The sequence below is a fragment of the Triticum urartu genome, chromosome 1 (genome assembly GCF_003073215.2).
Source record: "Triticum urartu cultivar G1812 chromosome 1, Tu2.1, whole genome shotgun sequence".
Taxonomy (NCBI): domain Eukaryota; kingdom Viridiplantae; phylum Streptophyta; class Magnoliopsida; order Poales; family Poaceae; genus Triticum; species Triticum urartu.
Genome location: NC_053022.1, coordinates 574,880,982 through 574,953,070, shown reverse-complemented (window position 1 = coordinate 574,953,070; position 72,089 = coordinate 574,880,982). Strand labels below are relative to the sequence as shown.

Here is a 72,089-nt window from a genome sequence, read left to right as displayed (position 1 = left end):
ACACTTGATGTTCCTTTTTGATCTCCACCTCCGCTGATTTCAACATTGAATATACCTCAGGAATGGTCTTTTCCATCCACTGCATATTGAAGTTCATCACAAAGCTCTTGTAGCTCGGTGGAAGCGACTGAAGGATTCTGTCAATGACCGCGTCATCCGGGAGATTAACTCCCAGCTGAGTCAAGCGGTTGTGCAACCCAGACATTTTGAGTATGTGCTCACTGACAGAACTATTTTCCTCCATCTTACAACTGAAGAACTTGTAGGAGACTTCATATCTCTCGACCCGGGCATGAGCTTGGAAAACCATTTTCAGCTCTTCGAACATCTCATATGCTCCGTGCTGCTCAAAACGCTTTTGGAGCCCCGGTTCTAAGCTGTAAAGCATGCCGCACTGAATGAGGGAGTAATCATCCGCACGCTGCTGCCAAGCGTTCATAACGTCTTGGTTCTCTGGGATGGGTGCGTCACCTAGCAGTGCTTCTAGGACATAATCTTTCTTGGCAACTATGAGGATGATCCTCAGGTTCCGGACCCAGTCCGTATAGTTGCTGCGATCACCTTTTAGCTTGGTTTTCTCTAGGAACGTGTTGAAGTTGAGGGCAACATTATCGTGGGCCATTTGATCTACAAGACATATTGTAAAGATTTTAGACTAAGTTCATGATAATTAAGTTCATCTAATCAAATTATTCAATGAACTCCCACTAAGATAGACATCCCTCTAGTCATCTAATTGAAACATGATCCGAGTCAACTAGGCCGTGTCCGATCATCATGTGAGACGGACTAGTCAACATCGGTGAACATCTTCATGTTGATCGTATTTTCTATACGACTCATGCTCGACCTTTCGGTCTTCTGTGTTCCGAGGCCATGTCTGTACATGCTAGGCTCGTCAAGTCAACCTAAGTGTATTGCGTGTGTAAATCTGGCTTACACCCGTTGTATTCGAATGTTAGAATCTATCACACCCGATCATCACGTGGTGCTTCGAAACAACGAACCTTCGCAACGGTGCACAGTTAGGGGGGAACACTTTCTTGAAATTATTGCAAGGGATCATCTTATTTAAGCTACCGTCGTTCTAAGCAAATAAGATGTAAAACATGATAAACATCACATGCAATCAAATAGTGACATGATATGGCCAATATAACTTTGCTCCTTATGATCTCCATCTTTGGGGCGCCATGATCATCGTCGTCACCGGCATGACACCATGATCTCCATCATCATGATCTCCATCATCGTGTCTGCATGAAGTTGTCTCGTCATCTATTACTTCTACTACTATGGCTAACGGTTTAGCAATAAAGTAAAGTAATTACATGACGTTATATGTTGACACGCAGGTCATAAATAAATTAAGACAACTCCTATGGCTCCTGCCTGTTGTCATACTCATCGACATGCAAGTCGTGATTCCTATTACAAGAACATGATCAATCTCATACATCACATATATCATTCATCACATCCTTTTGGCCATATCACATCACACGACACATGCTGCAAAAACAAGTTAGACGTCCTCTAATTGTTGTTGCAAATTTTTACATGGCTTCTATAGGTTTCTTAGCAAGAACGTTTCTTACCTACGCCAAAACCACAACGTGATATTCCAATTTCTATTTACCCTTCATAAGGACCCTTTTCATGGAATCTGATCCGATTAAAGTGGGAGAGACAGACACCCGCTAGCCACCTTATGCAACTAGTGCATGTCAGTCGGTGGAACCTGTCTCACGTAAGCGTACGTGCAAGGTCGGTCCGGGCCGCTTCATCCCACGATGCCGCCGAATCAAGATATAGACTAGTAACGGCAAGTAAATTGACAATATCGACGCCCACAACTGCTTTATGCTCTACTCGTGCATAGAAACTACGCATAGACCTAGCTCTGATACCACTGTTGGGGAACGGAGCAGAATTTAAAATTTTCTACGCATCACTAAGATCAATATATGGAGTCTTCTAGCAACGAGAGGAAAGGAGTGCATCTACATACCCTTGTAGATCGCGAGTGGAAGCGTTCAAGAGAACGGGGTTGATGGAGTCGTACTCGTCGTGATCCAAATCACCGATGACCGAGCGCCGAACGGATGGCACCTCCGTGTTCAACACACGTACGGTTGGGGAAGACATCTCCTCCTTCTTGATCCAGCAAGGGGGAAGGAGAGGTTGATGGAGATCCAGCAGCACGATGGCATGGTGGTGGAAGCAGCGGGATCTCGGCAGGGCTTCGCCAAGCTCTAACGAGAGGGAGAGGTGTCACTACAAGAAATATGTCAACTTGTGACCACCACTATTGGTCACTGAATGGTCACAAATTTCCATTTGTGACCTTTTTGTGACCAAAAACATAAGGTCAAAAGCTGGCCGTCGTAAACTAACTATAGCGACCTTTCTTCTGGAATGGTCGTAGACGTTTATGACCAAAATACGTCTACTGTGGCGTTTTGGTCACTAGCAACCTCCCCAGGCCACGTAGGCATCCAGCGTGGCAATCTGATGTGGCACAAGATTCAGCCCGGTCCAATTCGATTTTCTACATGGGCCTAGCCCAACAATTCAGCCTATTTGTGTTTTTTTTCATCAATTTTTTGTTGGGTTCATGGGCCAAGCCCAACATTGTAGCCTTTTTATTTTCTAGCCTTCGGCCTTTTTGCTTCCATTTCTTATTTGGGCCTTTTTACAATCCATTTTGGACCAGGTGTGTTTTCTTTTGTTTTCTTCTGCTCATCCAATTAGGTTCCACTTGTCAGTTTTCTTTTGTTTCTTTCCACTAGTGAAATGGGACCAGGTATGTTGTTTAGGTGCCACATGTCAGAAATTTCAAAATTGCTCAGATTATATTCATAACTGGGTCCCACTGGTCAAGTTTCCATTTCACATCTTTTCAACATACATAATCATTATTTCAAATAGTACAGAACAGATATAATTCATTAACACTACATTAGACTTCTACAATATTACAATTTACACTTGGCTTCACACTTCAGAACCAAAAACTCTTTGCTAAGTACTGCTTCACACTTGGCTTCACAGCTTCACACTTGGCTTCACGGCTTCACACTCCAAAAAATAGGCCTGGAGCTCCTGTAAAAGAATGAACATAAAGGCCACCAAAATTAGAGTGTACTGCTGCTGAGGCCAGAACCAAACAACTTCAATATTACAATAAAAAGAAGTCTCAGGTTTATCAAGCACAACAAAACAGCACCGTGGCCATCAGTCAGATCTGAATATAGAACAAAAGAGGTCTCAGGTTTAGACTGAGAAGGAAGAGCTAGTTATGCATGATGTCTCAGGTTTAAGAGGTAAAAGCACGGTAGGCCCAGGAACTTGTCAGGCGCGTGATGTTTTAGCCCACAAACTTGCAAAACCCCACTCCGCTACCCACAAACTTGTAGCTGATGTGCAAAATAACCCAAAGCCAATCCTGACACGACATCTGACAGAGGCGGAGCCGAGGCGGTCATTGCCTGCTTTTGCAGAACCCCCCTTGGGCTTAACAGTAATAAACCCGCACCCCACATCTCTCTCGTTCCCCATTCCAACGGCAGCCAAATCCCTAGTGTCTCTCCCTCTGTATCCCCCAACAGCAGAAGCACAACAGGCCTAGGAACTTGTCGCTGCCCTTGCTCGCTCTCTGGCTGCGCACTCTGCTTCTGCAGCCCGACGGAGGGGAGCAGCCACCTGTGGGAAGCTGCCATTGGCCTCGAGGATGTCGCTGCGTGGCTCTTCTTGCTGACAGTAGTACGGGCGGCACGATAGAGACGACGCCCAAAGTTCATTCAGTACAAGAGACTAGCTGTATTGAGATAAAATGTTACTCCTATTCTACTGGCAAAGCACTATAGAGCGGAATGGCATGTCCTAGGTTCAATACCCAAGCCAATTTCTTTATTTTTCTTTTGCTAGTTTGAACATACAAAGTTTCAGACTGCATATGTTGCTGTACAATATATGTACAGAATTTCGTAGCTTTAGTACAAAATTGGCTTGGGTACAAAATTGCTGTACATAATTTCATAGTTTCAGACTGCATATGTTTCTTTTGCTACTGGCATGCATTTTAGCTTATTTATTTGCATATATAGAAACATTCAGGAATACATAGGTAAATGACTGGAAAAATTCAGAATCTGAGCACATAATTTAACCAGCAGAGAGGAGTTCAAACATCATTTAAACAAGTACATCATAAAGGAGTTTGCTGTCACAAAATACAGTTCATCTTGGCAGTAGCACCATGCAGTTTGTTGTAGTCCTAACATCACTAAAGAAAGCTCATTCATGAACTCTTACATTTTCTGTCACAAATGAAGTTCATTCATGAACTTGTAGTTGTACTAATGTAATGGCACTACCAGCTCATCTCATCATTTCTGTAACCCTGTCATCTCCAAACAACATGTAATATGCACCAACTCCAAGTTCTATAGATGTGTCAACGCCTAAGTTCTTCCAGCACCTCTTTCAGTACTAGCTGTTGTAGTGCTTCCAGAATTCCTTCCCCTTTCAGCACCTCTTCCAGTTCTACCTCATGCAGTTCTTTCAGAGTTCCTTCCCCTTGCAGCCCCTCTTTCCCTAGCAGCAGCTGCAGATGTGCCTGCAATATCAGGGGCATTCAGATGAATGCAGAGATCCCCCTTCTCAATGCCACAATAGTCTGGATTGTGCTCATATTTAGGTAGCCCAAAATTGAATTCAGGAAGCACGTCATCCTACCAAAACTCAAACCCTAAATCGTCAATCACTTGTACATCCCACCGAACAAATGTAATTCGTGAGTGCCAAGAACTAAACCTGAGATGCAGATAGAGCCCCAAAGTTGATGACGAACGACTCCTTGGCCCAAGGTTATCCGGGTCCGCTGCCGCCAATGAACCAGCCGCCTCTAATGGATCCGCCGAGCAGACCAACGGATCCGCCCCCACCCATGGCTCCGCCGACTCCAATGGTGCCGCCCTTCCTGCTACCACTCGCTCCAAAGCGTAGACTCGCCATCGCCGACCTAGCTCTCATGCTTCTGTCGTCGGGCGATACAGAGGAGAACGAGAGGGAGAGACACTAGGGATTTGGCTGCAGCTGGGATGGGGAACGAGAGATGTGGGGTGCGGGTTTATTACTGTTAAGCCTAGGGGGGTTTCTGCAAACATGGGCGACGACCGCCTCAGCCCCGCCTCCGCTAGATGTCGCGTCAGGACTGGCTTTGGGTTTTTTTCACGTCGGCTGCAAGTTTGTGGGTGGCGGAGTGAGGTTTTGCAAGTTTGTGGGCCAAAACATCACACGCCCGACAAGTTCCTGGGTCTGCCGTGCTTTTACCTCCAGGTTTAAACAAAATATCAAAAGACCACAATTTTAACAAGAGATATATAGTCAGTCCAATTGAATAAAACCTAGACAGTGGCATTATGAGTATTTAAGTGGAGATGTAGCAGGCATTCAAATGAATTTATTATGGAGACGATGAATAAAATTAGGCAATAAAAAACTTAAGCATCACAAGAATGAGCAGTACAAGAATGTGTTAGCAGCACAAGAATTACTAGCACATACATGTCTGCATGATCCAACAAGAATGATTATATTCAATTTTCTTAGCAGCACAAGAATGAGCAGTAGAAGCACAAGAAGCACCACCACCAGCACAAGTGCACACCTATTCAAGAAAGCATCTAGCAGTAGAAACATTCAAACAGCAGCAGCACTGTCACATGTCATATCTTATAAACTTAGGCATGTGTTCTCAGGTTATCCTTAACATCACGCACTATATTGGGTAATTAGCAGCAAACAATACATATCAGTACAAGGCTAGGCAAGATAATGAAGACTTGGGAAAATATAGCAGAGTTTAAAAAATGATACATACCCTTGAGGAGAGGGCAATGGCAAGCGCGACCACGAACATATCCATTCATGTAACGAATATAGCAATTATTTTAAAAAAGTGTTCATGTAAACAGGTGAACACTACAGTAATCTTATGAATGCAACGAATATATCAATGCCATCATGGGGCATAGGTGATTCCATGCAACTAGTTTCATAGAACAATAGAGAATATTTTCATCATATAACAAAAAATATTTCATCCTCCAATTGCTCCCCAGATAATGAAACAAGGAGAAGTGTTAAAAGGTAGGCTGAAATGATTCTAGGGCACTGCATTCATCTCCATGGCAGCAAAAGATGCCAAGGAGCCAAATTTCAGTCCCATTCTATAGTCAAATATTCTAACACAACAAAAGTAAAAATCATTACAAAAGCACAAACCACTGTAATAAATTTGTAGAAATGAAAATTGGAGACAAACTATCTATAGATGCCCTAAATGGCAAGCAAAATCCATCTTACTACAATAGTTTTGAACTCCAGACTACCCAACAAAGATGCAATTGCCTCAGACAATGCATTCGCCTCTAAGGCACGGCAAAAGCAAGGCAATGAGTTAAACTTCAGTCCCAATTCTATGAACTAAAAGTTTCAGTGCTACAAACTTCAGCGGGTATCACTACACACGTGAAGCAAATATGTACACAGTTCAGCTTATCTCACAAATAAGTACAACAAGCAATTAACAGCCACAAAACAGATATTAACCACCTCATTGTACAAAAGCTAATCATGAATCTCAGGAATTAACACGGTCCCGAGCGTATGTTATAGTACTACCCTTCGGATCCAGCAGACAAAAGAACTAGCAGATCAGCCACAACGATAAATCAATCAAAGTGACAAAAGATCCATACCCTTGGAGCTGCGCAGCGTCTTGAGGACGGTCTTGTAGCCGAGCGTGTACTTGCCGCTCTTCATCACCAGCTGCATCTTGTTCTTTATGTTCTCCCCGCTCTTCTTCTGCAGAGGCTTCCAATATATGTTAGGTACATAACAGAATGTATAAGCATGAAGTAAGATAGGCCATGCATCAAACACAGAAATACTTTTCAGCCGTTCACTGTCATGTACTACTACCTAACTGGCTAACTCGGTAGCTGTGACTGATGGTACACTGCACCAAATTCCATAATGAATTCCATAACAAGTAGCATCAGCAGCAACAGTGCAAGAGTAGCAGCAGCAGTGAGTAGCTACGGCATCTGGCAAGCAGCAGCAGTATGCGGCAGCAGGCAGTAGAAAATAGCAGAAGCAGCGGCAATAGTACGCGAGCGAGGGGGCACGCCAGCACGAGCGGGGCGCGGTCGGCGAGCAGGCGGCACTAGGCGGCACGGCATACACAGGCTCAAGGTCACGGCTGCAGGCGGCAGGGGCATGCGGGCGCGCGTGGACGCGAAGCTTCGGCCATGGCGGCCTCGGCGGGCGCAGGAAACATACGACGACGGATCGAGGGGGCCAAACAGGGGGATCGGCTGAGGGGCTCACCGCGGTGCGAATGACGAGCTCGGGGAGGCTGGAGACGTCGGAGCAGCAAGGGCGACGTGGATCGACAGGGGGAGGCGCGCGGCGGCCGACGGGGAAGAAGCTCGGATCCGGCGCAGTGTGGGCTTCTCGCCCAGCTGGTGTGTGAGCTTGGCGCAGATGAGCTTGGCGATCTCCAGCGCCTCGTCCTCGGATCCGACCTTGGTGACGAGGATGCAGATGACGGTGAGGACGCACTCGAGATCTGCGGCTACACACAGCAACATGGGATAAGCAAGGAGCGATTCAGCAAGGAGTGGACGGAGAAGAGAGAGGGGAGGGGAGGCCTGACCTTTGTCAGGGGCGCTACGGGAGAGGAGGAGGAGGTCGGCGGAGGCGAGCATGAGGGAGGCCATGTCGAGCCAGCGGCCGGCGAGGACGTGCTGCTGCGCCTCGGCGCAGAGGCGGGCCACCTCCGGGTCGGCGACCTCGGCGCCCGCGTCGGCCCAGGCGAGTTGCGCGGTGGAGCGCACCACCGCCAGCATTGGCTCCACCTCCATGGTGTTGACGATCGTCGCCATGGGCGGCTTGTGTTCGTTATGCGGCGGAAGAATGGGGTGGGTGGGCGGGCGGAGGAAGAGCGGCGTGGGGTCTGCGTCCTACGGGAGGCGAGGACGAGCGGGTGGTGGCGCGTGGGCGCGGGCGGCGGGATCTGGATCGGGGGCGGGAGGTGTTGGGGAACGTTGCAGAAAACAAAAATTTTCCTACGGTTTCACCAAGATCCATCTAGGAGTTCATCTAGCAAAGAGTGATCGGATTGCATCTACATACCTTTGTAGATCACGCGCGGAAGCGTTCAAAGAACGGGGATGAGGAAGGCGTACTCGACGTGATCCAAATCACCGGAGATCCTAGCGCCGAACGGACGGCACCTCCGTGTTTAACACACGTACGGTCAGCATGACGTCTCCTTCTTCTTGATCCAGCAAGGGGGAAGGAGAGGTTGAGGAAGATTGCTCCAGCAGCAGCACGACGGCGTGGTGGTGGTGGAGCTGCAGTACTCCGGCAGGGCTTCGCCAAGCACTATGGAGGAGGAGGATGTGTTGGAGAGGGAGAGGGAGGCACCAAAGGCGTGGATTGAGAGGCCCTCCTTCCCCCACTATATATAGGGAGCCTAGGGGGGTGCCGGCCCTAGGAGATCCTATCTCCTAGGGGGGCGGCGGCCAAGGGAGGAATCCCTCCCCCCCCCCCCAAGGCACCTAGGGGGTGCCTTCCCCTTTTGGGACTCTTCCCTTCTTGAACCCTAGGCGCATGGGCTTCTTGGGGCTGGTGCCCTTGGCCCATGTAGGCCAAGGCGCACCCCCTACATCCCATGTGGCCCCCCGGGGCAGGTGGCCCCACCCGGTGGACCCCCGGGACCCTTCCGGTGGTCCCGGTACAATACCGGTGACCCCGAAACTTGTCCCGATAGCCGAAATAGCACTTCCTATATATAATTCTTTACCTCCGGACCATTCCGGAACTCCTCGTGACGTCCGGGATCTCATCCGGGACTCCGAACAACATTCAGGTTACTGCATATACATATCCCTACAACCCTAGCGTCATCGAACCTTAAGTGTGTAGACCCTACGGGTTCGGGAGACATGTAGACATGACCGAGATCGCTCTCCGGTCAATAACCAACAGCGGGATCTGGATACCCATGTTGGCTCCCACATGCTCCTCGATGATCTCATCGGATGAACCACAATGTCGAGGATTCAAGCAACCCCGTATACAATTCCCTTTGTCAATCGGTATGCTACTTGCCCGAGATTCGATCGTCGGTATCCCAATACCTCGTTCAATCTTGTTACCGACAAGTCACTTTACTCATGCCGTAATGCATGATCCTGTGACCAGACACTTGGTCACTTTGAGCTCATTATGATGATGCATTACCGAGTGGGCCCAGTGATACCTCTCCGTCATACGGAGTGACAAATCCCAGTCTTGATCCGTGTCAACCCAACAGACACTTTCGGAGATACCCGTAGTATACCTTTATAGTCACCCAGTTAAGTTGTGACGTTTGGGACACCCAAAGCACTCCTACGGTATCCGGGAGTTACACGATCTCATGGTCTAAGGAAAGGATACTTGACATTGGAAAACTCTAGCAAACGAACTATACGATCTTGTGCTATGTTTAGGATTGGGTCTTGTCCATCACATCATTCTCCTAATGATGTGATCTCGTTATCAATGACATCCAATGTCCATAGTCAGGAAACCATGACTATCTATTGATCAACGAGCTAGTCAACTAGAGGCTTACTAGGGACATGTTGGTGTCTATTATTCACACATGTATTACGATTTCCGGATAACAGAATTATAGCATGAATAAAGACAATTATCATGAACAAGGAAATATAATAATAATGCTTTTATTATTGCCTCTAGGGCATATTTCCAACAATCTCCCACTTGCACTAGAGTCAATAATCTAGTTACATTGTGATGAATCGAACACCCGTGGAATTCTGGTGTTGATCATGTTTTGCTCTAGGGAGAGGTTTAGTCAACGGATCTGCTACATTCAGGTCCGTATGTACTTTACAAATATCTATGTCTCCATCTTGAACATTTTCACGAATGGAGTTGAAGCGACGCTTGATGTGCCTGGTCTTCTTGTGAAACATGGGCTCCTTGGCAAGTGCAATAGCTCCAGTGTTGTCACATAAGAGCTTGATCGGCCCCGACGCATTGGGTATGACTCCTAGGTCGGTGATGAACTCCTTCACCCAAATTGCTTCATGCGCTGCCTCTGAGGCTGCCATGTACTCCGCTTCACATGTAGATCCCGCCACGACGCTCTGCTTGCAACTGCACCAGCTTACTGCCCCACCATTCAAAATATACACGTATCTGGTTTGTGACTTAGAGTCATCCAGATCTGTGTTGAAGCTAGCGTCGACGTAACCCTTTACGACGAGCTCTTCGTCACCTCCATAAACGAGAAACATTTCCTTAGTCCTTTTCAGGTACTTCAGGATATTCTTGACCGCTGTCCAGTGTTCCTTGCCGGGATTACTTTGGTACCTTCCTACCAAACTCACGGCAAGGTTTACATCAGGTCTGGTACACAGCATGGCATACATAATAGAACCTATGGCTGAGGCATAGGGGATGACACTCATCTCTTCTATATCTTCTGCGTGGTCGGACATTGAGCTGAGCTCAATTTCACACCTTGCAACACAGGCAAGAACCCCTTCTTAGACTGATCCATATTGAACTTCTTCAATATCTTATCAAGGTATGTGCTTTGTGAAAGACCTATGAGGCGTCTTGATCTATCTCTGTAGATCTTGATGCCTAATATATAAGCAGCTTCTCCAAGGCCCTTCATTGAAAAACTCTTATTCAAGTAGGCCTTTATGCTGTCCAAGAGTTCTATATCATTTCCCATCAAAAGTATGTCTTCTACATATAATATGAGAAACGCTACAGAGCTCCCACTCACTTTCTTGTAAACACAGGCTTCTCCATAAGTCTGCATAAACCCAAACGCTTTGATCATCTCATCAAAGCGAATGTTCCAACTCCGAGATGCTTGCACCAGCCCATAAATCGAGCGTTGGAGCTTGCACACCTTGTCAGCATTCTTAGGATCGACAAAACCTTCCGGCTGCATCATATACAATTCTTCCTTAAGGAAACCATTAAGGAATGCCGTTTTGACGTCCATTTGCCATATATCATAATCATAGAATGCGGCAATCGCTAACATGATTCGGACGGACTTCAGCTTCGCTACCGGTGAGAAAGTCTCATCGTAGTCAACCCCTTGAACTTGTCGATAACCCTTAGCGACAAGCCGAGCTTTATAGATGGTCACATTACCATACGTGTTTGTCTTCTTCTTAAAGATCCATTTATTTTCTATGGCTTGCCGCTCAACGGGCAAGTCAGTCAAAGTCCATACTTCGTTTTCATACATGGATCCTATCTCGGATTTCATGGCTTCTAGACATTTGTCGGAATCCGGGCCCGCCATCGCTTCTTCATAGTTCGAAGGTTCACCGTTGTCTAACAACATGATTTCCAAGACAGGGTTGCCGTACCATTCTGGTGCGGAACGTGTCCTTGTGGACCTACGAATTTCAGTAGGAGCTTGATCAGAAGTATCTTGATCAGCATCATTAACTTCCTTTCTAGTCGGTGCAGGCACCTCAGGAACATTTTCTTGAGTTGCGCCATTTTCCGGTTTAAGAGGTAATACTTCATCAAGTTCTACTTTCCTCCCACTTACTTCTTTCGAGAGAAACTCTTTCTCTAGAAAGGACCCATTCTTGGCAACAAAGATTTTTCCTTCGGATCTGAGGTAGAAGGTATACCCAATAGTTTCTTTAGGGTATCCTATGAAGACGCATTTTTCCGACTTGGGTTTGAGCTTTTCAGGTTGAAGTTTCCTAACATAAGCATCGCATCCCCAAACTTTTAGAAACGACAGCTTAGGTTTCTTCCCAAACCATAATTCAAACGGTGTCGTCTCAACGGATTTCGACGGAGCCCTATTTAAAGTGAATGCGGCAGTCTCTAAAGCATACCCCCAAAAAGATAGCGGTAAATCGGCAAGAGACATCATAGATCGCACCATATCTAATAGAGTGCGATTATGACGTTCGGACACACCATTACGCTGAGGTGTTCCAGGCGGCGTGAGCTGTGAAACTATTCCACATTTTCTTAAGTGTGTGCCAAACTCATGACTCAAGTATTCTCCTCCATGATCTGATCGCAGGAACTGGATTTTCCTATCACGTTGATTCTCAACCTCACTCTGAAATTCCTTGAACTTTTCAAAGGTCTCAGACTTGTGTTTCATTAAGTAGACATACCCATATCTACTCAAGTCATCAGTGAGGGTGAGAACATAACGATAGCCACCCCGAGCCTCAACACTCATTGGACCGCACACATAAGTATGTATGGTTTCCAATAAGTTGGTTGCTCGCTCCATTGTTCCTGAGAACGGAGTCTTGGTCATTTTACCCATGAGGCATGGTTCGCATGTGTCAAATGATTCGTAATCAAGAGACTCTAAAAGTCCATCAGCGTGGAGCTTCTTCATGCGTTTGACACCTATGTGACCAAGGCGGCAGTGCCACAAGTATGTGGGACTATCATTATCAACCTTACATCTTTTGGTACTCACACTATGAATATGTGTAGCATTATGCTCGAGATTCATTAAGGATAAACCATTTACCATCGGAGCATGACCATAAAACATATCTCTCATATAAATAGAACAACCATTATTCTCGGATTTAAATTAGTAGCCATCTCGAATTAAACGAGATCCTGATACAATTTTCATGCTCAAACTTGGCACTAAATAACAATTATTGAGGTTTAAAACTAATCCCGTAGGTAAATGAAGAGGCAGCGTGCCGACGTCGATCACATCGACCTTGGAACCATTCCCGACGCGCATCGTCACCTCGTCCTTCGCCAGTCTCCGCTTATTCCGCAGCTCCTGTTTTGAGTTACAAATGTGAGCAACCGCACCGGTATCAAATACCCAGGAGCTACTACGAGTACTGGTAAGGTACACATCAATTACATGTATATCACATATACCTTTCGTTTTGCCGGCCTTCTTGTCCGCTAAGTATTTGGGGCAGTTCCGCTTCCAGTGACCACTTTCCTTGCAATAAAAGCACTCAGTCTCGGGCTTGGGTCCATTCTTTGGCTTCTTCCTGTCAGCTTGCTTGCCGGGCACGGGAACTCCCTTGCCGTATTTTCTTGAAGGTTTTCTTACCCTTGCCTATCTTGAACTTAGTGGTTTTATTCACCATCAACACTTGAAGTTCCTTTTTGACTTCTACCTCTGCTGATTTCAGCATTGCAAATACTTCAGGAATGGTCTTTTCCATCCCCTGCATATTGAAGTTCATCACAAAGCTCTTGTAGCTCGGTGGAAGCGACTGAAGGATTTTGTCAATGACCGCGTCATCCGGGAGATTAACTCCCAGCTGAGTCAAGCGGTTATGTAACCCAGACATTGTGAGTATGTGCTCACTGACAGAACTATTTTCCTCCATCTTACAGCTAAAGAATTTGTCGGAGACTTCATATCTCTCGACCCGGGCATGAGCTTGGAAAACAATTTTCAGCTCTTCGAACATCTCATATGCTCCGTGTCTCTCAAAACGCTTTTGGAGCCCCGGCTCTAAGCTATAAAGCATGCCGCACTGAACGAGGGAGTAGTCATCGGTACGTGCCTGCCAAGCGTTCATAACGTCTTGTTCTGCAGGGAGAACAGGTGCGTCACCCAGCGGTGCTTGTAGGACATAATCTTTCTTGGCAGCTATGAGGATGATCCTCAGGTTCCGGACCCATTCCGTGTAGTTGCTGCCATCGTCTTTCAGCTTGGTTTTCTCTAGGAACGCGTTGAAGTTGAGGACTACGTTGGCCATTTGATCTACAAGACATATTGTAAAATTTTAGACTAAGTTCATGATAATTAAGTTCATCTAATCAAATTATTCAATGAACTCCCACTTAGATAGACATCCCTCCTGTAATCTAAGTATAACATGATCCGAGTTAACTAGGCCGTGTCCGATCATCACGTGAGATGGACTAGTCAACGTCGGTGAACATCTTCATGTTGATCGTATCTTCTATACGACTCATGCTCGACCTTTTGGTCTTCTGTGTTCTGAGGCCATGTCTGTACATGCTAGGCTCGTCAAGTCAACCTAAGTGTTTTGCATGTGTAAATTTGTCTTACACCCGTTGTATGTGAACGTTAGAATCTATCACACCCGATCATCACGTGGTGCTTCGAAACAACGAACTGTCGCAACGGTGCACAGTTAGGGGGAACAATTTCTTGAAATTATTATGAGGGATCATCTTATTTACTACCGTCGTTCTAAGCAAACAAGATGCAAAAACATGATAAACATCACATGCAATCAAATAATAAAAGTGACATGATATGGCCAATATCACATAGTTCCTTTGATCTCCATCTTGGGCTCCATGATCATCTTGTCACCGGCATGACACCATGATCTCCATCATCATGATCTCCATCATTGTGTCTCCATGAAGTTGCTCGCCAACTATTACTTCTACTACTATGGCTAACGCGTTTAGCAATAAAGTAAAGTAATTTACATGGCGTTTCTCAATGACACGCAGGTCATACAAAAAATAAAGAAAACTCCTATGGCTCCTGCCGGTTGTCATACTCATCGACATGCAAGTCGTGATTCCTATTACAATAGCATGAACATCTCATACATCACATATATATCATTCATCATTCATCACAACTTTGGCCATATCATATCACAAAGCACTTGCTGCAAAAACAAGTTAGACGTCCTCTAACTGTTGTTTCAAGTTTTACGTGGCTGAAGTAGGGTTCTAGCAAGAACGTTTTCTTACCTACGTGAAAGCCACAACATGATTTGTCAACTTCTATTTACCCTTCATAAGGACCCTTTTCATCGAATCCGCTCCAACTAAAGTGGGAGAGACAGACACCCGCCAGCCACCTTTATGAAACTTGTGCATGTTAGTCGGTGGAACCGGTCTCACGTAAGCGTACGTGTAAGGTTGGTCCGGGCCGCTTCATCCCACAATACCGTTGAAGAAAGACAAGACTAGTAGCGGCAAGAAAGTTGACAACATCAACGCCCACAACAAATTGTGTTCTACTCATGCAAAACGAACTACACATAGACCTAGCTCATGATGCCACTGTTGGGGAATGTTGCAGAAAACAAAAATTTTCCTACGGTTTCACCAAGATCCATCTAGGAGTTCATCTAGCAACGAGTGATCGGATTGAATCTACATAACTTTGTAGATCACGCGCGGAAGTGTTCGAAGAACGGGGATGAGGAAGGCGTACTCGACGTGATCCAAATCACCGGAGATCCTAGCGCCGAACGGATGGCACCTCCGCGTTCAACACACGTACGGTCAGCGTGACGTCTCCTTCTTCTTGATCCAGCAAGGGGGAAGCAGAGGTTGAGGAAGATGGCTCCAGCAGCAACACGACGGCGTGGTGGTGGTGGAGCTGCAGTACTCCGGCAGGGCTTCGCCAAGCACTATGGAGGAGGAGGATGTGTTGGAGAGGGAGAGGGAGGCACCAAAGGCGTGGATTGAGAGGCCCTCCTTCCCCCACTATATATAGGGAGCCTAGGGGGGCGCCGGCCCTAGGAGATCCTATCTCCTAGGGGGGGCGGCGGCCAAGGGAGGAATCCCTCCCCCCCAAGGCACCTAGGGGGTGCCTTCCCCTTTTGGGACTCTTCCCTTCTTGAACCCTAGGCGCATGGGCTTCTTGGGGCTGGTGCCCTTGGCCCATGTAGGCCAAGGCGCACCCCCTACAGCCCATGTGGCCCGCCGGGGCAGGTGGCCCCACCCGGTGGACCCCCGGGACCCTTCCGGTGGTCCCGGTACAATACCGATGACCCCGAAACTTGTCCCGATAGCCGAAATAGCACTTCCTATATATAATTCTTTACCTCCGGACCATTTCGGAACTCCTCGTGACGTCCGAGATCTCATCCGGGACTCCGAACAACATTCAGGTTACTGCATATACATATCCCTACAACCCTAGCATCACCGAACCTTAAGTGTGTAGACCCTACGGGTTCGGGAGACATGTAGACATGACCGAGATTGCTCTCCGGTCAATAACCAACAGAGGGATCTGGATACCCATGTTGGCTCCCACATGCTCCTCGATGATCTCATCGGATGAACCACGATGTCGAGGATTCAAGCAACCCCGTATACAATTCCATTTGTCAATCGGTATGCTACTTGCCCGAGATTCGATCGTCGGTATCCCAATACCTCGTTCAATCTTGTTACCGGCAAGTCACTTTACTCGTACCGTAATGCATGATCCTGTGACCAGACACTTGGTCACTTTGAGCTCATTATGATGATGCATTACCGAGTGGGCCCAGTGATACCTCTCCGTCATACGGAGTGACAAATCCCAGTCTTGATCCGTGTCAACCCAACAGACACTTTCGGAGATACCCGTAGTATACCTTTATAGTCACCCAGTTACGTTGTGACGTTTGGTACACCCAAAGCACTCCTACGGTATCCGGGAGTTACACGATCTCATGGTCTAAGGAAAGGATACTTGACATTGGAAAACTCTAGCAAACGAACTATACGATCTTGTTCTATGTTTAGGATTGGGTCTTGTCCATCACATCATTCTCCTAATGATGTGATCTCGTTATCAATGACATCTAATGTCCATAGTCAGGAAACCATGACTATCTGTTGATCAACGAGCTAGTCAACGAGAGGCTTACTAGGGACATGTTGGTGTCTATTATTCACACATGTATTACGATTTCCGGATAACACAATTATAGCATGAATAAAGACAATTATCATGAACAGGGAAATATAAAAATAATGCTTTTATTATTGCCTCTAGGGCATATTTCCAACAGGAGGTAGGTGGCGGCTGCGAGGAGTGGATCAGGATCGGGGGAGAGATAGGAGAGGAGTGGAGTTAGGGTTTGGCTTGGCCTGCTGAGAGCGAGTGGGAGACGTTGGATCCGCCTCGTTTGGATGGTTCAGATCAGATAGAGTGGGGTGATCCGTGAGAAGTGTTCTGATTGGTCTGAGAATCTGTGATCTAAAATAATTTGTGAAGCAGCTATCAAAAATATTTTGCAAAAGGGCATCGCACAAATTTTCACTCAAGTTAGACCACATTTTATGGATGAGCACCAATTTGTATGCATTTCTGATCTTTCTAACTATTTTAAATCATTTTTCTAGTGTCAAAAATGAGTTTTTTGTGAAGGACCAATAACATATTTGTTGCAAAATTGGACCAAATCAATTTTATAAAATACTAGGCCATGTTTAATGCACAATTGGCCAAATGGTTGGGTGTCAAAAGTTTTTGATCCACCTCTGGTGAAAAAGAAAATTTCCCGTCGATTCAGTAGGAAGCAGGTCAAATTTGAACTGCAACTGCCTCATAGTTTGCTCTTTATTTTTTCCAAAAATCATTTCTAGGTACATAAGTATATATATTTAATCAGAGAAACACCAAAAAAATCCAAGATTCAACCACTAGCTAGGAACGGTCATGCCCGCCGTTTTGACCGCAATTTGAAAGGGGCATAAAAAATTCAAAAAAATCAAAAAATTGGGAAACCTTCGCATTGTGTCATTATATGTGGCCAAGTTCCTAGGAAAAATAACAAACTTGTAATACGGCAATTATTTTAAAAAAGTGTTCTCAGAAACGAGCTATCACGTGTGGAGATCCATGGCTTTCAAGCTAAATGATCAATCTTATGGCCACATCCATGGCATAGTTTGTTCAAATGATCTCATATTGTGCACAAGTGTGCATATTGGAATGGCAAACAATGTTGCCTAAGGAAGTTGTCACTTTCTTTGGACGAAAAAACCATTTTCCATTTTTTGAGTGCCCAAAAGGAGGTTTTTTTGTGAAGGACCTACCATATATTTGTTGCAAAATTGGACCAAATCATTTTTATAAAATACTAGGACATATTTAATGCATAATTGACCAAATGGTTGGGTGTCAAAAAGTTTTGATCCACCTCTCATGAAAAAGACAAATTTCTGCCGATTCAGCTGGAAGCGGGTCAAATTTGAACTGTAGCTACCTTTTAGTTTGCTCTTTATTTTTTTCAAAAATCATTTCTAGGTACATAAGTATCTATTTAATCATAGAAACACCAAAAAAGTTCCAAGATTCAACCACTAGCTAGGAACGGTCATTCCCGCTGTTTTGACCGCATTTTGAAACGGGCATAAAAAATTCAAAAAAAATCAAAAAATTGGGAAACCTTCGCATTGTGTCATTGTATGTGGCCAAGTTCCTAGGAAAAATAACAAACTTGTAATACGGCAATTATTTTAAAAAAGTGTTCTCAGAAACGAGCTATCACGTGTGGAGATCCATGGCTTTCAAGCTAAATGATCAATCTTATGGCCACATCCATGGCATAGTTTGTTCAAATGATCTCATATTGTGCACAAGTGTGCATATTGGAATGGCAAACAATGTTTCCTAAGGAAGTTGTCACTTTCTTTGGACGAAAAAACCATTTTCCATTTTTTGAGTGCCCAAAAGGAGGTTTTTTGTGAAGGACCTACCATATATTTGTTGCAAAATTGGACCAAATCATTTTTCTAAAATACTAGGACATATTTAATGCACAATTGACCAAATGGTTGGGTGTCAAAAGTTTTGATCCACCTCTCATGAAAAATACAAATTTCCGCCGATTCAGTTGGAAGCGGGTCAAATTTGAACTGTAGCTACCTTGTAGTTTGCTCTTTATTTTTTTCAAAAATCATTTCTAGATACATAAGTATCTATTTAATCATAGAAACACCAAAAAAGTTCCAATATTCAACCACTAGCTAGGAACGGTCATTCCCACCGTTTTGACCGCATTTTCAAACGGGCATAAAAAATTCAAAAAAAATCAAAAAATTGGGAAACCTTCGCATTGTGTCATTGTATGTGGCCAAGTTCCTAGGAAAAATAACAAACTTGTAATACGGCAATTATTTTAAAAAAGTGTTCTCAGAAACGAGCTATCACGTGTGGAGATCAATGGCTTTCAAGCCAAATGATCAATCTTATGGCCACATCCATGGCATAGTTTGTTCAAATGATCTCATATTGTGCACAAGGGTGCATATTGGAATGGAAAACAATTTTTCCTCAGGAAGTTTTCATTTTCTTTGGACAAAAAAACCATTTTCCATTTTTGAGTGCCCAAAAGGAGGTTTTTTTTGTGAAGGACCTACCAAATAATTGTGGCAAAATTTGACCAAATCAATTTTCTAAAATACTAGGACATATTTATTGTACAATTAACAAGATGATTGGGTGTAAAATGTTTTTATCCACCTCTCGTGAAAAATACAAATTTCCGCCGATTCAGCTGGAAGCGGGTCAAATTTGAACTGCAACTGCCTCATAGTTTGCTATTTATTTTTTCCAAAAATCATTTATAGTTACATAAGGACCTATTTAATCATAAATACATGGTTTGGTGGCGATACGTCGAGGTTTGGGTGGTGGCCGACGGCCCCAACTCTAGAGCGCGTAAACTCGCATGCCCGCCGCGTGGTCACCGCGTGACCGTGGTGTTGCCATGTGTTCTGGGCGGCCTAGGCATGTCTAGTGGGTTGGGCACTCCCCAGGTTGGTGCTAGGAAGAAAATTACAACATAAGATTCTCACGAGGAGACCGATCGATGCTCAAACATGAATTAGCAGCCAAGTGTTTGATTAGCGGTACGGGAAATGCACATGGCCAATGGGCATGAGTTTTGGCTGAGGGTGATCATCTACTAAGGAGAATGTCTTCACAAATTTTTAGCTCAAAAGGAGGATCCTAGGTGGTACTTGCTTTGCAAAGTACCACGCTGGACAAAAATATGAATGTTGAAGCTGGGCTCAAAATAATGAATGGCGTGAGCTGAAATTTTGTGGAGGATGGTTATTTGGGCATAGGAAAGCATTGTAGAAAATTGATACCATTTGGACATGCCAAAGTAGTACTTCCTTCACAATGCTCTTCTATGGACAAAAACTTGGGAAAACTAGTGAGAGAGATTGGATGAATGAAATGAGCTCAAAATTGGTGTAGGTAAGTTACTTAGGTATGGTCATGTGCTGGTAAATTTTTAGATCATTTGGGTAAGCCTAGCTAGTACTTACTTCACAAAGCTTCTCTCGAGGTAGAAACTTTGGAAATTTCCCGAGAAAGATTTACTAGGAAAAATGAGTTGAATATTATCATGTGGCAATGATTTGGGTATGGAACAGTGCCTGAAAAATTTGAGGGTAATAGGAGGGGACTATATAACACTTGCTTTGCAACGTGGCAATTTGGCCATAAAATATAAATTGAACCTGAGATCACATAGATGATTTGACTGAGCTGCAATTTGGAGGAGGGTGATAATTTGGGCATATGAAGGAACTGTATAAATTTCATGTCATTTAGAGATATAAAAAAGGTACTTCCTTCACAATGCTTCTAGGTGGACAAAATTTTTGGAAATTTGCCGAGGAAGATTTGCTAGGCAAATGGAGCTGAATTTTGTCATGCGGTAATGATTTGGATAGGAAAGAGTGCCCAAAATTCCGAGGGCAATCAAGAATATATAAATAGAACTTCCTTCATAAAGTGTTGTTGTGAACAGAATAGGAAAATGAATATTGTTGAATTAGTTTTGAACTAGGCAAGGAAGGATTTTTACATATTTGATGAAGATATGCCCCAAAGAATTTATGAGATTTTTTTGGGAATTTTGGGAATGATAGAAATATAGGTTGCTTCACAACCTAGGGCAAAAACTGCCACATGGACATGACACATAGGTAAAACTGATGAGATGGCGCATAGTCATCACAACCCACCACAATCTACAAGGCTATGACCATCTATATTGGTCATTAACAACTAGAAATAAGGCAGCGGACTAGCACGGTTTGCTTTGTGACCATTTCGTGTAAGGAAATTACGACCTTTCTGACCAAAATGGTCGCAATGGTTTAGGGTTTGGAGCCCCCTGAACAGCTTTTGACCAATTAGTCTAAAATGGTCATAAATTTATGACCAATTCTTCGAGGGTCACTGACAGAAGGTCATAAGTTGGCATATTTCTTGTAGTGTGTTACAGGGGGAAGAGGGAGGCGCCAGGGGCTTGGGTGCGCAGCCCTCCCTCCCCCCTCTTTATATAGGGGTCCAGGGGGGCGTCGGCCAAGGGGGTGGCTTGCCCCCCAAGCCAAGTGGGGCGCCCCCCACCCCTAGGGTTTCCAACCCTAGGCGCAGGGGGAGGCCCAAGGGGGCGCACCAGCCCATCAGGGGCTGGTTCCCCTCCTACTTCAGCCCATAGGGCCCTCCGGGATAGGTGGCCCCACACGGTGGACCCTCGGGACCCTTCCGGTGGTCCCGGTATAATACCGGTGACCCCTGAAACTTTCCCGGTGGCCGAAACTGGACTTCCTATATACAATTCTTCACTTCCGGACCATTCCGGAACTCCTCGTGACGTCCGGGATCTCATCCGGGACTCCGAACAACTTTCGGGTTACCGCATACTAATATCTCAACAACCCTAGCGTCACTGAACCTTAAGTGTGTAGACCCTACGGGTTTGGGAGACACGCAGACATGACCGAGACGACTCTCCGGTCAATAACCAACACCGGGATCTGGATACCCATGTTGGCTCCCACATGCTCCTCGATGATCTCATCGGATGAACCACGATGTCGAGGATTCAATCAATCCCGTATACAATTCCCTTTGTCAATCGGTACGTTACTCGCCCGAGACTCGATCGTCAGTATCCCAATACCTCGTTCAATCTCGTTACCGGCAAGTCACTTTACTCGTACCGTAATGCATGATCCCGTGATCAACCACTTGGTCACATTGACCTCATTATGATGATGCATTACCGAGTGGGCCCAGAGATACCTCTCCGTCATACGGAGTGACAAATCCCAGTCTCGATTCGTGCCAACCCAATGGACACGTTCGGAGATACCCGTAGTGCACCTTTATAGTCACCTAGTTACGTTGTGACGTTTGGCACACCCAAAGAACTCCTACGGTATCCGAGAGTTGCACAATCTCATGGTCTAAGGAAATGATACTTGACATTTGGAAAAGCTGTAGCAAACGAACTACACGATCTTGTGCTATGCTTAGGATTGGGTCTTGTCCATCACATCATTCTCCTAATGATGTGATCCCATTATCAATGACATCTAATGTCCATAGTCAGGAAACCATGACTATCTTTTGATCAACGAGCTAGTCAACTAGAGGCTCCTTGGGACGTGTTCTGGTCTATGTATTCACACATGTATTACGATTTCCAGATAACACAATTATAGCATGAACAATAGACAATTATCATGAACAAGGAAATATAATAATAACCATTTTATTATTGCCTTTAGGGCATATTTCCAACACTTTCGTCGTCCGATGACGACATTTCCTACGTTCATAATTCAAAGATTAAACTTGTACAATTAAATATATGTACTACAAAAACTAAATTAGATCATTATTATTCATCACGGGTTGACTATCGGTCTGTTGAGTCTTTTCTTGAAAACTCTCAGCTCATGTGGTGTATACATTTGACCGTTCGTGATGGTCGCTCCTCCATTCGTCCCCGAGTGCATTACACCAAAATGTCTAGAACACGGGAACGAAGGAGAAGCGACCCCCACGACAACAGTCGGGATTCTTTGTCCTCTCATATATATATGGTGGAACTCTCCCTCACTGATTCCTCTGTGACTTTTGTGACCGTCGGTGATGGTAACTCCTCCTTTCGTTCCCGAGTGCATTACACCAAATTGTCTAGCACACAGGAACGAAGGAGAAGCTACCCCACGACAACAGTCGGGATTCTTCGTCCTCTCATATATGGTGGAGACTCGACAGACTTAAAGTCAACCCAAAATATTGTTTAATTATCTTTCTAAAAAAGGATTTGGCTGCTCTCACCTCGAGGTTGGAGGGGGTCGGTGACGGGGACGACGGCGGGGATGGAGGGGGGCTGCTAGATTGCTGCGACAACAAAAACCCTATAAGCTATCAACTAATCATATGCATACGCCTTGCATAGTGCTCTCCAATTTTAGCATTCAAAGTAGGAGTAGTTTTCCAATTTGAGCATTCGATAAGCAAAACCAAATCGTAAAATAAAGTAGTATTCAAATTAGCATGCATTCAATTATAAGCAAAACTACATCATCTCTTCCGTCCGTACATCGTCGAATATTATCACTAATACACCTCGAATACTATTATACATATATATATATAGCATCGCTAGTACAGCTAGAACCGTCGCGCCCGACGGGTATCGGCGTGGGCGGTGGACACCCAAAGGGAAGGAACCATCACAGGATCATAGCTCCAGTGAGATCCCTGAAGAACCTGCCAGGTATTGTCGAACCTACCCTCCAACGCAACCATGTAGCGACGGACGTGCTCGTCCTCTTCGCCGACACGATGATATACCACCTCCGCGGTGTCCGGAAGCCTAGGCACCATCACTGGCCCACGCGACCGCCACCAAACAAGGATCAGGTCAATGACGGGCTGGCTCCTCACCAACCTACGCCCCCCGGAAGGTAGCACCTCACAATACCAACCCGGCGGAGCCCAGTCCTGGACATGGCCCCTCTGATCAAGCCGGCCTCCTCCGCCGAGTCGACGACGAGGATGCGGGATAGACATCGTCGACGTCGATGCGGGAATAATTGCTTGAACTAAAAAAATAAACTAGTTCTATTAATTTTCTTGCTAAAAATAAACTACTTCTATAGTAAATAAAGTAGTTTTATTAAATCAACTAGTTCAACTACTACGCACTTACTATAAATAAAATAAAGTACTACTTACTAAAAATAAACTACTTTTATAGTAAAATAAAGTAGTTTTATTAAATCAACTAGTTCAACTACTAATTAAGCACTTACTATAAATAAAATAAAGTAGTACTTAATAAAAATAAACTACTTCTATATATAGTAAAATAAAATAGTTTTATTAAATCAACTAGTTCAACTACTAAGCACTTACTATAAATAAAATAAAGTAGTACTTACTAAAAATAAACTACTTCTATAGTAAAATAAAGTAGTTTTATTAAATCAACTAGTTCAACTATTAAGCACTTACTATAAATAAAATAAAGTAGTACTTACTAAAAATAAACTAGTTTAACTAGTTCTATTATTTATCGACCCCCGCTCATGTCGAAGTTATCGGGGAGGGGGTATATCGACAACGACATACCCGATAAAAACTAAGAAGAGAAAGAAGAAGAAAAAAAGAGGAGAAGAAGAAAGGAATAGAGGAGAAGATCGAAGAAAAAAAGAAGAAAAAAATGAGGAGAAGAAGACAGGAATCTATAGTAAGTGCTTAATTATTCTCCTCATTTTTTTCTATTCCTTTCTTCTTCTTCTCCTCATTTTTTTCTTCTTTTTTCCTCTACTTATTTATTTGCCCACTTCTTCCTCTCCTCTTCTTCTCCTCCTTCTTCTCCTTCTTCCTCTTCTTATTTTCCTTTTTCCTGTCCTTCTTTTTCTTCTTCTTCCTTCTTCCTCTTCTCTTCATTTTCATTATTTTACTTTTTCCTCTCCGATCTACTAACCTAGAATCTACTATCCTAAAATGCACTAACAGTAGAACTAATAACCAAAAATGCACTAAATCAACTAACCTTAAATGTAACTTTTGCAACACAATTTTTTTCTAAATATGCACATACATATATGAACATATATATATAAATTGACAAAAAAAATCTATGAACAAAAAAAAATCATACATCAATGCATACACATCCATGGATCATACATACATCTGCATATATATACATGTACATACAACATCCATATATATATATACATACATACATCAATGAACAAAAAAGTGTATGAAAAAAAACTAGAGAGCAGGCCGGGGCGGCGGCGGCGCGCGGCGAGCAGAGCAGGCAGGGGCGGCGACGCGGTGGAAGGGAGGGGGCTCACTGGGTGGGGCTGATGAGGCGCGGCAGAGGGTGGCGACGGCGAGGTCGGGGCAGAGGGCAGCCACGTTGGGGCAAGGGTGGCGCGGGGCGGCGACGGCGTCGGGGCGGCGCGGGACGGCGTCGGAGGGGCACGGGATGGCGCGCGGCGACGATGGCGACAACGAGGCAGAGGGGCGGGATCAAAGAACTGAACGGAAATTTCACAAGTGTTGATTATATAGACAGAGCATTGTTCGCGGTTCGTGCCACAAACTAGGACCAATGCCCACCTTTAGTGCCGGTTGGTGCCACCAACCGGGACCAAATGTCTCTTTGCATTGGTTCCGGTTGGTACCATGAACCGGTACCAATGCATACCTTTAGTTCCGGTTGGTGGCACCAACCGAGACTAAAGGCCTTGTGCTGCCCGCGTCGCGACACGAAATTTTAGTCCCACCTCGCTAGTTGAGGGAGCTCGAGAGTGGTTTATAAGCCCCACTCCTGCTGCCCTCTCGAGCTCCTCTCAAATGCAGGCTTTCGGGCCTAAACACACTGTATCTGCCTGTGGCCCTATTGGGCCTTCTACGGGCTTGAATCCTGGCCCATGGGTGGGTTTCTAGTTGTATTCAGGTCGTGGTGGTCCAGTAGGTGACTTTTTTTTAATTTTTTCCCAGTTTATTTCTTTTCTTTTTTGCTTTATTTATTTTATTTTGTTTCTATTACAACAAAATACTTATTTATTTTATTTTATTTTGTTTCTAATTACCTATTTATTTTATTTTATGATAATTCTTTTTGCTATTAAAGTTTCTAACAAACAAAGTTTTTTATGAAAATTCTTTTTGCTTTAAATGATTTTGAACAGAAAAAACTTTGATAATTTTAGTTTCTATAATACTAGAGGTTGCTTAGAATGTTTTGAACAGAAAATACGTTGATAATTTTAGTTTCATAAATTTTATTTATGTTATTAAAGTTTATTTTATTTTGTTTCTACTTATATATTTTATTAAAATTTATTTTATTATCTTTCTAATTACTTATTTATTTTATTTTATGATATTTGTTATTTTCCATGCATTTACTGATTATTTTGAGCTATAAGACCCTGAAATTGAAAAGCACTACAAATGAACTCTGAAAAGGTTGAAAGTTGGCATGGTATCAGCATTTCAATCACATAGCATGTGCAAGAAAGTAGAGAGGTTACGGCAAAAACTGGATGCACTTCGTGTACAAACGGACAATCTCTTTCGAAGTATCAGGGTTTCATACGGAAACTCGTCTGTTATAAAGGGATTTCGTTTTTAGAACTTATTTGAACTCCATAGTTTTTCTGTGTTCAAAATGCACAATTCAAAGCCACATCATCAATTTTCAACCCTTCTGACTTCATTTGTTATTTTCCATGCATTCACTGATTAATTTGAGCTATAAGGCCATGAAATTGAAAAGCACTACAAATGAACTTTGAAAATGTTGAAAGTTGGCATTATATCATCATTTCACCCACATAGAATGTGCAAGAAAGTAGAGAGGGTTACGACAAAAACTGGATGCACTTCGTGTACAAAACGGACAATCTGTTTCGAAGTATCAGGATTTCATACGGAAACTCGTCTGTTTACAACAAGCATTTCAAATGAACTACGAAAAAAGGTTGAAAGTTCGCATGGTATCATCATAATAGTTGTGGAGAGAAAGTCTTCACTTTTCTTTCGCTTGTGTGCTTTGCTTATTGCGCCGTAACCATGGATAATCTTCATCGTTTATCAGGATGCTTGGGCCAGCCTTGACTTTGAACGGAGCAATTTCATGAAACTTTTCATAATCTTCAAACATGTCTGTCTTGCCCTCCACTCCCACGATGTCCCTTTTTCCTGAAAGAACTATGTGGCGTTTTGGCTCATCGTATGATGTATTCGCTTTCTTATCTTTTCTTTTTCTTGGTTTGGTAGACATGTCTTTCACATAGATAACCTGTGCCACATCATTGGCTAGGACGAACGGTTCGTCAGTGTACCCAAGATTGTTCAGATCCACTGTTGTCATTCCGTACTGTGGGTCTACCTGTACTCCGCTTCCAGACAGATTGACCCATTTGCACTTAAACAAAGGGACCTTAAAATCATGTCTGTAATCAAGTTCCCATATGACCACTATGTAACCATAATATGTGTCCTTTCCCCTCTCGGTTGCTGCATCAAAGCGGACACCGCTGTTTTGGTTGGTGCTCTTTTGATCTTGGGTGATCGTGTAAAATGTATTCCCATTTATCTCGTATCCTTTGTAAGTCAATACAGTCGAAGATGGTCCCCTGGACAACGAGTACAGCTCATCACAAACAGTGTTGTCACCTCTGAGACGTGTTTCCAACCAACTGCTGAAAGTCCTGATGTGTTCACATGTAATCCAGTTGTCACACTGCTCCGGGTGTTTGGAGCGCAGACTGTTCTTGTGTTCATCGACATACGGGGTCACCAAGGTAGAGTTCTGTAGAACTGTGTAGTGTGCTTGAGACCAAGAATGCCCGTCCCTGCATATTATTGAGTCCGCTCCTAGCGTGCATTTTCCAGTCAGTGTCCCATCATACCACAATTTAGGGAGACCTATCTTCTTAAGGCCAGGATTGAAGTCAACACAAAACCCAATGTGATGCTCCGTTTGATGGCCCATGGAGATGCTTCCTTCTGGCCTAGCACGGTTACGGACATATTTCTTTAGGACTCCCATGAACATCTCAAAGGGGAACATATTGTGTAGAAATACGGGGCCCAGAATGACAATCTCGTCGACTAGATGAACTAGGACGTGCGTCATGATATTGAAGAAGGATGGTGGGAACACCAGCTCGAAACTGACAAGACATTGCGCCACATCACTGTTGGGTTTCGTAGTAATTTCAAAAAATTTCCTACGCACACGCGAGATCATGTGATGCATACCAACGAGAGGGGAGAGTGTTGTCTACGTACCCACGCAGACCGACTGCGGAAGCGTTGACGCAACGTAGAGGAAGTAGTCGTTCGTCTTCACGATCCAACCGATCAAGTACCAAAACTACGGCACCTCCGAGTTCGAGCACACGTTCAGCTCGATGACGATCCCCAGACTCCGATCCAGCAAAGTGTCGGGGAAGAGTTCCGTCAGCACGACGGCGTGGTGACGATCTTGATGCACTACAGCAGCAGGGCTTCGCCTAAACTCCGCTACAGTATTATCGAGGAATATGGTGGCTGGGGGCACCGCACACGGCTAAGGAATAGATCACGTGGATCAACTTGTGTGTTTCTGGGGTGCCTCTGCCTCAGTATATAAAGGACTAGAGGGGGGAGGCTGGCCGGCCAAGCTTGGTGCGCCAGGAGAGTCCTACTCCCTCTGGGAGTAGGATTCCCCCCCCCCAATCCTAGTTGGAATTGGATTCGCGGAGGGGGGAAAAGAGAAGGAGGGGGACGGACACCTCTCCTAGTCCTAATAGGACTAGGGGAGGGAGGGTGTGGCACAGCCCATCTAGGGCAGCCCCTTCTCTTTTCCACTAAGGCCCACTATGGCCCATTTAGCTCCCGGGGGGTTCCGGTAACCTTCCCGGTACTCCGGTAAAATCCCGATTTCACCCGGAACACTTCCGATATCCAAACATAGGCTTCCAATATATCAATCTTTATGTCTCGACCATTTCGAGACTCCTCGTCATGTCCGTGATCACATCCGGGACTCCGAACAACCTTCGGTACATCAAAATGCATAAACTCATAATATAACTGTCATCGTAAACTTAAGCGTGCGAACCCTACGGGTTCGAGAACAATGTAGACATGACCGAGACACGTCTCCGGTCAATAACCAATAGCGGGACCTGGATGCCCATATTGGCTCCTACATATTCTACGAAGATCTTTATCGGTCAGACCGCATAACAACATACGTTGTTCCCTTTGTCATTGGTATCTTACTTCCCGAGATTCGATCGTCGGTATCCAATACCTAGTTCAATCTCATTACCGGCAAGTCTCTTTACTCGTTCCGTAATACATCATCTCACAACTAACATATTAGTTGTAATGCTTGCAAGGCTTATGTGATGTGCATTACCGAGAGGGCCCAGAGATACCTCTCCGACAATCGGAGTGACAAATCCTAATCTCGAATTACGCCAACCCAACATCTACCTTTGGAGACACCTGTAATGCTCCTTTATAATCACCCAGTTACGTTGTGACGTTTGGTAGCACCCAAAGTGTTCCTCCGGTAAACGGGAGTTGCATAATCTCATAGTTACAGGAACATGTATAAGTCATGAAGAAAGCAATAGCAACATACTAAACGATCGGGTGCTAAGCTAACGGAATGGGTCATGTCAATCAGATCATTCTCTTAATGATGTGATCCCGTTAATCAAATAACAACTCATTGTTCATGGTTAGGAAACATAACCATCTTTGATTAACGAGCTAGTCAAGTAGAGGCATACTAGTGACACTTTGTTTGTCTATGTATTCACACATGTATTATGTTTCCGGTTAATACAATTCGAGCATGAATAATAAACATTTATCATGATATAAGGAAATAAATAATAACTTTATTATTGCCTCTAGGGCATATTTCCTTCAGTCTCCCACTTGCACTAGAGTCAATAATCTAGATTACACTGTAATGATTCTAACACCCATGGAGCTTTGGTGCTGATCATGTTTTGCTCGTGGAAGAGGCTTAGTCAACGGGTCTGCAATATTCATATCTGTATGTATCTTGCAAATCTCTATGTCTCCCACCTGGACTAGATCCCAGATGGAATTGAAGCGTCTTTTGATGTGCTTGGTTCTCTTGTGAAATCTGGATTCCCTTGCCAAGGCAATTGCACCAGTATTGTCACAAAAGATTTTCATTGGACCCGATGCACTAGGTATGACACCTAGATCAGATATGAACTCCTTCATCCAGACTCCTTCGTTCGCTGCTTCCGAAGCAGCTCTGTACTCCGCTTCACATGTAGATCCCGCTACGACGCTTTGTTTAGAACTGCACCAACTGGCAGCTCCACCGTTTAATGTAAACACGTATCCGGTTTGCGATTTAGAATCATCCGGATCAGTGTCAAAGCTTGCATCAACGTAACCTTTTACGGTGAGCTCTTTGTCACCTCCATATATGAGAAACATATCCTTAGTCCTTTTCAGGTATTTCAGGATGTTCTTGACCGCTGTCCAGTGATCCACTCCTGGATTACTTTGGTACCTCCCTGCTAAGCTTATAGCAAGGCACACATCAGGTCTGGCACACGGCATTGCATACATGATAGAGCCTATGGCTGAAGCATAGGGAACATCTTTCATTTTCTCTCTATCTTCTGCAGTGGTCGGGCATTGAGTCTTTCTCAACTTCACACCTTGTAACACAGGCAAGAACCCTTTCTTTGCTTGATCCATTTTGAAATTTTTCAAAATTTTGTCAAGGTATGTGCTTTGTGAAAGTCCAATTAAGCGTCTTGATCTATCTCTATAGATCTTAATGCCTAATATGTAAGCAGCTTCACCGAGGTCTTTTATTGAAAAACTCTTATTCAAGTATCCCTTTATGCTATCCAGAAAATCTATATCATTTCCAATTAGCAATATGTCATCCACATATAATATCAGAAATGCTACAGAGCTCCCACTCACTTTCTTGTAAATACAGGCTTCTCCGAAAGTCTGTATAAAACCAAATGCTTTGATCACACTATCAAAGCATTTATTCCAACTCCGAGAGGCTTGCACCAGTCCATAAATGGATCGCTGGAGCTTGCACACTTTGTTAGCTCCCTTTGGATCGACAAAACCTTCCGGTTGCATCATATACAACTCTTCTTCCAGAAATCCATTCAGGAATGCAGTTTTGACATCCATCTGCCAAATTTCATAATCATAAAATGCGGCAATCGCTAACATGATTCGGACGGACTTAAGCATCGCTACGGGTGAGAAGGTCTCATCGTAGTCAATCCCTTGAACTTGCCGAAAATCTTTCGCGACAAGTCGAGCTTTGTAGACAGTAACATTACCATCAGCGTCAGTCTTCTTCTTGAAGATCCATTTATTCTCAATTGCTTGCCAATCATCGGGCAAGTCAACCAAAGTCCATACTTTGTTCTCATACATGGACCCCATCTCAGATTTCATGGCTTCAAGCCACTTTGCGGAATCTGGGCTCACCATCGCTTCTTCATAGTTCGTAGGTTCATCATGATCTAGTAGCATGACTTCCAGAACAGGATTACTGTACCACTCAGGTGTGGATCTTACTCTGGTTGATCTACGAGGTTCAGTAGTATCTTGATCTGAAGTTTCATGATCATTATCATTAGCTTCCTCACTAACTGGTGTAGGTGTCACTGAAACAGTTTTCTGTGATGTACTGCTTTCCAGTAAGGGAGCAGGTACAGTTACCTCGTCAAGTTCTACTTTCCTCCCACTCACTTCTTTCGAGAGAAACTCCTTCTCTAGAAATGATCCATTCTTAGCAACGAATGTCTTGCCTTCGGATCTGTGATAGAAGGTGTACCCAACAGTCTCCTTTGGGTATCCTATGAAGACACATTTCTCCGATTTGGGTTCGAGCTTATTCAGGTTGAAGCTTTTTCACATAAGCATCGCAGCCCCAAACTTTAAGAAACGACAACTTTGGTTTCTTGCCAAACCATAGTTCATAAGGCGTCGTCTCAACGGATTTTGATGGTGCCCTATTTAACGTGAATGCGGCCGTCTCTAAAGCATAACCCCAAAACGATAGCGGTAAATCTGTAAGAGACATCATAGATCGCACCATATCTAGTAAAGTACGATTACAACGTTCGGACACACCATTACGCTGTGGTGTTCTGGGTGGCGTGAGTTGCGAAACTATTCCACAATTTTTCAAATGTACACCAAACTCGTAACTCAAATATTCTCCTCCATGATCAGATTGTAGAAACTTTATTTTCTTGTTACGATGATTTTCAACTTCACTCTGAAATTCCTTGAACTTTTCAAATGTTTCAGACTTATGTTTCATTAAGTAGATATACCCATATCTGCTTAAATCATCTGTGAAGGTGAGAAAATAACGATATCCACCACGAGCCTCAATATTCATCGGACCACATACATCTGTATGTATGATTTCCAACAAATCTGTTGCTCTCTCCATAATACCGGAGAATGGTGTTTTGGTCATCTTGCCCATGAGGCACGGTTCGCAAGTACTAAGTGATTCATAATCAAGTGGTTCCAAAAGTCCATCAAAATGGAGTTTCTTCATGCGCTTTACACCGATATGACCTAAACGGCAGTGCCACAAATAAGTTGCACTCTCATTATCAACTCTGCATCTTTTGGCTTCAACATTATGAATATGTGTGTTACTACTATCGAGATTCAACAAGAATAGACCACTCTTCAAGGGTGCATGACCATAAAAGATATTACTCATATAAATAGAACAACCATTATTCTCTGATTTAAATGAATAACCGTCTCGCATCAAAAAAGATCCAGATATAATGTTCATGCTTAACGATGGCACCAAATAACAATTATTTAGGTCTAATACTAATCCCGAAGGTAGATGTAGAGGTAGCGTGCCGAATGCGATCATATCGACTTTGGAACCGTTTCCCACGCACATCGTCACCTCGTCCTTAACCAATCTTCGCTTGATCCATAGTCCCTGTTTCGAGTTGCAAATATTAGCAACAGAACCAGTATCAAATACCCAGGTGCTACTGCGAGCATTAGTAAGATACACATCAATAACATGTATATCACATATACCTTTGTTCACCTTGCCATCCTTCTTATCCGCCAAATACTTGGGGCAGTTCCGCTTCCAGTGACCAGTCTGCTTGCAATAGAAGCACTCAGTTTCAGGCTTAGGTCCAGGTTTGGGTTTCTTCTCTTGAGTAGCAACTTGCTTGCCGTTCTTTTCGAAGTTCCCCTTCTTCTTCCCTTTGCCCTTTTTCTTGAAACTAGTGATCTTCTTGACCATCAACACTTGATGCTCCTTCTTGATTTCTACCTTCGCAGCTTTCAGCATTGCGAAGAGCTCGGGAATAGTCTTGTTCATCCCTTGCATATTATAGTTCATCACGAAGCTCTTGTAGCTTGGTGGAAGTGATTGAAGAATTCTGTCAATGATGCAATCATCTGGAAGATTAACTCCCAATTGAATCAAGTGATTATTATACCCAGACATTTTGAGTATATCCTCACTGACAGAACTGTTCTCCTCCATCTTGCAGCTATAGAACTTATTGGAGACTTCATATCTCTCAATCCGGGCATTTGCTTGAAATATTAACTTCAACTCCTGGAACATCTCATATGCTCCATGACGTTCAAAACGTCGTTGAAGTCCCGATTCTAAGCCGTAAAGCATGGCACACTGAACTATCGAGTAGTCATCAGCTTTGCTCTGCCAGACGTTCATAACATCCGGCGTTGCTCCTGCAGCAGGCCTGGCACCCAGCGGTGCTTCCAGGACGTAATTCTTCTGTGCAGCAATGAGGATAATCCTCAAGTTACGGACCCAGTCCGTTGTAATTGCTACCATCATCTTTCAACTTTGCTTTCTCAAGGAACGCATTAAAATTCAACGGAACAACAGCACGAGCCATCTATCTACAATCAACATAAACAAGCAAGATACTATCAGGTACTAAGTTCATGATAAGTTTAAGTTCAATTAATCAAATTATTTAAGAACTCCCACTTAGATAGACATCCCTCTAATCTTCTAAGTGATTACGTGATCCAAATCAACTAAACCATAACCGATCATCACGTGAGATGGAGTAGTTTTCAATGGTAAACATCGTTATGTTGATCATATCTACTATATGATTCACGCTCGACCTTTCGGTCTCCGTGTTCCGAGGCCATATCTGCATATGCTAGGCTCGTCAAGTTTAACCTGAGTATTCTGCGTGTGCAAAAACTGGCTTGCACCCGTTGTAGATGGACGTAGAGCTTATCACACCCGATCATCGTGGTGTCTGGGCACGACGAACTTTGGCAACGGTGCATACTCAGGGAGAACACTTCTTGATAATTTAGTGAGAGATCATCTTATAATGCTACCGTCAATCAAAGCAAGATAAGATGCATAAAAGATAAACATCACATGCAATCAATATAAGTGCTATGATATGGCCATCATCATCTTGTGCTTGTGATCTTCATCTCCGAAGCACCGTCATGATCACCATCGTCACCGGCGCGATACCTTGATCTCCATCGTAGCATCGTTGTCGTCTCGCCAATCTTATGCTTCCATGACTATCACTACCGTTTAGTAATAAAGTAAAGCATTACATCGCGATTGCATTGCATACAATAAAGCGACAACCATATGGCTCCTGCTAGTTGCCGATAACTCGGTTACAAAACATGATCATCTCATACAATAAAATTCAGCATCATGCCTTGACCATATCACATCATAACATGCCCTGCAAAAACAAGTTAGACGTCCTCTACTTTGTTGTTGCAAGTTTTACGTGGCTGCTATGGGCTTAAGCAAGAACCAATCTCACCTACGCATCAAAACCACAACGATAGTTTGTCAAATAGACTCCGTTTTAACCTTCGCAAGGACCGGGTGTAGCCATACTTGGTTCAACTAAAGTTGGAGAGACAGTCGCCCGCAAGCCATCTGTGTGCAAAGCACGTCGAGGGAACCGGTCTCGCGTAAGCGTTACGGTTGGTCCGGGTCGTCTCGTCCAACAATGCCGCCGAACCAAAGTATGACATGCTGGTAGGTAGTATGACTTATATCGCCCACAACTCACTTGTGTTCTACTCGTGCATATAACATCAACATAAATAACCTAGGCTCTGATGCCACTGTTGGGTTTCGTAGTAATTTCAAAAAATTTCCTACGCACATGCGAGATCATGTGATGCATAGGAACGAGAGGGGAGAGTGTTGTCTACGTACCCACGTAGACCGACTTCGGAAGCGTTGACGCAATTTAGAGGAAGTAGTCGTTCGTCTTCACGATCCAACCGATCAAGTACCGAAACTACGGTACCTCCGAGTTCGAGCACACGTTCAGCTCGATGACGATCCCCGGACTCTGATCCAGCAAAGTGTCGGGGAAGAGTTCCGTCAGCACGACGGTGTGGTGATGATCTTGATGCACTACAGCAGCAGGGCTTCGCCTAAACTCCGCTACAGTTTTATCGAGGAATATGTTGGTTGGGGGCACCGCACACGGCTAAGGAATAGATCACGTGGATCAACTTGTGTGTTTCTGGGGTGCCTCTGCCTCAGTATATAAAGGACTAGAGGGGGGAGGCTGGCCGGCCAAGCTTGGTGCGCCAGGAGAGTCCTACTCCCTCTGGGAGTAGGATTCCCCCCCCCCCCAATCCTAGTTGGAATAGGATTCGCGGAGGGGGAAAAGAGAAGGAGGGGGCCGGCCACCTCTCCTAGTCCTAATAGGACTAGGGGAGGGAGGGTGGCGCGCAGCCCATCTAGGGCAGCCCCTTCTCTTTTCCACTAAGGCCCACTATGGCCCATTTAGCTCCCGGGGGGTTCCGGTAACCTTCCCGGTACTCCGGTAAAATCCCGATTTCACCCGGAACACTTCCGATATACAAACATAGGCTTCCAATATATCAGTCTTTACGTCTCGACCATTTCAAGACTCCTCGTCATGTCCGTGATCACATCCGGGACTCTGAACAACCTTCGGTACATCAAAATGCATAAACTCATAATATAACTGTCATCGTAACCTTAAGCGTGCGGACCCTACGGGTTCGAGAACAATGTAGACATGACCGAGACACGTCTCCGGTCAATAACCAATAGCGGGACCTGGATGCCCATATTGGCTCCTACATATTCTACGAAGATCTTTATCGGTCAGACCGCATAACAACATACGTTGTTCCCTTTGTCATCGGTATGTTACTTGCCCGAGATTCGATCGTCGGTATCCAATACCTAGTTCAATCTCGTTACCGGCAAGTCTCTTTACTCGTTCCGTAATACATCATCTCACAACTAACATATTAGTTGTAATGCTTGCAAGGCTTATGTGATGTGCATTACCGAGAGGGCCCAGAGATACCTCTCCGACAATCGGAGTGACAAATCCTAATCTCGAAATACGCCAACCCAACATCTACCTTTGGAGACACCTGTAATGCTCCTTTATAATCACCCAGTTACGTTGTGACGTTTGGTAGCACCCAAAGTGTTCCTCCGGTAAACGGGAGTTGCATAATCTCATAGTTACAGGAACATGTATAAGTCATGAAGAAAGCAATAGCAACACACTAAACGATCGGGTGCTAAGCTAATGGAATGGGTCATGTCAATCAGATCATTCAACTAATGATGTGACCTCGTTAATCAAATAACAACTCATTGTTCATGGTTAGGAAACATAACCATCTTTGATTAATGAGCTAGTCAAGTAGAGGCATACTCGTGACACTTTGTTTGTCTATGTATTCACACATGTATTATGTTTCCGGTTAATACAATTCTAGCATGAATAATAAACATTTATCATGATATAAGGAAATAAATAATAACTTTATTATTGCCTCTAGGGCATATTTCCTTCACTTCGATGTTGAAATGGTACGCAACGGTGACAAATGTTTTTTCCGTAATTAAGCATGACTTCAACTATTTCAACATGTAATTTTCATGTTTTACAATTTGAGTATAGCTTATCCCATGCCATGCAAGACGCTATGTCTTGGAGAGGATGGATTTTGAAGACCATGGAAATTTTGAAACGAAGAAAATTCACCTAAGGACCCATCATGATGTGGATTTTGAAGTAAATCTGTATAATGCTGAGAGCGTAACCCATTTTGGTTGCAAAAATTGGGAAGCATTTTGCAAGATGTATGGTTTTGATGAGGGTATGCTTGTCACCATGGATCTTGGTGATCCTGACATCGACCAAGACAATATGGACATTTGGGTCCTTGTTGATACGCCTCCAGTTCTACCGCTATGTGAGTTTCTCAAACATAGTTAATTATTAACTAATTTATATTGTTTATTTCAAAATAGTTGACATCTTATTTTGATTGTTCAAACAATGTGCGGAACATGGTAGACAAAACCCACTACACCGATGGCTCCGAGTTAACTTATCAGGAGAAAAATCATCTGGTCGGATTTTGTACTGATCTTGAGAATTACAATATCTACAATCAAACTCCTCAACATTATGGTCAATACGTGCCACTAGTGCACGTGTTGAACTACGGTAACTACCATGGAGATACCCTGGTAAGATTTTTTACTATTACGACATCCGTGCATCTTTTGCATACTTCTAAAACTAGCACATCATTGCTAACTATGAAGTTATTACTATGTTTTTCAACAGAGAATCCCAGAGGATTGTGTGCCTCATTTGATGTATCAGAATGGCAGCCTTCGTGTTTTGAACATATATCCAGGTCATCCTACGAATCTCAACTGTCCATACCGGATTTTTAAAAGAAGTGGAGACATGCTAATCAGAGAATGGAAAAAATGTATGGGCAGTCGTAAGGAGGTTCTTGGAAGCAAAAGGAAGCGCCGCGCAAGAATTGGAGACATGATGATCTCCATTCTCCATAATGGAGAGTCAGGGTCTATATTGTTTTATGCTATTTTACCTTAAATAGGGTATTTAGGTCATGCCTAATACTGATGATCATGTGCTAAGAACAATTAAGTAGGGTTGGTTCGATGACTATTAGGATGATGATCGTATGACTTGTTATTAATAACGAGTAGAAGTTGTATGATGATGATTAGTAGGACTTGTTATTATGATGATGCATGATGCAAGCATGAAGAGTTACTATATATATGTGGGTGAAATGAACATGGATTGGATTGAAGTGAAGGCAACATGCATGTGGTGCATGTAGAAAGTAGTACAATCCAAACTTGATCAAGTTAGGATTAGTATTACTTTCGACATGCACCACAAGTTGCGTCACTTCAATCTAAGTCATGTTTAGGCATAGCGGTAGCACATAGATAAGAGAGGACACATCTCTCTATTAGCTACCTATAACAACCTAAATTAACCCCCAAAACCCCTAAACCACCTCCTTTCAAAAAAAAACATCCCCTGAAATGCTGACGCGTGGAAGCTTATTGGTCCCGGTTGGTGCTACCAACCGGGACCAAAGGCCCTCCTGCCTGGGCTCGCCGGAGCGGCCACGTGGAGGCCCATCTGTCCCGGTTAGTATAAGAACCAGGAATAAAGGCCTAGGGCATTAGTAACGACCCTTTAGTCCCGGTTCCCCAACCGGGACAGATGGGCCTTATGAACCGGGACAAATGGCCCTTTTTCTACTAGTGAGCCAGACCCGTCCGGGAAGAAAACGGGTTGTTTGGTTGCCTGGCCTGCACGAAACTTAAAGCAGCCCTCAACTAAGCCCGCTAGGAATGCCTGAATCGGCAGTTTTCAGTGAGCCAGGCTCGAGCGATGCAGGGGAGGGGAACACGGCATTGACAACCTGCGAGCAGGGAGGTAGCGGGAGCTCGCGAGTGTCTCCATAAAAGCGGCGGGATGATCTCGCGTCATTGCCCGCCGATTCGGTTTCCCTATATAGCCAGGGTGACCATAGCAGCAAAACTCCCGCCACCATTTCCCTTTTCTTGAGCTTTCCCTTAGGCACGGATCCACATCGACGATGATGTAAGCGGCGCAACTTCTCCAGTGACCGGTTGACAGCAACAGCGAATGGACTGCTCCTCTTCTCCGGCATGTTCAGTGCCTCCTCCATGGCTCCTCCGATGGCGTCTATGAGTTCAATCACCTCCTCCTCTCTACTAGTTCTAGCTAGATCTATGAGCATGTGTACTGTTAGATTATCCGATCTGTGTGACTTGATGTTCTAGTAGCTAGTTGTGATGTATGAAGCATGCTAGGAGTTGTTTCAATGTCGGCAAGGATTGATAGCTAGTGGTCATGGATGGATTGGTAGTATGCCTTGATGTGTGGTATGCTAGTGTGCAAGTATTTGGTAGTGCTGTCTTGAACTAGATCATCCATGTGTGCATGTGGTAGTGCTAGTTCGATCTGTCCATGTTTACTGGTAGTTCCTACTGTCGATCTATAGTGTGTTGTGGTCTTGATAATGCTTACGTTTGTAGGAGATGAGCACGCAAGAGTTTAGTCAGGCAATCTTCCTGTCCGAGAGCCAATTCCCAGTGTCCTACGTCGAGGACTCCTAGCCTCCCATCGACTAGATGCCTCCTGATTCAGATGTTTTCGAGGTGCCCGCTACGGTTCCTCCATTTGTGTTCACTCAGCCAAATGTTGCAGCTTATGCTGCTGCGCAAACGACAGCCTCAAATGCGAAGAAGGATGATAGGGGGAACAACATGAAGTGGCAACCGTTCCTGTCGACAATTCGTGCTTAGCAAGATGTGTGAGATCATAGCTAGTGGGGTGAGGACTGACAAGGGTGCCTGGTTGCTCAGGGTGTCTTCAAGAGGAGTACCTAGTGTGGGTTGCCTCGTTTGCCTCGGTAGCGAGGCTTGGGGCGCTATGTTGTCCTGTCTTGGCTTTCGTTGTGGGCATGGGCATCCGGGGCACAATGTACTCCTCCTTTGATGCCTCATTTGCGACGTCTTCCTCGAATTAGGCTAGCTCCCGATGTCCACTTGTCGATCTTCTAGGTACTAAGCGTGGAGAGTGTGTTGATCTAGTGTGCTTGGAGTTGTTGTCGTACTCGAGGTGTTCGGATACGGTTGTGGCACGGTTTGTGTGCTCTGTGTCTAACTCTTCGCTATTCATGGCTTGAGTTTGAGCATGGTGAGTAGGGTACCATATGGTTTTCACTTTCAGTTAACTTTAAATAAATAAATAAAATTAGAGATTTCCTGTATTTCGATAGATACTGAAATAGTTGCCTTTTCAGTCAAAATTCAGTTCAGTAGTACACACAACTTCAAAAAATTGCCTAATTATTCCCCAAAAAATCAAAATATTTGTTTAGGTTGAAATCTATTTCAAGTGAAATTTGACGTCTCTCCGAGGCCTTGTGCCCTTGAAGCAGGGCAGGCGCATGGTTATGTTGTTTTTCCTCACCCTCACCCTCTCCTTCATTGCATCTCGAGGACCTTCTCCACTCACCAGTGCTCCTCGCAGCAGCCAACCTTGAAGCTGCACCTCTCATCTCTGCGTACAATCATCGAACCACCTGGGACTGGAGCGTGCCAACATACCTCCTTGTAGTTTGATTTGGACATGCTCATCTTTCATTCAGAAAACAACTGTACATAGTCACATAATTAATCTGACAATCTAGCAGAAGATTATGTACCACCACATCATCCCGAGAAAGTGTCATGCTTTACAAGTGTTAGAGTGTGGCGTTGAATTGTACTACATCATGCTCAACACAAGCAAATAACAAAATCACCAGACGGTATAAATGCAACTCGCAGCAAATATTACAAGTAGAATTCCTTTGGTCAACAAGGATGCATGAAACTAACGGAGCCATGCACTAACTAACTTCTCACCGAAGTTATCACTCTTTTTGTTCTATAAAACGCTATGGGGCTGCCCACCTTTTGTATCTAAGCAGAGATAAGCAGACACACCGAAGTTACAACAAAACCCTGGACTTGGGCAGCGTCCTAGAAGAAAACAATAACATGGTTGCAACTAAGCACAAATAGAAGATGTCGGCGTCGGCAGTACAGAAGATGGGGGCCAAGTTCAACAGGGTGTGCTCTGAAAGTCTGGAAGCATGTAGTAGTTCTATAGAACAGTATAGATGTTGCAGCCTCCAGGCTCTCTGGGAAATTTTGAGCACTACTTCCATGCTGCACATAAGAGCAGGTAACTATGAGATAATGTAGACTTGTCGGCGCATCAAACCGGGGGTGCACAATGATGTTTAAGATCGTGGAGCAAACGGTTACCTTGGTAGATTTACTTAGAACGCCCAAACCGAATAATATAGTCGAATCTTGCAAACCAGATACCCATTACCATAGCTCATAATAATCTTTGCTCCTGATGGTCCTCTTTCAACTCCATCAATTTAATGTCAGGCCGAACAAAAATCTTTCAGGTTAATTCAGGCCCTTGATTTTGCAAACCTGCGCGTGTGCAGTAGATACACTGCCTACCAGACAAAAGACTGCAAACATAATGACAATTCCTTTATTCATTCCAAATAATGATGACAAAACAAAAGCATTATTGAAACATTGTCATTGAGATCAAGCAAATTTGGTTCCGAGTGCTGAGTGTAATGCACTGCTACTCTACTTGTTTTAATAAAAATGGTTGTGTGCATCACATAATGCAGCAGCCAGGGGTATTCCTCCTTTCGAAAATAAATGTGTAATGCCCTGACCAGTGCTTCAAACGAATCACTATCTCAGTTAATATGTCTTACATTGGTAGTGGCGCACCAATACTAGACGTGCTCTCAGAATCAGAGAATTCATCCTTTTGCTATGGCTATACCATTTGGCACGACTAGGTGTGTTCTAACGAAGTACATGAATATCTATCTAGACATTTATGCATGGAGAAATGTGACATAATATAACTATTGTAACGTCAAGAAAAAGAAGTGACATTAAGCATTGCAAAAATATGATTAGTATGACAGAAAGCATGGCAGGATAGATATGTACCTTATTTTGTATGTGAGCAAGCTTCTTGCTCTCCTCTAGTTTACACCACTGATAAAGGTAATAGCATTCATCAATCTCTAGGTTTTTGAGGTTGGTGAGTTGATGTATGCCCTCAGGCAATGACTTGATACCATGACATATATGGATAGTAAGTTCCTTGAGAGAGGCAGGCAGGACGCATACCGTTTCTTGGTTGTGAGTGCGCTTCATCATTCCCTCCAATGATTCATTAACTACATGCTCTAATTTAGGGCAGTTGCTAATTTTTATTTTCTGAAGGTCGGTTAGTTGTTGTATGCTTTCGGGTAAAGACCTCAAGACATCATTGGAACACACAACAAGTTCCTTGAGAGAGGTTAGTTCGCCTAACCAATGTGGCAGTGATAAATTGTGGCAATAGGACAAGTTTAGTGACTGCAGCATTGTGAGTTGCCTCATGGTCTCATTAAACTCTGTTACACCATTGCTCCACCTTATTTCCAGACTTTGTAGAGATGCGAGCTCACCCAACCATTTTGGCAGTTCTTCCATGTGTTCGTCTTCTAGGCATAGTGCTTCCAAAGACGATAGATGATGGGTGATCTCTGGTGAGCCGGTTAGATCACCACAATTGTGAATTGACAAAGAAGATAGTCCGATGAAGTGTTGAAGCAACCTCCACCGATGAGGCCCCTTACAGTATTTAACTGACAACACAGTAGTTATTGGAGAAGTGGAGGAGGAAACACTGGCGTGTGACACAGTGCACTCATCCAGTGATGATAACACATTATCACTGTGTGATATCACCCATGATTTAGCTTTAAGCAGAGGCCGTTTCATCCTTAACATGGGGCAACCATGTATTTCCAATATTTGAATCACATGCTCCTCATCACTTGAGTATGACGTGTTCCACTCTTCCACGTTTGCCATATCTCTGAGAACCAACGAGACTAGGTTTGGTAGTTGGCCCACCAGCCACGCAGGAAAGCTGACACCATTGTAACCACATATCTCCAATTTCTTCAATGTGCTTGGTGGCACTAGATTTTTCAGCAACATTTTGTCATAGACAAATCTCTCAACACCTCTAGTCCACTCCAATTTCAAGTCCTTGAGGCTATGCTTTTCCACTAATTTGATACGATCTGCCTCTCCTGGGGACTTCACATTTTCAAGTTCAGATATCTGCAGCTCAACAGGATCTGTGGATTGTAGCAGGACAAGGTTGCTGCTAGATTCATCATCATCACCAGCACGCACCACAAAGTATGGTAATGATACTGTACTACCACCAAGATGAGGTATTCTGGAAAGAAGGTCACATCCCTTCAAATAAAGAAACTTCAAACTACCAAGTGTGTGTATACTTTCTGGTATCTTTGCAAGAAGTATGCATTCCGAAAGATCCAATGTATGCAGCTTTCTCATGCGACAAATACTTTCAGGTATGCTTTCAAGAGAATGATTATAAGACAAGTCCAAATGCTCTAGATCAGAAAGATTATTGCCTAAATGGTTGATCAGACTTTGAAAGTAATTCCCATAATGATTTTTTTCCAATGGTGAACCAAGTAAACATGATCTCTTCCTATGATATTTGGTATCATCATATTCTAGTTGTGGTTTCAAACATGTATCTTTTAAGTTCAAATATCTCAGATTGGTAAGACCCACCAAAGCCTCTTGAAGACGATAAATACTATAACAATGTGATAAATCAAGATGCGCCAAATTTTTTAGACTCCCAGGAAACATTGGCAATGTTGTCATATCTCGACAACCAGATAAGTTTAAGTACTTGAGTTGAATGAATCTGCCCAAAGCTTCAGGGAGCTTTTGAAGTACAGAATGGTCTGAAGATAAGTTTAAGTACTCGAGTTTGGTAAAGGCCCCCAAAAATTCTGCTTCTTCGCAACATTGAACATATGAGCTGAATGATAAGTTCAAATACTGCAATTTGGATAGACCACTTAGATCTTCAGGTATCTCTCCGATATTTGGGCAGTATGATAAGTTCAAATACTGCAGTTGTGTGAGGCTCCCTAGGAACACCGATATACCTCGAACACCATAGCAATTTGATAAATCTAGATGCACCAATTCTTTTAGCCTGCTAAAAGATTCAGGCAGTTCTTCAATTCTTGAACAACCCGCCAAATCAAGATACATTAGACCCTCAATTTCTCCAATTGACTTTGGTAATGCTAAGATTTTAGGAGATCCATGAAGGTTCAGATAAATTAATTTTGAAAGCTTGGTGATACTATCCGGAATCTCTGCATCATGGATTCTTGGAGCACTAAGATATCTCAACTGCTTCAACACGTGAATAGAATCTGGAAATTTATGCATGGAGCACTCGCTTAAGTCCAAGACACGCATGGACTTAGCAGATGAAAAGGCAGCGTCATGAAGTTCACTTTTGTCACACTCCATAAAACGAAGTGCCCTTATCTTGGATGACTCCAATGGCTTGGAACAATCATTTAGCAATGCAAAGTGGCAGCAACCTCCCCCTGTGTTGCCTTGTTTGCTAGCAACATGTACTTCATCGACCATGACCAATCTTGCTAGATCGTGCACCAAATCGTGCATGGTGAACAATCTATCATTTTCATAATCCATTCCTGTAGTCTGTAAGGAAAACTTAGGAATGTAAGTTCTTAATAGACCAACCATTTTTTATATTAACGCATTTATTGCATGCTAAACTAGTAAAATATAATGGCATGGGACATACTACAAATAGTAAGGCAAATGCACTTAATTGTGTAGGTCAAACACTCGTGGTATGTAAGTCACGGATTAGTGAACTAATTGTGTTATTTCTAATGCTAATTAATTCTGGTAGTTGGTCAAAGTGATGCACAAAAGGAAAATTGGTCAAGTGAGATTTGGGAAGCTACGGTTATGTAGTGTTACATGAAGAGGCAACTTGGAAATCAAAATTTGGTCCAAAGAGTGTGAATTGTTCGCAGCTCGTGTCGCCTCCCCCGTGGGCGACTCGGGAGGGCTTAGCCGCCGCCGCCTAGTACCTCCAGCACCTTTCTCCCCCTCCGCCGCTGCCAATGGTCGACGCCGGGCAAAGCCCGTGCTTGCGATGGCCACGGCGGAGGGTCTCTCCTCCCGTTCCCGGATCCGCGACGGCGTGGGCGTCCTGATCCGCGGGGTGCGGCCCTCCCGACGGTGTGGCGGATCCCGGAGGCGGCGGACTCACGGCGGTGCACGGGTGCCCAGATCCATCTATGTGGGACCCCCGGTAGCGTGCGGGCTCCCGGCGGCGGCGGGATCGGTCGACGGCAAGCTTGGGCGATGGCGTCGGCCGCGCGGTGCCGGATCTCGTCGCTCGTGGCGGATCTCGCCACTCCGGCCTTCGTGGAGGGACCTGGACCAGGGGCGGCGGCCCCGTCAGGCATGGCGACGGCGCCCTCGGCTGGTGACGTTCGCGGGGGGTGGATGGATGGCGTCTTGACGGCCTGGGCGGTGAGTCGCCGCTGGATCTCCTCCGCGCTGCAGGCTCTCTCCCGCTGCACTTGGTGGCTTACGATCGCGGTCGTCGACCTCGGTGCATTCGTGGGGGCTGGTAGAGGTGATATCGGACCAGAGGAAACTCTGGATGACTCGTTCATCCAGACGGTGGCGACGACCAGGGTCGCCGTTCTCCTCCTTGTAGGCGTCGTCAAGGTCCCTGCCCTCTACCCCGACCCCATGCCCGGGTGAAAACCCTAAATCTCCTTAGATTGGGCGGCGGCGGCACTGTGTGTCGTAACCTTCTTGGAGGCGCCGCCTAGGGCGTTTGGGTGCTTGGTTTGAGGAACTGCATGTGGAGGGGATGGGACCAGTGGCAACAGGTGGTGTTTCGCGTCGGAGGAGCGGCGTGGAATCTAGCACGTCGACAACGGCGGGTCTCAGCGGCATGGAACAGCGGGGTCTCGCCGGTGGGCGTGTGATGATGGACGAGTGCAGGATGGTGGCGTTGTCTGGCGTCGTGGTGGCGTCGACGACAGCTAGACCGGGCAAGGTAGATGCAGCAGTACATCACTGAAGTTGGATTGGTGGCAGGTGGTTGCGGCGGCCTCATACCCGGCAAGCGTCCTGGTTGAGGAGTGCGCCGGACTGGTGGGTGCCCCATACCCGGCAGGCGTCCTGGTTGGGACCTCAGGTCTTAGATGTTAGGTTTGTCTGCGAGATCTGTTTGGTATTAGGCTCAGACTATCAGCATCCCTACATCAACTGGATAAGAGTAGCGACAGATGTTACCTGGACGGTGACTTTAGTCTTACTATTGTATGACTTTGTAAGGTCTTGTGTGAATAATTAATAAAGTGGTTGCATGCATCATCCAGATGCAGAGGGGGGGTCCTCCTCCTTTTCTAAAAAGATGCAGAGACAACTTAAATAAAATTTACGCACCAAAATTTGAAATTCTCGCTGCACCTGAACATTAATGTTGATTCTATCATACTTCCATAAGATTTAAATTATATTTTCTATTACGAAACATAGCTTAGGAAAATAACATTAATATTCTAATATCTAAGCATGTGCTAGGGGTGAGTTTTGCCAGCGTATAAACAATGGGCATCTTCATAGTTTCTAATGTTATTTTGAAAATAGTATGTCGTAAGAAGATGCAACTTTATAATAGGCTACATCGTACTACGTAACAATAAATATAGTAAAAACAAGCAGCTTATGAAATATAATTTTTTTGTCCATTATTTATCAAGAAAGCATAAAGGGTTCTTATCAAACCTACGATAAAGAAGCATAAAGTAAGTTAATCCAACTTCTTGAATGATGCATCCATCCTCTATTCTGATATAAATTCTATGTAGATGAATTTTATAGGTGGATATTTGTATTTCTTTAGACGTAGACCTTGCAAGACAATAATTTTTCGCTATTTACGATTTCATATTCTTATGATTAGATGTTATATAGGAATAAGTAGAAACCACAACTCCTTTCCTTTACGCGTAAAAAATTGATTTCGACTGTTCATTTGTTTTCTTCCAAAATCCTCCATTTTAGTTCTTCCACCCTTGCATAGAGAGAGAATGGGAAAAGAGGGATTAGTTTTATTTTTGTTTTCCCCTTAAAAGATAGACTTTGAAATAGGAGTCATGGAATAATGTTGAATTCAAATGTTTATTCCTATAGTGTAAGGAAAGTAAATTGAACTAAATTCATAGATTTATGCCGACCCTAGTGTTGACGATAGCATACTTCCATAAGATTACAATGTATTTTCAATTATGAAGTATATCTTAGAGAATTACATCAATATTTGTGTCATGACAGCAAGCAACGATCCGATTGTGGCGTACGTGCGTGACGTGCTTTTGTATTCAGCCGGACGGCGACGAGTTTACTAGCGAGGTAACCTACATCGCTGTGTACATGCGGTACAGGCTAGCTGAGAACATGAAGCAAGACCGTCAGCTCCGCTTCATCGTCTTGGTCGTCCATCGTCACATGTCACCGAAGAGTACTGGCAACGTGGCCCGAGCCAACAGATGATAGCAGGAAAGGTTGGCCATGGCGGGGAAGGAACCTGGGTGCGTGATTGATAATTACTGAAGTACCCAAAATGCCCTTAACTAGTCAATATACTACCCAAAACCTCTAGTAGTATTGGTTCATCTGGGCCCTCCAACCCACATAAATGAATGGCCCAAAATTGACTTGATGCACTGTAAAAGGTCTCGGAGGATATCCCAGGGGCGTGTTTTTCCTATGTATGTATAAACAATAACTATCTTTTGAGAAGTTATTTGAAAAGTAGTATGTCGTAATACCATAATGAGATGCAACTTTATGATACGATACATCGTAAAAGATTGCGTAAAAAATATCGTAATGGATACTTGGCCATTATCATGCAATGTGTTTAATGTACATATACGAATCATGTAATTGCCTTACAATAATTCAAAGCAATCATAGAAATTGTTCACTTTATAAGGTATGTACTAACTCACCAGTGCTGACTTTGAATGTTCAAGGAAGGACAGGCCCAAAAGTTGCCTAATGCATTTCTCACCAAGCTGCCAAGTGGATAAATTGTTTGTTGCCTTGATGAAACCCAGAGAAATCCACTGATGGATCAGGTCATCTTTAACTATCTTGTAACCTTTTGGGAAAATCTCACAATAGGCAAAACATATCTTCAAATACGAAGGCATAACACTATAGCTTAACTTCAATGATGCAAGCGCATGTGTCAAGCTTGTATCTTCTGAATCAGATAAATTCCAGAAATCACTGTTTCTCACCGACTCCCATTCATCAAAGGAGAGAGAATGCAACATGTGTCCAAGCGATTGCGCTGCTAAAGCCACGCCTCGACACTTACTTGCGATGTCCTGGCCTATGTGATGCAACTCTTCTTTGTCATCTCTCAATTCAAAGTCACTCTTTTCCTTTATGATATTCCAACACTGGTCATCTGTTAGTGGTACTAATTTGTGAGGTTGAATTGTACAAATTTTCTTTGCAATGACCTCATAGCGTGTGGTAACTATAACAACCACCTTGCCACTCTCTTCAACCTTTAACAAACCCATCAACTCTTCCAAATGAGAATTGTTATCTTCCCATAGGTCATCTAAAACAATCAGTATATTCTTATTGGCAATGAGCTTTTGAAGGGAATTATGGATCATCTGCTTTCCAGTGTACCCACTCTCATTCTCTTTCTGTGATAGTTGTGATATTATAGAATTGCCAATTTTCTTCAAATCAAATGTCTGGGACACATAAACCCACACTTGGGAGTATTCTCTAAATTGGGAACTATTTTTTTTTTGAAAAGGGGGATCTCCCCGGTCTCTGCATCAGAACGATGCATACGGCCATCTTATTAACCAAATAACAAAAGGTGCCAACAAGGTTCCACAGTCTCCAGCCAAACAAAAAGCAAAGGATAAATGCAGCTCACACAGAGCGACAGGCGGCTAGATACAGAGACTAGCCCGAAAAAGATGCCACAACCGGCTGGCTAAAAATAGATAGGGAAACTAATTGCCTATCCTATTACATGACCGCCATCCAAACCGGTTGAAGATATCCCGAGCTACCATCTCCCAGCAGATAGATCCAGTAACCAAATGCTCCCTGGCCTCCATCGGAGTGAGTAGCGACCACGAACGGATCAGTGCCGTAGCTCGGAAAATAACCTGAAAAAATGAATCCGTGATGTTCTGTTAAAAACCAAATCATTTCTGCAATTCCAGATAGTCCATAACAAAGCGCAAACTCCAACCCGAATATGTCTTGCTACTTCAGGCTCAACCCCATTAAGCCGTGTCCCAAATAAAGCATTGACCGAAGTCGGTGGAGTGATATTAAAAGCAATATGTACTGTCCGCCAAAGAACTTTGGCCAACGGGCAATCAAAGAATAAATGCTTAATCGTCTCGTCCCGATCACAGAAACTACACCTAGTAGGTCCTGTCCAATTGCGTTTAATCAAGTTGTCCTTTGTTAAAATAACTTGTTTATGGACAAACCACATAAACACTTTAATTTTTAAAGGAACTTTGACAGCCCAAACATACTTGGAAGTTGGAATAGCATTCGAATTAATAACATCAATATACATTGATTTAACTGTAAATACTCCAGAGCTAGTCAACTTCCAGCGCAATATATCGGGATGGTGAGAAAGTTGAATCTCCATCAGTCTCCTAACTAGATGGAGCCATTCTTCCCAACAATTGCCCGCTAGCGACCGTCGAAACTGAATATTAAGGGGGACAGATTGGAATACCGTTGCTACGGACACCTCACGTCATTGAGCAATCCGATATAAAGACGGATATTGAATGGCTAAAGGTGATTCACCAAGCCAAGTATCCTCCCAGAAACGTGTACTTGTACCGTTTCCAATAACAAATCTCGTCCTATTGAACATAGATTGTTTGACTTTCATTAGTCCTTTCTAGAAGGGCGAATCAGTCGGCCTGACTGCGACCTGGGACAATGTTTTAGTCTGGAGGTACTTATTGCGAAGGATCTGCGCCCACATGGCCTCAGTTCCGGAAGACAGCTTCCACAACCACTTACTAAGAAGGCATCTGTTCTTAACTTCAAGATTTTCAATACCAAGACCCCCTTGGTCTTTCGGTCTACAGATGATGTCCCATTTAGCAAGCCGGTATTTTCTTTTAAGTTCATCACCCTGCCAAAAGAAACGCGACCGATAGAAGTCCAGTCGTTTCCTAACACCAACTGGGACCTCAAAGAAAGATAAGAGAAACATAGGCATACTCGTGAGCACTAAATTAATCAAAATCAAACGGCCTCCGTATGACAGGAGCTTACCCTTCCAACAGCTCAATTTTTTCTCAAATCGATCTTCGATGCATTTCCATTCTCTGTTTGTTAGCCTACGATGGTGAATCGGAATACCAAGGTAAGAGAAGGGTAAACTCCCCAACTCGCACCCAAACAATTGCCTATAAGACTCCTGGTCGTCTTTGGCTCTACCAAAGCAGAACAACTCGCTCTTATGAAAGTTAATCTTTAACCCGGTCAATTGTTCAAACAGTCATAACACTAGCTTCATATTTCTCGCCTTGGCCAAATCATGCTCCATAAAGATGATTGTATCATTGGCGTACTGAAGGATGGAAACACCTCCCTCAACAAGATGAGGTACCAACCCACCCACTTGACCATTATCCTTAGCCCGTCCTATCAAAATTGCTAACATATCCACCACAATGTTAAACAGGATAGGGGACATCGGATCTCCTTGTCTTAGGCCTTTATGTGTCTGGAAATAATGACCTATGTCGTCATTCACTTTAATTCCCACACTCCCTTTTTGCGTAAATGAATCGACCTGTCGGCGCCAGGCTTCATCAAAACCTTTCATACGCAATGCCTGTTGGAGGAATGGCCACTTAACCTTATCGTACGCTTTTTCAAAATCCACCTTAAAAATTACGCCATCTAATTTCTTGGAATGGATTTCATGGAGCGTTTCATGAAGAACAACCACCCCTTCAAGGATGTTCCTGTCCGGCATGAAAGCAGTTTGGGATTGCTGCACCACAGACTGCGCAATCTATGTGAGCCTATTAGTCCCGACCTTGGTAAAGATTTTGAAACTAACATTGAGGAGGCAGATCGGTCTGAACTGCTCAATCCTCACAGCATCCGTTTTCTTCGGGAGCAATGTGATAGTTCCAAAATTCAAGTGAAAAAGTTGAAGCTGTCCAGAGAATAAATCATGAAACATTGGTAATAGATCCCCCTTAACAATGTGCCAGCACTTTTTATAGAACTCAGCCGGGAACCCATCCGGACCGGGAGCCTTATTGTTCTTCATTTGTGCAATAGCATCGAACACCTCCTTTTCTGAGAACGGGGCAACCAGGATATCATTATCAGTAGCAGAAAATTGAGGCACGTCCTCGATCCTGGACTCATCGAGGGACACACAATTGTCCTCCGGCGGTCCAAATAACTGTCTATAGTATTCGGTAATATATGTTTTGAGATTATCCTGACCTAAAATAGTGCCCTCATCCTGCTCTAGCTGAAAGATCCGCTTCTTTCTGTGTTTACCATTAGCAATGAGGTGAAAGAATTGAGTGTTCGCGTCCCCTTGGACTACTTTGCGGACCTTGGCACGCAAAGCCCACTTCAATTCTTCTTCGCGGAGAAGTTCTTTCAGCCTCTTCTCCGCCTCATTTTTAACCTGGAGCTCGGCGGGCAACAACATCGCGGATTCGGCTTTTACGTCCAAGGCCTGTACAAGAGAGAGGAGCCTATCCTTCTCAATTTTATACACCCCACTGAGGTGCTTAGCCCAACCCCGTAAGAAACTTCTCAAATGCCTAATCTTATTCTGCCAGCGCTCGACCGCCGTCCTTCCTCCAACACCCTTGGCCCATTCCCTGGCTATGATATCTAAGAACCCCTCGTGTTCGAACCAGGCCATCTCAAATGAGAAGGTGTTTTTGTTACCAATATGGTTCGGCTCCCCTGAGTCAACGAACAATGGTGTGTGATCAGAGATTCCCCGCGTGAGAGCTTGCACCGTAACAAGAGGGAACTTCTGTTCCCACTCGACGCTGGCAAGAACCCGATCAAGCTTTTCATAGTAGGGTTTGGCAGAGCATTAGCCCAGGTAAAGTTTCTACCAGAAAGCTCTATCTCCCTTAGATCTAAGCTTTCAATAATGGTATTGAACATAAACGACCACCTGCCGTCAAAGTTATCATTATTTTTCTCCTCTCTCCTCCTAATGATATTGAAATCACCCCCGACCAGAATCGGAAGCTGTTCAGATCTACAGATCCGAACAAGATCTGCCAGAAACTCCGGTTTAAGGTCGGGTTGTGCGGCACCATAGACCGCTACCAAAGCCTAGTTGAACCCATCAACTTTAGACCTAACTCGAAACTTTACCGCGATGTCACCCATTACTACACTCCGGACTTCAAGGGAATCGCATCTCACACCCAGTAAGATACCTCCCGATCTACCTCGTGGCGGGAGACAATGCCAGTCGAAATCAATACCTCCCACAAGAGAGGAAAGAAACTGCGGCGCAAAATTCTCTCTACCTGTTTCCGATAAAGCAATGAAATCTAACCGATGTTCCAGAGAAGCTTCAGCAAGAAACCTTCTTTTAGCCAAGTCCTTCAGACCTCTTCTATTCCAAAAGATTCCTTTCATAGTTCATCATGGAATTTTTTAGCAGTCTGAACCCTAGCACTCCTCTGAACTGCAGAATCAGGATAAATCTTTCGTTTCCACTTACGTTTTGGCTTAGTGGGCTCCGTCACCCGGTCCTCATAACCGGGATGCACGGAACCGCCAGCTACATCATCTAAGGGCGCATCATCGCCCTCTGACTCCTGATTAGAAGGTGCTAGATCCGCACATAGATTATTTAGCACTCTCACCCCTAACGCATGAATCTCCTCATCATTCATGGGTTTGACCGCAGCAAGATTACGAATAGTCTCTAAGGCCCGCTCCGCCTCTAAATCTAACATATCATTCACCGAATTGGAAATTTCATTATCAGTAGCGCCTAGTGAAACTCCTAATTGGTTTGCATTATTAATAATCTCCTCAGGAGCAAAATGCAATAAAGAATTAGATATGTTAACGGACATACCAGCAGAGATCGCAGCATCGTGAAGCTTGGCCGCCCTCATAGCGCACCGCTGCTGCATATCGTCCACCTCCGGAAGGTCCAGAACGCGAGCACTCATCCGTCTCCCCGTCGAGACCGGGTCTGGGATCCCGCCATAGGCAATAACCTCCTCTCGAGAATGAGGAGGCCGCGGTCTCCCAGTGCCCTCGGACAAGTGCCTGGTGGGTGGGACAAGAGACGGGACAACTGGGGCCACCTGCCCACTCCCTCCTCCTGCCCCGACCACCGGCTCAGAGCGAAGTGTCGAAGTCGCCGATGGTGCGGTCCTCCTGACCGCAGACGAGGACGGGATGTCTAGGGCCATCTGCCCCAGCCCCCCCTCCCCCAGCGTCATGGGAGACGCGGGTGCCACAGCCAGGGCCTGAGGGGAGGGAGCCGAAACCACCTGCCTCGGGCTCCCACTCCTAGCGCTGGCGGGCCCCGACGTGGCCGGCTTCACCGGCGTCAGTATAGGAAGGGGAGAGGCCAAGACCACCTGCCCTGACTCCCGTCCCCCAAGGCCCACCTCGGGCGTAGATGCCATCGCTGGAACCACATCAACCGGTGAAGCAGGGGACATAGGAGCGACCTCCGGCTGTACATCCCGAACTGCCGACCCCGCAAAGTCCAATGCAGGAAGCGTGTGCTCAAACACATCATCAGTCTCCACCCTATCACTCCACAGTCTGGGAGGCGCAGAAGCAGGCGCAAAGGACCCAAAACGCAGTGTCGTCGTGGACACCGAAGGTGACGGTGTCGGCTCAACCCCGGTCCCCTTCCCAGGCAACTGAACATCCGGGCGAGATCCGGTCGACCCCTCTCGAGCAGACTCGGCTGGCGCCCCCTTGGCTCCTGCACCACCATCACTCTCGTGCATATCAACATCATCCCCAGCAACTTCTTCAGCAAGCATCTCCACGTCCTCAAACTCAATGTCGAGCGGGAATACCTCTCCCCTATATGTCCAGTGAACCACATCAGGCACGAAATCAACATTCAGAACACTCACCAATATCCGAGCCACTCCATGAGCCCGAGTGAAAGCCATATCCACTCTCTCCGTCTTACCAACCATGATACCCATACTGGCTACAACTCGAACATCATGCAGAGGCTTAGATGGGGCCCCAGAAAATCGCAACCAGATCTGCGTAAGCGGCTTTCCCTTAGGCTCCACCTTCGTCCACTCGTGAAACTCCAAAATACACGTAGTACCAGGAACTCTACACAAGCCAAAACTCAGCAGTTTCTGTAAATCCTCCACAGAAGGAAAATCCACCTTAAAGACATTAGCTTCTAAGCTGACCAGCTCCCACTGAAAGTCCCCCAGTACCAACTCCTGAAGCCTCCGGATAATCTGCGCCTCAGTCACCACGCCCTGGGTTGCTTTCACTATTCCGGTACTCAGGCCTTGTGGCTCCTCTGGGATCTCCCTCGCGACCGGGGACTCGAAGAATAACAACTCCACGCAATATAATCCATACATAGTCAGAGCCGGAACCTGGTCACGCAAAACCGGGCACTCTCCCGAAGCATGTGCTGGCTTGCCACATGAGTCACACAACTCGGCCACGCACTCTGCAATAAAATGTCCCTTGTCACCACACCGATAACAGAGCATCTTTTCCTTCTTGCGCGCCCACTTGGCTGCCCTCTCAGAATCAGACCTGTCCGATGCCGCAGCCGCCGCCTCAGGCACAGGAACCTCAACATTAGTCAGTGCCGTTACCACATCCATCGCCTGACTAGTAAGATCAGTGGACTGAGCGTTATCTGTCGCAATAGCTGTCCCCTCATGGTCAACAGCAGCCGGGGGCGGAGGTTGTCGACGAAACCTCCCACGGCCACCACCCCGACCACCTCGATATCCACGATAGCCGCCTCTCTGGCGGTGCTCCGGACCGGATGTCCCCTCGACAAAGCCACCCGGAGGCCCAAGAAAAGGTCGCTCAGCCGACCCGTCACCCTGCCAGGCGTAGCCTCGACCGCCACCCGTAGATGAGGAACCGCGGTGCTTCCCTTTTCCGTATGCATCAACACCGTCATCCCCCCACTAACCTCGGGGTGGCTCGAAAGAATCTGTAGCTGTCAATGATTGCCTTGTCTGCGCAGGTCCCGACCGGTTCTGAGCCGGTCTCGCTACGAAGTGCGGCGGGGGAGCGCCCCGAGGCGGACCACTACCCGGAGCCGGCACCACAGTATTCTGTCCTGTCCCGTCGCCCCTCCCCGTAGCAGTAGGTACTGTAGGAATTGGCCCCGTCGGTCGGTGCGCCGCGGCAGCGCCACGGCCAGCTCCGGCTGCAACGACGCCCCTAGCCTGGGCATCTCTTCCCGACTGCCGCGCGAGCGGTCTGGCAGCCATATGCACGGGCGGCCTTGGCCCAAGGTTGCCGCCTGGATGCCCCATGGCAGAGACAGCGGCGCCCCGCCCAGCTCCAACAACGGCACCTGCCGCACCAGGCCCGGCGGCAGCAGCTCCCCGTCCAATACCCCCCGGCGGAGGCGGCACGGCTGCCCCGGCCCTGTTCTGGGGTTTCGGCGCCGGCGCCGGCGGCCCTCCCGTCCCTCTGCCCGTCATCACGCTAAGGGGAGGGATCCGACGAGCTCGGCCGGAGCCGCACGGAGGAACCACGGGCGTCCCGATCCGGCGAACCCTAGGGCGCAGCACGAGGACGTTCGAACGGCAGTTCATGATCTCGTCCGTGCATGCGGCTGCCCCATCGATACAAGTGGCGCCCGGTATTGCTTGGGCCTCATACCCAGCGTTTACCGGCCCACAGAGGCGCTCGTGAGATGCCAACACAGCCGGCCCACCTCGGCCCAGCAGGTGGTTCAAACGAGCTGTACGAGCGGCGCTGATCCCGACCGACGAGGGCACATCCGCCGCCGCCGGCGACGATCCGGCCCTCAACCGGCGCACCGGCCTCTTCTTCTTCACCACCTTCCACGAATCCGGATGAATCAAGTCGAAAAGCGTAAGGTTTGGAAGTTGTACCTTAGGTATAGGGCCCTTCCAGGGCCGGACTGCCGTCGCCGCCGTTCTCCGGTGAACGACATGGCGCACCATCTCCTTCCTCTCCTCCGGATGTAGCCCGATCCGCGCCGGATCCTCCACCGGCAATACCGAGTCTACGGTTGTGGCCACATCATCCTCGTCGTAACCTGCGTGAAACAAGTCCAAAATCAAATCCGATGGAGTTGGCGACGTCGGTGAATCCCCTGGATCTTCTCTGTCGCCGTCGGCATCCTCGTCGTCCGAATCTAGAAGAACCCAGAAATGGCCGCCGACGCCTGCCCGGTCCGCAGGTGCGGGGCGACGCGCCGCGGTGATGGCCTCCACCCTCGCCTGGGACGTCGCCCGGGGAGACGCCCAGGGAGTCGCCATGCCCCTCCCCTGGATCTTCTCTCAGCCAGAGGATGGTGATTCCTGGCATATGATCTGCTGCAATCACATGTAGCTCTCCTGATGTGCACTATCGTTTTCCAGGCAATTGGGAAGGATTGTGATCTCTTTTTTCATGCTCTTGGATAACGATGCCAATATTTTCTCTTTCTCCCCGGTTCTCCCAATTATATGTGTCTCCAAGGTTGACGATGTTTCCCGTATATCCGTAACCTTTGGCTCACTGGCATTAGTACCTTCCATTAATTCGAATTTCCTGTGCTGATCTGTTATTACTTCTAGACCATGCCTCATCTTATCCATCTTATTGGCCATTGTAATCTCAGGGCCAATTGTGAGACAAGAGATCATAGTTGCCAAATAATTTTTGAAGGAGGACTGCAAGAGGGTGAGTTGTTAATACAATGTGAAATAGAAACTTGGCAAGTACTATAGTATATGGTATTACAAGTGTATTCATTCAACCCAATATGAAATGAGATCGAAAGTGCGATGAAAACTAGCCTAGAAAGAATGTGTGAGGAACAGGGGGAAGGAAAAGAAATGCAACAAGTAATAAGTATAAGTCCAACTCACCAATCTATTCATTTCTTGCACTACATATACTCTGTGAGCTATAAGCCGAGTGTGTTATATCGGGTACACGGCTTACTTGCAGCACCGTCACGGAGCGCGTTGGCGGGCGGCGCACGGGCCATGTGGCAGGTACGTTTTGCTGTGAGATGTGACTTAAGCCGAGTGCATCCTAGATGCAACCTCGGCTTACATGAATGCACGCCGTGTCCTTTTTTTAAGACGAGTGCATGCATATAGGATTCACGGCGTACGTTGCTGTAAGCCGAGTATGCTTTGTTCGCCGTGTGTCCTTTGAGGCATACTCGGCTTAGGTGTAAGTAAGTCGTGAACCCGTGTTTTAGCACTCGGCTTAGAGAAGGATACAAGGCTACGTGTGTTTTTCCTGTAGTGGGAGCTACTGGAGTGGTGGTAAGAGGAGCCGACTAGTTTCATGCACGGTAAAACAAAATGAAACTGCTTCACATACTTGAAATAGTGTTCAATCTTTGTACGACCAAGAAATCCAGCGGCCGTAGCCCTTTCAAACTACGATGTGCAGCTGGATTTTAATCGTCGTACAGGAGCCATAGGAATTTTGTCATCATATAGCACGATTCAAAATAAGATGGTATGAAAATGTTTCAGATTCAGGAGCCTATCCTCCAGCAGACTCAAGAGCTTAGTAGCTTAGTGGGTGTTTTAATTCTTTCCAATGTGGCAGCTCATTGTGAAGCCAAATAAGCTACCGCTCGCTCAGCAGTCAGCACCCACTGTGTATCTGGATGCAGTAAATGTGAGGTGAGGGTACCGAGACACGTGCTTTTAGCATAGTTGTAACTATGCAAGGTGATTAATCTAAAGAAAAACTGTGCTAGGTGATTTGTTTTGTACTACTACAAGGCTTTTATTTCTCAAAAAGAGAAGAGTAGCATACAATACGAAAACACACTAATAACAAGTTAATGGACTTTGGTTTTCTCCACGTACGTACCTTTCGCGCAGACGGCTGTATGATTGCTTGCGTGTCGGCTTCGAATTCATCAATCATATCGGAGATCTCATACATGAAGTCCTTGAGCCGCTTCAGCCATAGACGTGTCGATCTATCCGTGATCGACCGCCTCTCGGCGTCCTCAAGCAGGGCATCGACACCCTCCAGCTCCATCTTCATCTTGTTCAGGTCCTCATCGAAGTTCATCTTCAGGGCGATCTGACCACCAATCACAGAACCAATCTGCTCACCCACCACCTTGAGGATGGCAGCGGCAAGCATGCCACCAAGCTCCGCCATGGCTGCTGCTCGCAGCCTGATCTCACGTCGGGGGGTTGAAGCTAGGTGGAGGGAGCAAGAATGGTAGGGTAAGACGTTTGTGAAGTGTGTGATGGGGTAATCTTATTCTTATTGCATTTGGGTGCCCGCAACTGCATCAAGCTAGTCAACTCTATGCCGTGTCTTCATCTTGTACGCATTTTATATCATTTTGTACAGATATGAACAGTTGTGCACATCGTGCGCACGATTTGTGCGGCCCCTTCCTGCTGAGAGCCTGAGACTTTGATCCGGTCTTTGTTACTTTTGTTTTGTTTTGCACATTCTGATACAGAGCACATACGCTAATGACGCTCTACATGCATGGTTGACAAAGCTATAGAAATGACGATGATACCTTGTCCATTAAAATTGAGACGTTTGAATTCGCCGAGTTTATTGGCCGGCCCTCCATGCTGATACTGTTCAGAAAGCCATTTATTACCACGGCCATTTACATTACCTTTATTTTTACCAGAGTTGGGGTGGTTCTGGCATAATGTCTACATGGAAGGAAAGAACGTTGAGTCAATACAATCCGAATCTTGGGAAAAAATTAGATGAAAAAACAGGAATAATTAGGGAACTTTTGGAGGTAGGAAAAATATAGTCAAATGAATAGAAGCAATTAAAGTGATGAAAATCAGGAAAAAAAACAGTTAATATCGGCAAATTGAATAATTAAACTGAACATGGGAAGAGTGTAGCTAAACGCACGAGGTGGTCCGGCAATTAAAATCGATTCCCCACATAAGCGATGGTAAGCTATGTCGTAGTAGATTTATGTTATATATGCTTATATGTGGCGTGTTGCATCTATTCAGTTTGCTGCTTTTTTGTAACGGCTTTGTAATACTATTGGGGCGTACATCTGTAGGCACAGAGACGGTGAGAGTGATCTCTTTCATTATTAAGAAAACCAAATTTAATATTTACAAGTATCAACCATAGATTAGGTGTCAAGACAAGTGGATCAGCATAAAGTTTGGCGTCCTTAATGTCTCACCAGGGCAGTTGCCTATGTCAACTCTATGCCAAATGCCAAGTCTTTGATGTCTTCATTTTATATGATGGATCGGTAATGAACAGTTGTACGCATCGTGCTAGCATGATTTGTTTGTCCCATTCCCGCGGAGACTTTTTTTTTAAACGTGCCATTTCATTAATTAAGATAGAAGGTAAAGAGGTTTAGGCAAAGGCCGAAGTTACAACAAGCACTCTCGTGGCATAATGTTACTCAAATGTTTTGCTCCCGCAAGGCTCCTAAAGCGAGGCCTCCTCTTTGATTCTAGCAACAATGACTCCAGCTGGGACAACAATATTCAGAAAAATACATGCATTTCTCTCTTTCCATAGCTCCCAGGAGATAAGTAACATCAAGGAAGCAAGTGGCCTTCGCGAATGGGTTTTCTTGAGCGCACTGTGGTCCCACCACTCCTTAGCAGAGGTCGCGGTCGCCCACCCATTAGGATGAACATCATGCAGTTTTCTATAAGAAGTTTTGGCCGGTGGTGTGAGAAGAGCTAGTAAGAGAAGTTTTGCAGGCGGTGAACAGCGGGGTGATCCCCGAAGGATGGAATTCAACTACTATTGTCCTCATTCCGAAGGTGGAAAACCCGAAGAAGATAACACAATACAGACCAATTAGCCTTTGCAACATCGTGTATAAGGTAATCTCGAAGATGCTGGCTTCTAGATTGAAGTTACTATTACCAAACATCATTAGTGAAACTAAAGTGCTTTTGTGCCTGGCTGGTTTATTACGAACAACGTCATAGTTTCATATGAATGCTTACATACAATGAAGAAGAGAAAGAAGGGGAAAGCAGGTACATGCGCGGTAAAACTTGATATGCACAAGGCCTACGATAGAGTTGGCTAGGTGTTTTTGGAAGCAATCCTTACCAAGTTGGGTTTTGACAGTAGATGGATCGAGTTGATAATGGCATGTGTCACTTCGGTGGAGTACAAAGTAAGGTTTAATTCCAATGAAACTCTACTGTTCTCACCTACCAGGGGTTTCCGGCAAGGGGATCCCCTATTGCCATATTTGTTCTTTTTAAATCTCCCATAAGTTTGCATTTATTGTTTGCTGACATTCCCTTGTGTTGATGAAAGCAGACCAACAAAATGCCCACACATTAATGTCAATCTTGGATGATTATTGTGCGGCTTCAGGCAGTTGGTGAGTGACGCAAAGTGCTCGTTCTGTTTTAGTCCTAACACGGAGGTGGAAATCAAAGCAGAGATATGCCCGGTTCTTAGTATCATGATCGAGTCTCTGTCAGATAAATATTTGGGCTTCCCAACTATGGTCGGTGTGGATAAGGTAAATTGTTTTAAATGTCTAATTGACAAGATACAGGTATTGGTGAATGGTTGGAAGGAAAGAACTTTGTTCTTTGGTGGAAAGAAGGTGTTTTTAAAAGCGGTGGCCCAAGTCACCCCAACATATGCGATGAGTGTGTGTAAATTTCCAAAGAAAATATGCAAGGGGATCACTGACGCAATGTCACAGTATTGGTGGGGGCGTGAAAAAATAAAAAAAGAATGCACTGGTTTGCTTGGTGGAAGATGTGTGTGCCAAAACAGAGAGGGGCATGGGTTTCCGGGACATCCACAGTTTTAATTTGGCTATGTTGGCCAAATAGTATTGGAGGCTGATAGATAATTACAACTCCCTTTGTGACAGAGTGTTGAGGTCCAGGTATTATCCCTCTGGGGATATTTTGAACTGCGAACTAAAAAAGGATCATCGTATGTTTGCCAAAGTATATGGGCCGGGATCCAAACTTTCAAGAAAGGGTGCATTTGGAGAGTTGGAGATGGAGCAAAAATAAATATTTTGGATGACCGTTGGATGCCTAATAGTGCCTCCTGCAAGGTGATAACAGTACGTGGTAGTCAGATACTTACTACGGTGAGTGAACTCATTGACCCATCTTCGGGTGAATGGGATGAACAACTCATTAGAGATAATTTTTGGCATATTGATGTTGAACGGATCCTACAAATTCCTTTGCATCATCAATCTACAGAGGATTATGTGGCTTGGCATCTAACAAAAATCGGGACCTTCTCGGTTTGATCTGCATACTATAAACAGTGGGAGGTTACTTATATTCAGGCTGACTTGGCTGGAGGGTTACACAGCGGATCCACTTCACACCCAATTTGGAGAAAGCTATGGAACCTGAGGCTGCCTGGTAAGATCAAGATTTTCTTGTGGAGATGCTTGCATAGAGATAGATAAACGGTAAAGTAAATATTTTTGGTATTTTTGGTTTATAGATCGGAAAGTAAAAAATTGCAAAGGAAGTAAATAGGAAACCAATATTGTAGATCGGGAACTTAAATGATGGAAAATAGACCCAGGGGCCATAGCACTAGTAGAAAGACGACCTTACGTGGGACACATTACTCCCAGTTTGATTTTTGCCTGGTACTAATGGTACCATTAGTCCCGGTTCGAACGGCTATCCATTAGTCCCGGTTCATGTTGAACCTTTAGTACCGCACGAACCGGTACTAAAGGGGTGGTGGTAGGCTGGCGTCAGACCGGGGCCCCACGAGCCCCTTTAGTCCCGTTTGTGACACAAACCGAGAGTAAAGGTCTAACGTATAGTCCCGGTTTGTGTCACAAACTGGGACTAAAGAGGTCTAACCTTTAGTCCCGGTTGGAGACACAAACCGGGACTAAAGGGCAATTTTCAAACTCTAACCCCCCTCCCACCCCCCCCCCCTAATCGCCTTTTCAGTTTTGAAAAAAAAACAAAAAATGATAAAAACTTCAAAAATTAAAATCCTTTGAGATGTAGTTATGTTACTACATCTAGTAGTTAGGGAAATTTAAAAATATAAATTTCGACATGTTTTGCAAAAAAGTGTTATGAAAAAGTAAAATGATTATCCCTTTTGCATACGATGTCAAAAAAACGTATAATATATTAAAATGTTCAGCATGAAAATCCACATCCAACTTCAAAAGCCATAGGCCATTTTGCAATTTTTTAGAAACCTCAAATTCTAAAAGGAAAAAAAGTTATGCTCAAATTTCAGTTTTTTTGAATTTTGGTTAAATCTGGTCAAACTGTGGTCAAACTACCTATTCAAGAAATATTAGTGTTACTAAATAATTATTCAAGAATATTAGTGTTACTAAATAATTATTTTAGTTTTTTCGAATTTTGGTCAAATCTGGTCAAACTATGGTCAAACTACTTATTCAAGAAATATTGGTGTTACCAAATAATTATTGTATTTTAGAATAATAGTTCCAAACTCAAACAGTGAAACGTGTGACTTCATACTCAAGCTAAACTCCTGCAGGTTAATAGGATTGACAGCTTACTATTGTCAGGAAAACAATAAGTACTGACTTGGAAACTAGGGGGAATAGAACTCGGAAGTTAAGGGTGCTCAGGATGGAGTAGTGAGAGGATGGGTGACCGGCCCGGAAGTTAGACGATTTAGAATGAGTGGTGTACACTTGAGCAGTTATGAGGGGTGATTAGAGACTAAATCGTCAAATAATTCAAAAAATTAAAATTCAAAAAAAAAATCAAAGTTTTTTTTCCAAAAAATTCAAAAAAAATCCTTTAGTCCCGGTTGGTGTTATCAACCGGTACTAAAGGTCCCCCAGACCACGGCACGAGCTCGTGCCATGTGGTGGGCCTTTGGCCCCGGTTCGTGTTGAACCGGGACTAAAGGGGGGTACCTTTAGTCCCCACCCTTTAGAGCCGGTTCCAGAACCGGGACTAGAGGTCCTTACGAACCGGGACTAATAGTCGTTTTTCTACTAGTGTAGGATTCACTAGAGGCTTCTCTCAAGATAGAAAATATTACGGTGGGTGAACAAATTACTGCCGAGCAATTGATAGAAAAGCGCAAAGTTATGACGATATCTAAGGCAATGATCATGAATATAGGCATCACGTCCGTGCCAAGTAGACCGAAACGAATGTGCATCTACTACTATTACTCCACACATCGACCGCTATCACTACAAAAAAATACACTTCCGTGATGATACGTGTTTGTCACAGTAGGTCGCTTTTTTTGTCATGCATGTACATCCATGACAAATTTATGACAGAATCAAGATAGTCATACCTGTGCTGTCGTAGAAGTGTTCCATGACATTACCAAAATTATCATCACGGAAGTGTCCACTTCCATGACAATAAATCGCGCGTCACAGAAGTGCTTTCGTCAAGGGTGACCGACACATGGCATCCACCATAACGGAACGCCGTTAAGCTATCGGGTCGGGTTTTGGATCCGATAACCCGTTAACAACCCCGACCAATGGGGATTTTCCACGTGTAAAATCATCATTGGTTGGAGGAGACACGTGTCAACTCATCTAATGGGCGAGACGCGCCTATGATATGTTGACACATGGACCGGCCCATCAAGTTTAAATGGGCCGGCCCAACTGAAGGCCCACAAGATTTTGCGGACCATAATGGGCCGGCCCAGCTAAAGTCCCACGAGATTTTGCGGACCATAATGGGATGGCCCAGCTAAAGTCCCACAAGATTTGGCGGGCCATAATGGGCCGGCCCAGGTAAAGGCCCACAAGATTTTTTTTGTGCCATAATAGGCCGGCCCAGGTAAAGCCCACAAGATTCTTGCGGGTCATAATGGGTTGGCCCAGCTAAAGGCCCACGAGATTTCACCGACATTAATGGGCCGGCCCAGCTGTAGGCCCACAAGATTTTGTGGACCCTAGTAGGCCGGCCCATTAACTGCCTGCCATGTTTTGGGCCAAATGTCGGCCCATATTTGATCCGGTCCATTAATGGCCTGCCACGCTCCGGGCCTAATAGTGGCCCATATGAGATCCGGCCCATTAAAGGCCTACCACGTTCTGGGCCAAATTACGGCCCAGATCAGGTCCGGCCCTTTAAGAGGCTTTGGGCTCAATTATGGCCCATATCAGATTCGGCCTGTCAACTGGACACTATGCTTTTGGGCCCACTTGCTAAAGGTCCACTTAGTAATTCGGCCTGATATTAGTTTTGGCCTGTTAAGGGCCCGTTTAACATTTTGGCACTATATTAATTTCAGCCTGTTAAAAGCCCGTCATATAGTTAGGCCTAACTACGGCCCGGTTTGCATCCGTCCTGCTCACAGCCGATATCTGATTGGGCCAAACAAGGACCAAGACAATTTTTCGGCCTGTTAAAAGCCCGTGATTTGATTCGCACAATCATGGGTCGGGGTTCATTCGGGCTGCTGCCGGCCCATGAGCTGATCGGCACGTTTCAGGCCCAACCTACATCGTGATTGCATGACGGCCCGATTATGTACCGTAATTTTACGGTTTGGCCGGTTTACTACGAAGACAGGATATATATACAGTAAAATTACCGCAGCATCGTGAATAAGAAAAAACCTATACTATACAATAAAGAAATTATGGCATATTACATTCACTGGGCATCAAAGTTCGCCACTATGATAATAAAGCACAAGCAGACAGCAGATTACATACACTGGGCATCAAAGATCGCCACCAGTGCAAATAAACACGCCGACAAAATAATATACAAAACCAACAGCACTTAAATAGAGTTCAAGAAAGGTTAGCCCTGCTGGGGAGCTGCAGCGCAAGCAGCTGAGCAAGATGATGAGACTGCGCTTGTTCAACACTTATATCTTCCTCACTCTGAAAGATAAATAAGCAGACAGATGACAGGTTTTGCACATAAAAGTATCAGTGATGACAATTCATCACATTTCTTACTGACGAATAAAATGACACAGTTTAAATTTGCATTAACACAATATGGTATTGTTCAGGTCAAGACATGGCAGGAAATGACATTGTGAAGGAGTTGGCAGCTTCACTACACCACTGGATTACAGATCAAGAACTCATAAGTATCAATGGTTAGTGTGTTGTAAATATATACCATTTCAGATTGGCAAATAAAGAGACGGTTTAAATAATAGTAGAATGATATGACATTGTTCATAGTTAAGACATTGCAGAATATGACATTGTGTTGTAGTGGGTAGGTTCACCACACCACTGGATTACAGATGAAGAACAGAAGCATACATGTAGTGCAAAAGAAGATCACTTGCTCTGTATAGTTTAATTTACATGGTATGAAGAAGGAACTTGGTTATACAACTGAAAACTTAAATGAGAAAGGACGAACTTTCATTTATGAACTATATATAATAAACTTTAAACAAGCAATTTGATGCAAACACCAAAAATAAACAGCTGTTGCAGTCATGCCTAACCAAATATATACAACAAAGTTTGAAGGCTTGAGATGGACAAACTTACATTATTGGTGAAGACAGGCTCTATAAAGGTCTTGTCCATGCTGATGGGGGGGCAATTCAAGAAGTTTACCACATAATCTTCTTCAAAAGCATTGCCTTTATTCTACATTTTGTTAAGAGTAAATATAGATGTGATAATATACGAAAAAATGGAGAATATTTAAGATAAGATGAAGAGTGATGCTACATAACCAAGTAGCTATAAATGTAAGTGCAGCGATACAGGCAAAAGGTACAGCCAAGAGCAATGCACAGCTAAACTTCTTCAGTACCAACCTTATGGTAAGAGTAAATATAGATCTGATGTGTAGAAAATGGAGGGCAAAGGAAAATAAGCTGCAGAGTGATGGTACATGAACACCTACCTGTCATTATAAGTACACTGATAAAGGACAGCATGTACTTACAAGAACAATGCAGAGCTAAAAAAACATTGGCATTGGATATATTCTACACTAATGTAACCATTCATACAGATCAGATAATTTGGAGCGAACAATTGATAAAAACATTGGCATTGCATATATTCTACACTAATGTAAGCATTTAAGTGGAAAAACATGGTACGATGACAGATGGAATATGTATTGATAATGGATGGGCATGGCATCTCGACATATATGATGAGTAAACTAAGCAGATGGCGGTGCAACAAAGTAGAAGAAATGCAAGACAACATATGCAAGATACGCACAATCAATAAAACCTTGCCAAATTAGAACGGGCACCTTGATGGGTGAACAGGACAGGCCATCTGCCTTTGACTCCTCGAGGTTAAAATAGTCATTAGGATGATATTCTGAACAAGAATCAACAGGTGGGGAGCGTACGAGTTTCATTGCTTCCAGAATGGCACTCAATGCCTTGGTGCCAATTTTGTAAGTCATTGCAGTGTTTCACAATATTCTTCTGATGCGCGGATTCTGATATTCACTGTAATTGCGTATGATATCTGAGAACCATGAAAACATAAATAGTTGTGACATTATCTTTGTAATGCAGATGATATTCTAATATAGGGGCGCCCCTGTAAACACTTGTGTGCTATCACTGGATTCTGATGAGAGAGTTGATGTGTGCTGTAATATGGTGCGTGCATTTATATAATCTGGCACAAGTACACAAAAAATAGGCTCCAGAAGTAAGGATAGCTGGCAGATGATAGGTTCATAATATACTGTATAGAGAATTTATTGCCAAACCATGATAACAAGAGCACACAGCAACTAGGCAGATCATAGTGTACATAACAGGGGTACACCATAACCAGGATATATAAATCAGGAAAGTGGAACTGGCTGGAAAATACGGTGTTGTATTGCCGCTAGTAATTGAAAGCCTATCGATCACGTACAGGCCAGCTCTATCAGCTGTTGACTGCAGATGTCCCTGCTCCCCTTCCTAACAAGGAACATACTGTGCTTCCCATACAGAACACCGCACGGGCCGCCGGCCGAACCACCAGCCCCACCGCCTGTGTTCCCCCCCCCCCCCCCCCCCCCCCCCCCCCCCCCCCCCCGTCGAGTTTTCTTCGTTCGACGAGGCCCCACCACCGCCCCCCAAAACCACCATCCCCACCCGAGCCCCTTTGATCGCACCGGCGAACTCCGGCGAGCTCTGAAAAATCGACTGGCCCAATTTTGAAATTTAGTCTACTGTGATTTAACTAGTGTGGAATATAAAAGGGGAAAACCATGAGCATTGCGAGTATGGTGTTGAGCGTGCCATGGCGGATCTGAAGGTGCAAACCGGACAAAGGCAACTTCGCAACCAAGACAAGAAATCAGAGTAAAGCAGTGGCGATCTATTTTCTTGCTGCGATAAATAAGTTGAGCAGATACGAAAGAGTACCACCTCTGGTGCGGCGCCGTGTACGCATCTGCTGAGAATTTGACGGTGCTACGGTAGCTATGGCTGTTGGCGGCGTGGAAGCAGATCTAGGAGGGTAGACGGTGGCGGCGGGGCGCGGTGGACGAGACGGTCGTAGGAGCGGCGCCGGCAAGGTGGACGACGGCGGGGATGAAGCGAGAGGACGGGATGCAAGGATCCCGGTCCAAAGCCGTGGATGAGAGAGCTCGATCTCTCGTAATGGACGACGGCGGCGGGGTATCAGCTCCAGCATGGTGGAGGAGGACGGCGGTGGACGGAGTGGCGGACGGTGGCGGACGGAGGAGGGTGGGGTGGAGAGGGTGTTTTGGCGCCCACGGAGTACGAATGGGGAAAAGGGAGGTAGAGAGGAAGGGGGGAACCATGTATTTAGGGCGCGCTTGTCTCAAATGCGAGGAAAATTACAAACTTAGCCCTCGTTTCAAATTTCTACTACATCACAGCAACACTAGTCGGTTGGGGATAGGACGGTAATCTCGCATACACCGAATATTTGCCGACGAGAGTTTGTTTTTGGCGCCCACCATATATGAATATGAATCGGGGAGGGAGTCGATTTCGGCCGAGGACACACTGTGTTTTGGCGCCCACCGTGTATGAATCTGGGTGAGAGGCGATTACGTCATGTTTGGGTGAAATTACAAACCTACCCCTATCGAAACCAATAGAAATCCGGCATATAGGCTTTGCGTGGCAGGGATAGGCAGTAGTGATTTCCATCTCGCAGATTTTGGTTTCGCGCGGTTACTGCGACTTTCCCCGCTTCATTCAAATTTTGCAGAGTGCACGTTTACCGTGCCAACTCAATTCGAATCCCGTTTGTATTCTATTTTTTCGAGCGGGATCCATTTTTAATTGAAATTACATTCTATATACATCATTTTTTTATATATACTTTCAAAAGCACAACACCATTTATACATAAATATGGTTTACAAATGGCAAGATCTCAGATTCATAAGGTTGTATCCATCAATTTGGATTTTCAAATATTTGAAATCATTTTATGTTGAAATCCAATGTATGCATTCCTCGCTAACTATCTCCAATTAATGTGTGTTTCATGTGGGTTTTTTTACTTCTCAAACATGTATAATGTGTTTCACACACGCAACATATAGTGTAATCCTGTTTAGACATTAATTGCATATAAACCATGCATTGTTTGTAATTGAAGAATCTATGGATCACCAATATTGATAAACTATATAACATTACACGTGTGCCCAAATTCAAATGAATATGCATGTTTGATACACCAATTTGCGTTATGATATTATCGATGTCGTGATCTCCAGTTTAAATATTTGAATCCCCTTTAATCTAGATATTCGTCTCATATAGCTATCACTCATGCTTATATAGGACTATCTCTCTGGACCTATATGCGTTCATCGTCTCTCAGGTATCTCTCGTGCTACCTGTATGTCGACAATGATCTTTTATCTTCGTAACACACTGACGGTACTCTCTCCCTCGACTTTCATCACTCTATCTCTCTCTAAGTATATCTCGCTCCCTGCTATGTGTCTCTAACTATCGTTCTCCATGTGGAATCTCTTTCTCTCACACAAACACAAAACTTTGTCTCCCGGGGTCTCATTTCTCTCTACTATTCCCATGTGTGCCACTCGCACACCCCTCATACAGAGATGTCTTTCGCTCCTTAGATATGAGAACCTACGACTCTTCCTCTTCAATATCTCTTTCTCACACACAAACACAAACTCTGTCTGCCAGGGTCTCATATTTCTTCATTGTTCTGTTGTATGTCGCTCACACACACCCTCTCTCCCTAGAGATATCTTGCGTTCCCTCATATGTCTCTCTAGTTATCACTCTCGTTGTGAAATATCTTTCTCTCTCGCAGACACAAAACTCCGTCTCCCTGGATCTCAGTTCTCTCTGATATCTGTTTGTATGTGACTCACACGCACCCTCTCTCTATCTCTCTCACACCCACACACATAACCCGGCCTTCTGATCCACTATACTCCTATCTCTAACGCACACTAGCTAGCATCTTTATCTTTCTATTTATCTGTTTCTCCATCAACCTTCTTTCTCGCCCTCACTCTTGATTCCTATCACGCACACTACATATGTTTCTCTCTACATGCAGTCAAGTGCCCTCTCACGCACATATATAACTTCACCCTTTGAACCACCTGACGGTCATCTCCAACACCCAAACTAGCGGATGTCCCTCTAGCTAGCATCTCCATCTCTGTATCTATCTGTAGTTTCTCCGTCAACATTTCTTTCTCGCACGGAGTCTTGCTTCCTATCACCCACACTATATATGTCTCTCCATACATATGCATTTATAGGTTGGTCTCTTTTGCACAATCTTTGCGCCTCACTCCCTCAGCTCTCCATAGATGCATGCTCCAGCCCATGCCACTATCTCTTAAAGACAAAAACACATGCTCAATTGTCGGGACTTCTTCCATGCATTCTCACATGCATGCATATTGTCATACCGATCCGTCTCTCCCATGTCGTTGATCTTATGACTTATGTCTTCTTTCTTTTATCTCGATCATGCGCACGCACACACACACATCCCACGTATACATGTATACCTCTCACACATGCACGTTCAAGGTCTCTATGTCTCCATACGTAGTTAATTACCCTCAATCCTAACGCCATGTCGAATCGTTCTCCTCTTTTGTGCACATAACTTCCGCCTGGATGGGTAAAACACACACTCACACTTAACAATCTCCTTCTAGCTACTCCCCCCCCCCCCCCCCCCCCCCCCCCCCCGCCTCTCACTCTTCCCCTATATCCCTGAAACCAATAAGACCATCCATTAGTTTAATTCCCGCCTACATGCACCATCGATATATAGTAGTCTTCCTCGGTGTCTCTCGAACAAACACGTTATCTCGAAGTCGACTCCTCTCACGCGCACACACCTTCTCTTCCCTCTCTACGGGCATTTTCTCTCTCGCACCCCATCGTTGGTGGCCTCTGCCATACACATCACCTCTCTATGATGAAAGCCATGGACGCTTAAATTACATCCGCCATAAAGGACCCCGCGACACACACACACACGCACACCCCCCCAACACACACACACACTAAGACTCCATCTCTCTCTCTCACACACACACAAGCACACACACCGGCAAGCACGCACGCCCCCCCCCCACACACACTAAGACTCCATCTCTCTCCCTCTCTCACACACACACAAACTAAGACTCCATCTCTCTCTCTCACACACACACCCGACACACACACTAAGACTCCATCTCACACACACATGCTCTAGGCGGAGCATTTGTTCCTACCACCCTTCATCCAACCTTACCCGTATGATGAACAATCAGCTTTATTTACTTGCATAACATGGAAAAATTCCACTTTACTTTAGTAGTCAGCAAACTTATCATCTGTACCCTTATAAAAAAACGAGTTGGTGGTGATGGTGTGCCTGCCATCTTGTAATACAGACCGTATGATCTATATCTGAGGATAGAAAGCAAACTATGATAATTTTACAAAAGATACACGCACCTCTCTCCACATCATTATCTCCCGCAACCTCATTGCTCAACAATTAAAAAAGGAATAAGTCTCTGGAACAATCTAGCATGCATGGTGGCCGCTGCCGCCTGCCGGCGCCGTCCATCCCCATGCCTCCGCCCATTCCGACTACCAGTCACCACCACGCTCCACTCCTCCTCGCCTTATCTCTCATCTTTCATTTTTTTCGATGACATTCTCGAGATACCAGTTTTCTGATAAAATTCTCGAGATATCATTAGTTTTTACACATGGGATTACTCCTGCATGGGTCAATCACAATAGGTGTTCTGTAAAAAAATGCATATTGATGTTCCGTGCAATGCACGAGAATCTTGCTTGTAATTATATAATGCAAATCACGAGCAGGAAGTGACATTTTTTTGACACAACCACGTTAACATGGCCACGTAAATCACTAGCTAAAGTAAATACCATTATACTTATATCCCGATGCAAAAGGTTGAGTACATGTCCGAAGAGTAGAGTCACACACAGGCACTCTGTCTCTCAGAATCTCTCTCTCACACACACACCAGTTACGTGACGCCCACTTAAGCAGACACGTATGTTACAATTTGTGCACCCGCGGGTACACGTGATGCTGCGCATTTATTTAAGCTGGAAGGCGAACCCAAACAGTAGATGCATTCATTCCCCTCCCGCCGCCTCTTCTCTGGTCGCCGTCGCCCGGTAGCCATGGGCCTGCCGAAGGTAACAACATACGCCATACTCCCGCCGGAGCGGCGCTTTAATATGGAAATTTTATTGGCCATGCATGCATCTTTTTGTGCTAGCACTCCTATATAAGGGTTGACCGGGCGCTTCCCGTGGACGTGCGTGGGTGGTGGAAGAGGAAGGAGAAGGGAAGCGGGCTGTGGAGTAACGTTTTTTACCACAATTTCCTAGGGAACCGAGTGCAATAATTGAGTAGTTTTGCAAACTACCAGTACACCACCTGAAGCGGTTCAAAACCTATACTCCCTTGCCAGCGCGCGCTTCCCGCGTGAAACGGTCAGCGTCGCCCTGGAGCGTCAGTGCCGCATTAATGCCCGGCCAGAGCGGAGGCGACCTCTCACTGGCGTCGGCTTTGAAGTGGCGCGACGGCCGAGAGAGCGCCGCTTCCCGGTGCACGCGACTGCTCCGTGTCGAGACTGGCCATAGGCCCTGTTTGGATCCATGGGTTAGAGTCAGTTTGAGCTAGTTGGGGCTCAAATAGCCCTAAACTATCCAAGCATAAGGGTTTAAATTGGAGCAAGTTGCACCGAACCCACCAAAAAAACTATCCCACCCAAGAGGTGCTAACTG

At 44.9% G+C, this 72,089-nt stretch overlaps 2 protein-coding genes across 2 annotated transcripts; both read right to left on the bottom strand.

Annotated features, from left to right (window-relative positions):
- Window positions 1-40,591: 40,591 nt before the first annotated feature.
- Window positions 40,592-48,659, bottom strand: LOC125533223 (disease resistance protein RGA2-like). The gene is made up of 4 exons (XM_048696947.1): window positions 47,606-48,659; window positions 41,637-44,255; window positions 40,687-40,811; window positions 40,592-40,622 (listed from the first exon to the last, which is right to left on the bottom strand). Exons 1-4 carry the CDS (start codon window positions 48,287-48,289, stop codon window positions 40,592-40,594), a joined length of 3,459 nt encoding a protein of 1,152 aa, XP_048552904.1. The 5' UTR covers window positions 48,290-48,659.
- LOC125533222 (putative disease resistance protein RGA1) lies at window positions 48,594-58,168 on the bottom strand. Its single transcript, XM_048696946.1, has 5 exons — window positions 57,732-58,168; window positions 56,422-56,563; window positions 55,778-55,944; window positions 48,672-48,802; window positions 48,594-48,624 (listed from the first exon to the last, which is right to left on the bottom strand). Exons 1-5 carry the CDS (start codon window positions 58,029-58,031, stop codon window positions 48,594-48,596), a joined length of 771 nt encoding a protein of 256 aa, XP_048552903.1. The 5' UTR covers window positions 58,032-58,168.
- Window positions 58,169-72,089: the final 13,921 nt, after the last annotated feature.

Excerpts from the sequence above, each read along its gene's own strand:
- LOC125533223 (XM_048696947.1), bottom strand. The coding sequence starts at position 48,289 with ATGATCCATAATTCCCTTCAAAAGCTCATTGCCAATAAGAATATACTG. Across the intron at positions 44,256-47,605 it reads AACATTCAAAGTCAGCACTG|ACTACAGGAATGGATTATGA; the intron begins GTGAGTTAGTAC and ends TTTTCCTTACAG. Across the intron at positions 40,623-40,686 it reads GAACTTGGCCCCCATCTTCT|GACGCTGCCCAAGTCCAGGG; the intron begins GTACTGCCGACG and ends GTTTTCTTCTAG.
- LOC125533222 (XM_048696946.1), bottom strand. The coding sequence starts at position 58,031 with ATGGCGGAGCTTGGTGGCATGCTTGCCGCTGCCATCCTCAAGGTGGTG. Across the intron at positions 56,564-57,731 it reads TACAGCCGTCTGCGCGAAAG|TCCTCCTTCAAAAATTATTT; the intron begins GTACGTACGTGG and ends ACCCTCTTGCAG. Across the intron at positions 48,625-48,671 it reads ATCTTCAACCGGTTTGGATG|CCAGCCGGTTGTGGCATCTT; the intron begins GCGGTCATGTAA and ends ATCTATTTTTAG.